General features: G+C 47.1%; 3 protein-coding genes and 1 pseudogene across 3 annotated transcripts in view; all 4 read left to right on the forward strand.

The window, feature by feature from the left end:
- Positions 1-8667: 8667 nt before the first annotated feature.
- LOC132571966 (acetylcholinesterase-like) lies at positions 8668-18728 on the forward strand (annotated as a pseudogene).
- Positions 18729-21300: 2572 nt separating this feature from the next.
- On the forward strand, positions 21301-29740 carry LOC132572318 (cholinesterase-like). Its single transcript, XM_060239227.1, has 2 exons — positions 21301-22805; positions 27082-29740. The coding sequence occupies exons 1-2, from the start codon at positions 21319-21321 to the stop codon at positions 27257-27259; spliced, it is 1665 nt and encodes a 554-aa protein (XP_060095210.1). The 5' UTR covers positions 21301-21318; the 3' UTR covers positions 27260-29740.
- A 10489-nt stretch (positions 29741-40229) lies between these two features.
- LOC132572319 (cholinesterase-like) lies at positions 40230-48513 on the forward strand. The gene is made up of 3 exons (XM_060239228.1): positions 40230-41728; positions 47372-47532; positions 48406-48513. Exons 1-3 carry the CDS (start codon positions 40242-40244, stop codon positions 48411-48413), a joined length of 1656 nt encoding a protein of 551 aa, XP_060095211.1. The 5' UTR covers positions 40230-40241; the 3' UTR covers positions 48414-48513.
- Positions 48514-61962: 13449 nt separating this feature from the next.
- The window catches only part of LOC132572317 (cholinesterase-like), a 12059-nt gene continuing 2821 nt past the window's right edge, over positions 61963-71200 (forward strand). Inside the window, exons 1-3 of the mRNA XM_060239226.1 lie at positions 61963-61976; positions 63847-65317; positions 70274-70437. Coding sequence (XP_060095209.1) covers positions 63855-65317; positions 70274-70437 — 1627 coding nt within the window. The 5' untranslated portion in view covers positions 61963-61976; positions 63847-63854. The remainder of the gene's footprint in view (positions 61977-63846; positions 65318-70273; positions 70438-71200) is intronic.

Raw genomic sequence — 71200 nt, forward strand, 5'->3', positions numbered from 1 at the left:
AGGGCCTTTTTAATAGAAAAAGCCCAACGGCAACTTATTTGCATGTCAGGCCAAGCCCCCTCACACAAAGCCAGCCAGAACTGTGTTCCTGTGCATTCCTGCTTAAAAAAAAAAGCCCTGAAATGGTCTAAGAATAAATGCTAATATTTATAACCATCTCATACCCTCATCAGATATTCTTTGCACAATCCTCAGATTTAATTAATACATTCCTGGGCTGTCTTGAAGCACCAGTGTAGATACAATGAAATGACATTCAAGTGGGTGTAATATTAACTGGGTAGGGTTGCCAATCCCCAGGTGGGGGCAGGGGATCCCCCGGTTTGGAGGCCTTCCCCCCGCTTCAGGGTCGTCAGAAAGCGGGGGGAGGGGAGGGAAATGTCTGCTGGGAACTCTATTATTCCCTATAGAGACTTATTCCCATAGGAAATAATGAAGAATTGATCCGCAGGTATCTGGGACTCTGGGAGGGCTGTTTTTTGGGGTAGAGGCACCAAATTTTCAGTACAGCATCTAGTGTCTCTCCCTAAAATTCCCCCCAAGTTTCAAAAAGATTGGGCCAGGGGGTCCAATTCTATGAGCCCCGAAAGAAGGTGCCCCTATCCTTCATTATTTCCTATGGAAGGAAGGAATTGAAAAAGTGTGCCGTCCCTTTCAATGTGATGGCCAAAACTCCCTTTGGAGCTCAATTATGCTTGTCACAGCCTTGATCTTGGCTCTGCCCCTAATGTCTCCTGGCTCCACCCCCCAAGTCTCCTGGCTCCACCCCCAAAGTCCCCAGATATTTCTTGAATTGGATTTGGCAACCCTATAACTGGGTGTAATATTAATTATAGTCCATGAAAGTTACTCTCTTATCTGTTGTCCAAATGAACTGTGTTGACAAAGACTCCATTTGGAAACGTTCCAAAGCAAGTTAATTGGAGGGGCTGGGATTCTGGGAGACCCACCATAGCTAGGAACCCACACTGGACTCAGACTTTTATAAATGTCAAAATATTTTGTATATTAACTAAAATATAAATTATGTTTTTTTGTGTTGTATTTTACTGAGAAGTAAGATGAGTTTAGGCTCCATCAGAAAATAACCACATGTACTTCCAAGCTTTTTCTCCTGAAAGTTCCATTTCCCCCCTTAGCTTCTGCATTTGCAAATTTTTAACAGTGTTGATCTTCCTGCTCAGTAAAAGGCAGCCCAGTTAAACCTGCCTTGCTGTGTCAGAGAATTTCTTCCTGAGAATTTGGTTAAAAGAAATAGCAAGGGATTGTTTTATTTTTTTTAGTTACACCCCTCCTTTCTTTTGAGTCTTTCTCTTCTCCTGTTGCATCTTGCCAATACCCTTGTAAAGTAGTAGGGTTTAGAAGAATAGGTCTAGGGCTAGAATTAAAATTTGACCCCTGGATCGCTAAACAGAGCAGGTGTAAGTCTGGTCTAAGGCCAGAATTAAAATTTGAGTCCAGTAGCACTTTTAAAACCAATGCAATTTAATTCTGGATATAAGCTTTTGTGTGCGTGCACAGTTCTTCAGATACAAATGCATACTTCATGTCGTTGTGCAGCAACAGAACTAAGCATAATAAATAAGGCCTCTACAAAAAATGTGCCCCACAGAAAAAGTGCTCCACTAAATGAAAATCCTATCCTTGTGCCCTACCAAACGAAAAATCCTGGCTACAGGCTTGATTGTGGATGGGCTGCACGGGGGGTGGGGTGGGGGCCTTGTACAATGAACTGGCATGTCAGGAAGTAGCAGAGAAGGGGCAAAAGCAGAGCAACAGTGCAGGAATTGGGTGTGTGGATGCTAATTCTGCCTGTTCCTTGGCTGTTCACTGATGCTATCATGGGGACTCTTTTTGGAAGCAGAATATGAATGACCTTAGAAGCCATGGGATATGGATTTGTCTCTGGTAGGGTTGCCAGGTCCCTCCTAGCCACTGGTGGGGGATGGGGACTTGCCAGATCCAGGTTGGGAAACTCCTGGAGATTTAAGGATGGAGCCTGGGGAGGACAGGGACCTCAGTGAGGTACAATGCCATAGAGTCTACCCTTCAAAGCATACGTTTTCTCCAGGGGAACTGATCTCCGTAGTCTGGAGATTTGCTGTAATTCTTGGGGGTCCACAGGTTCCACCTGGAGGCTGCCATCCTTAGCCTCTGGGGAGAATGGCCACAACAGTATTAGAAGTAGACATGAGCACGAACCAATCCACAAATCACGATTCATGCATGAACCAGGTCTAAGGTTCATTACAAACCTGTTCAGCCCTTGGTGATTCATTTGCTTCATTTTTATGGTTCATTTTTGCAGACAGCCTGGTGCTGATTCAATCAATTCCTACGCAGCACTGTAGATGGACTTCTGGGAGCCCTAGAAATATTTATAGTTGTTGTCCATAGCTTGAGTGACAGCTCCAGGAGCCAATCATGGAGCTCCCATTCTGCAGCATGAAGAGAGATAGTTGTGAGAGCTGAAGTTGAGCTTTCCTGGGGGCACTGTTTTTTTTTGGGGGGGGGGGGGCTTTAACTCGGACACTCAAAATCCAATTTTCACCAAACTTGGGGGGCAGGTGGAGGCAATCCTGATGAAGTCTCCCAGTGAGTTTACACCTCCCAAACCAAGTGCACTAATGAACCATGAAGTGGTTTGTACAACTATACAAATCACAATACAAAATGAACTACCATTTCCCCAGTTTATGCCCATCCCTAATTAGAACATGTTTCCCATGTCACAATAGGATTTTCTGGGCCTTGTGCAGTGCTGGGCTAGGAAGAAAAAAATCTAGGACCTGCCATGGGAGTCACTGGTGGTCTGGGAAAATAAAAGAACCCTTTAAAGGGACAAAAGATGGGAGGGGAGAAAATACAGACCTTAGTCCATCTATTTTAGAAGACAGAGCTTAGTTCCATCTACTATGCCCATCCTGGAGGTTTTTTGCCACCTTCTGGGCATGGAACGGGGTCACTGGGGATGTGAGTGGGGGGAGGTATTTGTGGATTCCCTGCATTTCCCAGAGGGTTGGACTAGATGACTCTGGAGGTCCCTTCTGACTCCATGATTCTAATTCCCATCTTGGGGGAAACTCCAGAGTGGTAGCAGCTACTGTTTTTCATGGCTGCAGCATGCCATGTCAGTTACTGCAGGTCTCCTTTCCTGCAGCAGTATACACCAAGGCAAAGCCACTTTATCTCTGTTGACTCCTTGCATGGATTTCTCCTTTGCCAGCATGTACCCTCCTCCCACAGCATGAGCAGAGTCCAGGTGATCATTGCTCTTACTGTACACATTGAGTTGCTTGCTCCACAGTTATTATAACAGTGCCAAAGGAGCTTATCAGCCACCTCCACCTCTCCTTTACTGGTTTTGCATTGAATTGTAAAGGAGTAGGAAAAGTCCATCAGGGAGAAGGAAGGTAAGTCCATGCAGTCCAGGCAACTGACCTGTCTTTAAGAAGGAGATAGTGATGAGTAAGCAAAAATTAAAGCAGTGACGTTGATCTCTAGCACCATCTCTTCTTGCCGTGCAAGCACCAGTTCCCTCTGTGGGTTTCTAGAGTGCAGCTGAACTGGTCCAGCCCTTGCCAGTGGCACCAGGGCTGTGGATAAGTGCCACAGCCGAAGAAACATTGAGCCCTGTTGGTTTCTTCCATCCCTGGATCACAAAGCTTGATAACTATCATTGTACTGCCCTGGACCCACCTTGCCTTGTATGCCCCTATTGACTGTCATGCAGGGGTGTTGTGTCAGGACTGGAATCTACTTGGAATGACAGTAGCCTTATTTACCCTACAGAAAATATCTTTGTCATAGCCTGGTACACCTCAGTCCTCCAGATAGAGTATTGGACTCCTAGTCTTCACTGCTCCCTATAGAAGAAGAAGAGTTGGCTTTATATCCCGCTCTTGCTGTCTCACCAAAAAGTGGCAATCAGCATTTCCCTGGGCATGTAAAAAAGGGCCATGAAAACTAGGTACTGATGCAACCCTTCCTGCCCTCCCTCTCATGATACTTATATCATGGCCCACTCTTCACTTGGAGTGGCTTACAATCACCTTCCATTCCTTTCCCCATAACAGACATCCTGTGAAGTAGGTGAGGCTGAGAGAACTCTGAGAGAATTGTGACTGGCCCAAGGTAACCCAGCTGGCTGCATGTGGAGGACTGGGGAATCAAACCTGGTTCTCCATATTAGAATTCACTGCTTTTAACCATTACACCAAACTGGATCCCAGTGGTATGTGGACTCTACTGTGGGTGTGCAGCCTAGCATTCATATGTTCTTTTCCTGCTTACAGATGGCTGATAGTGGTAGTGATTGTCTGCAGCAGTGCATGGGCTATTTGGATTTAGTACAGTAACAATGTAGAGTGCAATCCTAAGCATGCGTACTCAGAAATAAATCCCATTAATTTCAATGCAAATTACTTCCTAGTAAGTGGACTTAGAAGTTGCCCTGTTAGGGACAGATTTTGAATCAGGAAGTTCTTGGTTTGATTCTTGTTTTTTTGCCTTGCTCAACCTCAGCCCTCCATCTGCAAAACAGGGATCATAACTCCTACCTCACAATGTTGTCAGGGCCACTTGCTATTTGTGATCTTACCGTCAGGTAAGTGATATAGAGTGTTGAAGGCTAAGACAAATAGATTCAAGGGCAGCTTCTATCCAAGTACTGTGGTTAGGCTAAATGCAGGGTCATGAATGGTTATTTGTTTTTAGATACATTTAAATGGTCTATGTACATGTCCTTTTTGGGGGTGTTGATGCGTTGGTATGTTTGTGGAAGAGCACCTCATTTCGTTGCTCTCATTTTCTTTTTTTTGAGAACAATGACAATAAATCTATCTATCATCTATCTATCTATCTATCTATCTATCTATCTATCTATCTATCTATCTATCTATCTATCTATCTATCTATCTATCTATCTATCTATCTATCTATCTATCTATCTATCTATCTATCATCTATCTATATCTATCTATCTATCTATCTATCTATCTATCTATCTATCTATCTATCTATCTATCTATCTATCTATCTATCTATCTATCTATCTATCTATCTATCTATCTATCTATCTATCTATCTATCTATCTTGTTCCTGCACAGACATGGAAGAATGGGAGTTAGGGTTGCCAGGTTTCTCCTGATCATTGGTGGGGGTGAGGTAGGGGCATTGTTGCCAGCTCCTGGTTGGGAAACTCATTGAGATTCAGGGCGAAAGACTCCTAAGTGGGGTACAATGCCACAGAGCCTGCCCTCCAAAGCATCCATTTTTTCCCCAGGGAAAAATTATGTCTTGAGATAATTCCAGGGGATCCCCAAGTCCCACTTGGAGGCCAGCATCCCTGTTAGCCAAATTGCCTCAAAAGAGTGTTGGGGAATTAGTAAGGTGGGCAAAGATGGCAAAATTGTGGGAGCAATAACCTTTGTATACCAGATTCAATTATCTGTAGGAGCACCCTTCAAATAACAAGGAGATATTTAACTAAAAATAGGATTCCTATTGGAGAAAGAAAACAAGCATTCAAGTCTAGGAAACATAGGTAGGAATAAGACAGGGACTTTTGCTATGAGCTCGGAAATTGTTGAGGGGGCTATGTTACCTGTCTGACAATCAGAAAAGGCAGGAGTCCTCAGCGAAGACGAGACAAAAAGGGAGGGGAAGCAAGAGACAACCAGCGTCACTCGCAATAATAATGGAGGAGTGATAACCTTTGTATACCAGAGTCAATTCTCTGTAGGAGCATCCTTCAAATAACAAGGAAATATTTAACTAAAAATAGAATTTTTATTGGAAAAAGAAAACAAGCACACAAGGAAACTCAGATTCTCATAAAGCTTACAGGTCTAGGAAAAATAAGTAGGAATAAGATAGGGACATTTGCATGAGCAGGGAAATCGTTGAGGGGCTATATTACCTGTCTGACGAGCAGAGGAGGCAGGAGTCCTCAGCAAAGACGAGACCAGGGCTTTTTTACAGCAGGAATTCCTTTGCATATTAGGCCACACACTCCTGATGTAGCCAATCATCCAAGAGCTTACAGTAGGCCCTGTACTAAGAGCCCTGTAAGCTCTTGGAGGATTGGCTACATCAGGGATGTGTGACCTAATATGCAAAGGAGTTCCTGCTACAAAAAAAGCCCTGGACAAGACAAAAAGGGAGGGGAAGCAAGAGATGACCAGCACCACTCGCAATAATAATGGACCCAAACTGATGAGGATTATGGGAGCCTCTGGTAGCAAGATGAGGGTACAGTCAGAGTCACACCTGAGTGACCAAAAACCTGACCTTATATAACCAGTTTTGTATCCCGGGGCTAAATCACATGATGCCACTTACTAGCTAGGAATGGTTTCCAGGAAATTTAACAAAATAATTTGATGGGCGGTGATGGCTCACCAAGTGTGAGACATCGATTACACCAAGAAACTATGACAGTCAATTTGGAGCCTAATATTTAACCTTTTGTAACACCTCAGGAAGAAGCTTCAAAGAAACTGAGAGATGGGAGGAGGGAAGATTGGGGAGCAGGAAATGTCTGGAGATGAGTGATTAATCCAGCAATGTTTTGTTGACAGGAGAGATTCTGTAGATGAGTGGCAGGAAGGCATTGCAACAGTTCTTTGTTTCCAGGCACACACATTTGCATTTGCAAGGCTTGCAACACTCACTGGAAGGTAGTGTGTGACGAGAATGTCTCCCCTGCATGGCAGCTGAAGGAAAGGCTTCTTGTTCTTTAAACACATCTCAAGAACATGGCTTCTCTAAAGGGCTGCTTCTGGTTGTGTCTTTTGGGAGAAAGTGGTGCAGTCACGGATCTGTAGGTCTGGGCAGCTTAGAGGTGAAGCACAGTCCAAGGAACTCCTTTGCATATTAAGCAACACACCCCTGATCCTCCAAGAGTTTACAGGGCCTGCTATAAGCTCCAGGAGTATTGGCTACATCAAGGGTGTGTGCAAAGGAGTTCCAGCTACAAAAAAACCCCTTGCCAGGCCAATTTGGCAAGGCGCATCATGGAGGTTTTTGCCATATTCTGGGCATGGAGCAGGGGTCACTGGGGATGTATGTGTGGAGAGGAGATATCCATGAAGCTTCTGCATTGAGCAGGGGTTTGGACTAGATGACCCTGGAGGTCCCTTCCAGCTCTATGATTCTATGAACCTGCTAGTCCTGCCCTGAGGTTTGCATGTTCAGAAGGGGTTATGTATGTGTATGCGCTCCCTACTTCTCCTTTTGTCCACCCACCTATCAGCACATCCTTTTAATGCCTATGCTTATACTCGCCCACATGCCCTTTCCTCAACAGCGGAGGATGTAACAAACAGCTGGGACTTCTACCGGGTTACCTCCAGAAGAACATAAGAGAAGCCATGTTGGATCAGACCAATGGCCCATCCAGTCCAACACTCTATGTCACAGGCCCTGTTCACACAACATGTTGAGTTTGTGTTAAACTGACCCGGTTCTGTTCTGAATATCTTTGTTCCGGATATTATCGATCAGACTGCCATACTGTAATTTGAATCACTCCACGGTGAAACCGTCTTCTGCCATCCACACATGCACATGCCCATAGGTTAAAACATTATGTGGTTATGCAGTTATGCGCATATAGCTAAGTAGTAAAAAAAAAAAAAATGGCAACCGTAAACCAGATGTCTGAGGCTCTTTTTGTTCTGGGACAGGCTTCAGACATCTGGAAGATAGTTAATATCATTGTAGAACTATCCAGACAGAAAAAACTACGAGGTGAAACCGGAGAACTCAAAAAACACCGCAAAGGAGCAGGTAACAAAATAATCTGGTTCTGAAAAGGATTGGGGGGGGGGCACTACCACGAGTTAATACCGGGAGGCAGATGTTGCTGTCTGATCAGCCACTTTAAATTTGGAAGGAAACAGTGACATCTGATTATACTGTGCATCTGAACAGGGCCACACAGTGGCAAAAAACAAACAAACAACCAGATGCCATCAGGAGGTCCCATCAGTGGGGCCAGGACACTAAAAGCTCTCCCACTGTTGCCCCCCCACACCCAGTACCAAGAATACAGAGCATCACTGTCCCAGACAGAGAGTTCCATCAATATGCTGTGGCTAATAGCCACTGATAGACCTCACAGGGTGTCTGTTGTGGAGAGGAGAAGATAAAGGAGATTGTAAGTGGCTCTGAGACTCTGATTCAGAGAGAAGGGCAGGATATAAATCTAAGGTCTTCTTCTCCCTTTGGTTGAGCTTCATAGTTCTCTTCCTTCTGGCTCCCAAGTCTTCTGCTGAAGATGAGACTAGAGTAGTCACAAGCAGGCCTGGCCTGACCCCTTCTTGCGCCCTAGGCAGGGCAGCACAGCTCCACTCCCACCCCTGAGACCCCAGGCCTGGCACCTACTTGTGAGTAGCCCCGCGCCTGGTGCCTATTCGTGAGTAAGCGGCAGGTGGGGGCTACTCGCAAGTAAGTGGCAGGTGCGGGCTACTCAAGAGTAGTCCACGCCTGCCAGCCCAAAGGCAGGCATACCCAGGCAGGTGACACCATTGTTTGTTGGGAGGATGCCCAGTCATACCACCTTCGAGGTCTGCCTGCATTTTGAAGACACCTGCGGAGGAAGTCTCTCCCCCCTCCTTTCCAGAAAGGAGGGGGAAGAAACTTCCTCCAGAGGTCTTTTCAAAATGCAGGCAGACCTTGAAGCTGGTACGGCTCAGGGTCCTTCCGATTGGAGCTTATTGGGGCCAGGTGGGAGCCGGCGGCGGTGGCAGCAGGTCAAGTGGGGGGGCAGCGGGAGCTGGCAGCGGCGACAGAGCAAGTTTCAGGGGCGGGACTGGCAGCGGCAGGGTGAGCTTCTGGGGGCGGGGAGCGTGGCAGGCAGGTGGGAGCTGACTGCAGCAAGGAGAGCTTGGAGACAGGAGGGAGCTGGCAATGGGGCAAGCTTCCGCGGCGGTGGCTGGGCAAGCTTCTGGGGGCAGGCAGGAGTGCGGCAGGCAGGAGGGAGCTGGCGGCAGCGACAGGGCGGAAAGGGAGGCAAATTAGGCGGTTGTCTTGGGCAGGGGGGGAAGCCCAATTAGGTGCCCCCTCCCTCCCGGCATCCTAGGCAACCGCCTAGTTTGCCTAGTGGGGGAGCCGGCCCTGGTCACCAGCAATAATCGTGTCCAGGGAAAACATGTCCCAGCTGGCTCTAGAAATGTCGCAGCCTATCTGGGCAACCCCTATGCAGAACCTCCTATGGGGAAATTGTGTTTCCAGAAACCTGTTCCTCATAAGCCATGGAGCCACATCCTGGAAGCCACCTACTTTGGCAATTCATGCCCACAAGTAGTCCTTTCGGGCACTCCTGATGCTGCAATATTCAATGACAACATGCCCCGTTCAGAGGACTGTCTCTTCCTCAATGACTGGGTGCCCCTTCCCTGGCCCTCCACACCTGTTGCAGTCCTTGTCTGGATCTATGGCGAGGGTTTTTTTGCTGGCTGCCTCCGGAAATGTTGGTTTGTTTGACCAGCAATTGGCTCTAAAATGAGTGAGAGAGAATGCAACTACTTTTGGAGGAGACCTGACTCAGATAACCATTTTTGACAAAAGTGCTGAAGGAGCTGCTGTCAACTATCACCTCCTCTCACCTGGCAGTCACTTTTTGACTGTGCTGTGGTGGAGAGTGGGACAGCCATTGCACCCTGGCCTTGGGTGAGTCCTGAGGAGGCAAAGAGGAGAGCCTTGGCCCTGGCCAAGCTGATGAGACAGAAGGTGAGGAGATTGCCATAGTGGGTTGCTTGCAGGCAGGGCTTTTTTTTTAAAGTCCAGCAGGAATTCATTTGCATATTAGGCCACACACCCCTGACACCAAGCCAGCTGGAATTGTGTTCCTGTTCGTTCCTGCTCAAAAAAAATCCCTGCTTGCAGAGAAAGAAAGTGGAAGAATTTTCAATATGCACATTGGTTGTGGTGGATCCCAAAATCATTCTGAACCTACCAACAACAGATGGAGATTTCCTTCCTGGTGACCCACAGAAACTTGTGGAATCCAGGTACTTTCAGTCTAATTGGTACACCTCTGATGAAGGGTCTGTCTTTATCTTCTTTGCTGCTCCCTACTTACATACATTCAATGAAAGCCTTTTGACCTGGGAGCAACTCTTGGAAGGGTTGAACATAAGCATACACAATGGAACAGAGAATGTCATCCGATCAATTGCTCAGAGGTACAGCAAAGCAGAACCAGAGGGCCCAGCACGGTATTGTTTTGCCTTGGCCCACACCTGGGGTGATTACTTCTTTGTATGTCCAGCAAACAGAATTGCCAAAGAGACTGCAAAGACTGAAAGCCCTGTGTTTGCTTACACTTTCACACATCACAGCCATGGCTCTGTCTGGCCTGAATGGATGGGGTCAAACAATGGGTCTGAGGTCCCATACCTTTTTGGAACTCTAACCTTATTACCAGGAACCAATGTAACTCACACAGAGGTGGAGTTAAAGCTAATCCCCTGCCTGGGCAGAGTTTGCCAGAAGTGGGTAAGAGAACTGTTTATATATGGACTCACCATCCCTGGCTCCAAATATACAAAAGGTAGCACTTCCCTGAGTCTTCTCTGTCACAGAACATGTTAGGAACCGGCATGCGCTTTCAATACATTCCAGTGTCTGTTGCCTGCGAGAGGAAACACCAGCTTGTTAACTAAACATAAACTCAACTATATATTTGGTTCAGAAAGCTTTTGATAAAGTTCCTCATCAAAGGCTCCTTAGAAAGCTTGAGAGTCATGGAGTAAAAGGACAGGTCCTCTTGTGGATCAAAAACTGGCTGAGTAATAGGAAGCAGAGAGTGAGTATAAATGGGCAGTCTTCGCAGTGGAGGACGGTAAGCAGTGGGGTGCCGCAGGGCTCGGTACTGGGTCCCATGCTCTTTAACTTGTTCATAAATGATTTAGAGTTGGGAGTGAGCAGTGAAGTGGCCAAATTTGCGGATGACACTAAATTGTTCAGGGTGGTGAGAACCAGAGAGGATTGTGAGGAACTCCAAAGGGATCTGTTGAGGCTGGGTGAGTGGGCGTCAATGTGGCAATGCGGTTCAATGTGGCCAAGTGCAAAGTAATGCACATTGGGGCCAAGAATCCCAGCTACAAGTACAAGTTGATGGGGTGTGAACTGGCAGAGACTGACCATGAGAGAGATCTTGGGGTCGTGGTAGATAATTCACTGAAAATGTCAAGACAGTGTGCGTTTGCAATAAAAAAGGCCAACGCCATGCTGGGAATTATTAGGAAGGGAATTGAAAACAAATCAGCCAGTATCATAATGCCCCTGTATAAATCGATGGTGCGGTCTCATTTGGAGTACTGTGTGCAGTTCTGGTCGCCGCACCTCAAAAAGGATATTATAGCATTGGAGAAAGTTCAGAAAAGGGCAACTAGAATGATTAAAGGGCTGGAACACCTTCCCTATGAAGAAAGGTTGAAACGCTTAGGGCTCTTTAGCTTGGAGAAACGTCGACTGAGGGGTGACATGATAGAAGTTTACAAGATAATGCATGGGATGGAGAAAGTAGAGAAAGAAGTACTTTTCTCCCTTTCTCACAATACAAGAACTCGTGGGCATTCGATGAAATTGCTGAGCAGACAGGTTAAAACGGATAAAAGGAAGTACTTCTTCACCCAAAGGGTGATTAACATGTGGAATTCACTGCCACAGGAGGTGGTGGCAGCCACAAGCATGGCCACCTTCAAGAGGGGGTTAGATAAAAATATGGAGCAGAGGTCCATCAGTGGCTATTAGCCACAGTGTGTGTGTGTGTGTGTGTGTGTATGTTGGACTGGATGGGCCATTGGCCTGATCTAACATGGCTTCTCTTATGTTCTTATGTTCTAATGTTTTTGTTTAATTGAGACACTTATTATTAATTAGTAGTACATTTGTATCCTGTCCTTCCTACAAGGGGCTAATACCAATGTACAGTGTTCTTCCCTTGCCAATCTTAATCTCCTAACAACAACCCTGCAAGGTAGGTAGGCAGAGAGAGAGAGAGAGAGGGATGGCCCAAAGGTCACCCAAGCAAATTTCATGCCAGAATGAGGATCTGAAAATGGATTTCCTGGATCCTGAAGCAGAGAAATAACGAGGACCGCAATCATCACTGTGTTGAAATGATTCACTTTGACATCAAAGCAGAACTTAGCCGGCCATAAGCCTCAAATCTGACTAAATTAAAATTATTTTTATTCAGACCGTTTTTATTCACACCCAAAACAAGCAGGCAAGCCCCCAGGCTTATCTACTCAACTTGCCCCACCTTCCTGTAATTTCTAGTATTTTTCCACACGTCCTGTTTTCATGCATTATCAGCTCTTGCAAGAAGCTTCTCTGAGGCCTCTTCGTTATCTACTTTTTCAGCCTTCAATCCACACCCATTTGGGCTGTGTGGCCTCTAACGAACAGTCACTTTAAACATTGCATCAGACACCCTCTTTTGAAGGCAAAAAACATATTTTCATTTATTATTATAGGGGTATTCATTAATTATTCAGGGGTCCCCCTTCAATCCAATACCCTTTTATGCCCTTCTTGTGGGCAATAACATTTCATTTTTGCCTTTCAATATTAAACTTCCAAGTTAACTAGCGAAAGCCTAAAAGCAATTACTTACTAAGAGGGATCAGAGAGGTTTTTAAAATCATATTACAGATGCAGCAAACAGCAAGTTTCTCATTAAAAACTTGGTGAAATAAAATTGGCTGGATTTGGCACCCGGAGGATATTGGAGCGAGTACGTGGGACATGTCTCCAGGGAAGATATTCCACAGCTTGGGCTTCACTAGAAACGGCTCTTGATCTGGCTATTGCCTGCCTAATTTTGGAAGTCAGGGTCACCCAAGTCACAACTTGTATGGAGGATCTTAAATGGCAGCCATATATAGCTTGTAGTGCCATTAACAAGGCCCAGGATCTTAGATACATGTTGACAAAGATGAAAGGTTTTCCAGATCTAATTAATGTTAGATCAGGATTCTAATTACCAGGGCTTTTCTTGTAGAAAAAGCCCAGCAGGAGCTCATTTGCATATTAAGCCACAACCCTGGCATCAAACCAGTTGGAACTGCGTTCCTGAGCAAAAAAAGCACTGCTAATTACAAATGTGTATGGAAGTGACATCATCACACCAGGCATGTTATGTGGAGGAAACTCTAGCATTCAAGGTAAAAACTCTCTGGTACCACAGAGTTAATGCTAGAGCATCCCTGCGCAACATCCCTGGTGCGATGACATCACCTGGAAGTGACATCTTCAAGCCAGGCAAGTTGCATGGTGATGGAGCTCTTTGGGGGTGGGGATCTCCCTGGTGGCCCACTCTGTGCTGAACACCTGCCCCAGAGGGAGCTTGGAATCCCTTTTATCAAGGTATATACTTTACTGGGTTTTTAAAACCCTGCAATCCTTCTTGAAGTTAATAAATGAATAAATACATAACCAGATAACATATGTTGTGTACTTTACACAGAACTAGTTGCTTCTCTGACTTTGTGGATCATGATGTTTTTGCCTCCTGTGCAGTCATGAAGCCCCCCTCACCTGCTCGGCTCTGCAGTTTTTTGAAGACCCTCTTATCAGGGGCATAGAGGCCAAGTGAGGCCCTAAAAGAGGGTGCAGGAACCCATATCCACTTCCTGAAGTAGACATTCCCCCTAACTTGTAGTTGGTTGGAAACTTGGTCACTCTAGATGGCAACACAATGCTAAGGCCATTCTGGAACTGGTTAGGATAGTAACGAAGCCTCTACATTTTAATTCCTGCACTAAAATCGAACAGCACCAGAGGCTTGTCAGGGGAAGGTGCGGACTAGTCTCTATTCCCTTTGCCTTGCAAATCTCCATACAGACCCCATTCCCCCAGTGAGGCAGGAGCTCTTATCTGGTAGAGCTCATGGATTTCCACTTGTGGCAGCCTCCTCCAAGGGTCCTAGATGATTTCTAAACATTTATTATTTCTATCTTGCCTTTCCCCCCAGTGGAGACCCAAAGAGGCTTAGGTTGTTTTCTCCTCTATTCCCCCCCTCACAACAAATCTTTGAGATAGGCATCATTGGTGCTAGGCTGTTGCCCCAGGCAAGATGCCTCCCATCCCCAACTTCCCACCTGCCATGCGCCCTTCCACCCTGCCACCCATGGCAGTGGCGGGCTCCAGTTGGCACACTGGAGTGTAGCAGGAAAACCCCGCTTTGTCAATTAAAGCCGGTGCAATGACAAAGGAGGCTTGAGGCGCAATCAGGAAAGGTTGAAACGCTTGGGACTCTTTAGCTTGGAGAAACGTCGACTGAGGGGTGACATAATAAAGGTTTACAAGATAATGCATGGGATGGAGAAAGTAGAGAAAGAAGTACTTTTCTTTCTTTCTCACAATACAAGAACTCGTGGGCATTCGATGAAATTGCTGAGCAGACAGGTTAAAACGGATAAAAGGAAATACTTCTTCACCCAAAGGGTGATTAACACGTGGAATTCACTGCCACAGGAGGTGGTGGCGGCCACAAGTATAGCCACCTTCAAGAGGGGTTTAGATAAAAATATGGAGCAGAGGTCCATCAGTGGCTATTAGCCACAGTGTGTGTGTATATATTAAATTTTTTGCCACTGTGTGACACAGAGTGTTGGACTGGATGGGCCGTTGGCCTGATCCAACATGGCTTCTCTTAAGTTCTTATGTTCTTACAGCAAAGTTTTATTTGGATACACACGTGCGGGCCTAGCACGTGCGGGCTCAGACCAAGGTGGGCGTCTGAGCCCTGAATACAGCGAACACAAGCCTTTTATATCATTTCCAGCCATTAGTACATCTATAGGTCGTGCATAAGTCGCGCACAAGTTCTGCACTTGTTTACACACATATTAATTCCTGTTAATTCCAGATCCCGTCCATTGCTTTGCATGGGGCCTTACAGTTAAGCATTCAATTACTGCAAGTATTGCACATATAATTTCCGATTGCTTACACTTGTTTGCTTATGGATAGCCCTTGTGGTTAGGTTACGGGTAACACATAAGTGTCACATCAGTGTTTTCCGGCTTGATCCGGTTTTCCCCATTGCAAACTGCGCGAGGCTTTTATTTCGCCATACATGGGCCCATACCTTGTGGGATACTATAAACTACACACATACTGCTAGTATTTTAGGCTGAAGCCTCTTCAGCTTCCTATTAGTAACTCTGGGTACTTTCCCAACCGCAAGCCATCTGCTGTCAAAACACATGTATATATATATTCAACTACTGAAGCCTACAGGGTGTTGCCCTCCTTCCTCGTGTTTATTATTTTAACAGTGCTCGGCTTCCTGTTCATTAGTTTTGCGTTCACCTTAGTTACTATGGTGTCGCAAGCTCTTGCATAGTTCCCCTTTTTCGCAGAAGCAAACATACAGAAGCAGAGAAAGCATTTTTGCCTGCCTTATTAATTCTACTTTTGTTAGCTCAATTCTTTATATGCACAGATATAATTCCCTAGTGCATCCTAATATCTACCCTTTTGGCCTGCTGCCACAGGAGCACACCACCTCCTCACTGCATCATCCTGCTGCACTCATCAGTAAGGGCTGGGCAGCTCCTCTCTTGCCGCCAGCCTGCCTTCCTCCCTCCAGAAGAAGTTTCTCCAGCCACTGACAGGTGCCAAGGCAGGAAGAGGTGGAGTTGCAGCAGGGAGGAGCCCAGAGCTCCTTCTCAATGCCCCACCTCTTGCCTTGCCACCTGCTACTTTTATTTGTGAGCTTCCCCAGCAAAGCCAAAGAAGTCGTGCTGGTGGCTCGGCCTCCTGGTAAGGCTGCTAGGCTGCTGGGCTGCTTGCAGGAGAGGGGGGGCAGGAGGGGGCATCCAACCTGAGGATCTCCTGGAATTACAGCTCATATCCAGAAGAGTACAGAGATCAGTTCCCCAGGAGAATAGGATGCTTTGGAGGGTGAACTCTATGGCCTTGTACCCCAAGTCAAGTCAAGTTTAATACAGTCAGAGACCCATCCAAAAAAGAAAGAAAAATAAGTAACAAACGGCATTAAAAAGGCCCCAAGGTATACAATTCAGCTTGGGCACAGTATAAAATATTATGCATTTCAGTTTCCATGTCTAATTATAAAACCAAGTAAATTAAAATATTTCATAGACTTTTAAATATTTTTATCAATTAGTGATGGGATGGGGTGGGAAAGGGAAGGCACTGATAAGGCAAGGGAAAGACAAAGTAAGGTAAAGAAGGAAAGGGTGTATTGGAGAGTTGCAGAAAAGCAAAGGCTGCCAGGAGGAGAAATGGAAAGTAGCCTTGAAATGGGGAATAGCCTTCTACCCCATTGAGATCTCCCCCCCCCCCAGGTTCCACCCCCAAATCTCCTTGAGTTTCCACACCTGGATTTGAAAACCCTACCCCCCATCCCTCACCAGTAACCAGACGGAACCTGGCAACCCTCGTTTGAGTGGTCACATAACATTTTTGTTTCTGGGTTATCTGGTCTAATTCAGTGGAAAGTTCATTTTCCAGGCTTTCTTTCCACAGATCACCCTCCAAAACATTCTGTTCCAGCCAGTCCAGAAGATGATTAAGTGAATTAAGAAAAGTACATATGGATGGAGAAAGACGATGTTAAATACTGAGTTTGATACATGAGGAGACTCTCTGCATGGTGATCAGTCTTGTTTATTAGTGATTACAGCATGATATGCATGAGATGTAGACTGACAAACTGGGCTAACTATATACCGTTCAAATTTGCACGCTAACACCCCATTGGACCGTTTGAACCAGCAGGGGGACTCATGATTGATCCAAGGAAGTGAGGATTTGGATCCTGCTTCCCATTGTCTCTCTGTTCCAAGCTCAGTCTTAAAGGCTCCAATGAGCTGGCAGGAACTAGCATTCTCTCACACACAACTCCACTTCCCAGACATAACACCAGACAATCATATGAAATGGAAGTAGGAAGTTTAAAGGGACCATGGACAACAGAGGAAATGTCCGTTTATATCTTCATTCTTTCATTTAAATTCCAAGTACATTATACTAGTTTCTGTTGACTAATTTAAAAACATAAAATCCAGTCGCCAGCTTCCTCTCACCTTCTTCTCAGGCACAATGAAATCTATATTCATTTGACTAAATTAACATAGTCTCTTGAGCTTTCCTTCTGCTTCTATGTCTCCCTTGGTTTCATGCACAACTTGCCTTTGATTTGATGTGATTGAAGACTGTGCATGTCTGTCAACACACCCTGGTTCTTGTTGAGAATAAGCTTGAGTAACTGAAAGTGACAACTTCATGATTGAGGAAATCCCAAGTTTTAACCACTTCTCTATTGTGACGTCTAAATCCCTGAGTGTTTCAACAAACTGGGGATTTGTTTCACAGAACCACCTTTTCAGGAAATGATGTTTCCAGAGACCCATCAGCATTGAAGGTGTATTTTGGAGCCCCTCCCCCAATACTTATTTAGAGATGATACCTTTTAACTTTACTGATTCCACTCAATTCACTGTTTCACTTGGAAGGGATGTCTTTTCTTCAGTGTTCAAATCCCTCAGCCTGTCACACCTGTTTTTGCCTGGATCTGTGGAAGGGTTTGTAAGTGATGGTCCCATATAACAGTATATTCTTAGGCTGCTAGAAAGAATATTAGTTGTGGCCTCCAAAACATATTGCTTGCGAGACTTGGGATGATTCAGACTATGCCAGGGGAAGATGGCACCAAAAACTGGAGCTGAAGGGGGGGTGGGAACAGAACACTTTCCCACAAGGGCCTAGATCTGGTAACGTTAATTACTAGGGGAACCTCCTGTAGACCACTATGGTCTCAAAAAGTTCCATCAGTTTTGGGAAGCTGATGGGGAGCCTTCTAGCTCAGAAACTAGAGTGTTTGGTCAACTTGACAGCCAATGGGAAAGGTGTGGGTTGTTCCCTTCCCCCTTGTAGTGTCAGGACTTTCTTATCATCAGTGGATAGACACATAAACATCTCCAAAAGCAAAATGTTGCTCTTACTGTAGGGGAGGGATCTCTGCAGAGTATAATGCCAGAGAGTCTGACCTCCAAAGCAGCTGTTTTATCTTTTGTCTGGAAATCAGCTGTAATTCTGGGAGACCCCCAGGCCCCACCTGGAAGGTAAGACTAAAAACATAAACCCAAAGGTTTCCTATGACGAAAATTACTATAATAATAAAAAATTATTTATGTATTTGTTTTTGTATTTATTTTTTTATTAGAAATACAGGCAAATACAATCCTCAATATATAGCCAACTGAAAATCAGTCCAGTAATAAAATAGTAATCATGTAGATTCCAGTAAAGTCAATGTATGCAGTGTATGCAGACATGTTCCAATGTCATCAGATCCCATGAAAAAATATGCGTGTGACAGGACAGCTGGTATTCCACTACCTGTTTCATAGATTTCCTCAGGTTTGGGATTATAATTTTATTTCATAACATCAACGGAGACATAATTTCAGTACATAAGCTTATGAAGGACAAAACATATCCGGAAAGCTTACATTCTGAATAAAACTTTGTTGGTCTTAAAGGTGCAACTTGACTCCTACTTTGTTCTAAACCATCTGGCTTCCTTTCTCACAGGCAAATGCTCGGATAGCTGAAAGATTTCTCTCATGTTTGGCAATACTGTTCCTGGACCTTCCAGGAAATCTCCACCCCCATCCTACCCCGTCTGACCTGTTATTGTGTTTCTGTTGCCTCTTCACAGGAATATCCCAGCTAGCATACCTTATGCAGGCTCCTCCTGCTGTGTATGGCAAAGGCTGTTGAGTAATTCCTTTGGACATAAATAATACTGGTGTCTTGCTCCTTCCACATGTTACAGATAATTGAATTGATATATACAGAGCTGAACAGAAACCACTGTTGAAGAAGGAGGCAAGAGGAGGGGTAAGTCTACTGTTTTAAAGAACCCTTTGCATCGGGTGATAGGAAAGAGAAGAGGGGAGGGATTAGGGTTGCCAAATCCAATTCAAGAAATATCTGGGGACTTGGCGGGGGGATCCAGGAGACTTTGGGGGTGGAGCCAGGAGCAAGGTTGTGACAAGCATAATTGAACTCCAAAGGGAGTTCTGGCCATCACATTTAAAGGGACCGCACACCTTTTGAATGCCTTCCCTCCATTGGAAATAAAGATGGATAGGGGCACCTTCTTTTGGGGCTCACAGAATTGGATCCCCTGGTCCAATCTTTTTTAAATTTGGAGGGTAGTCTGGGGAGAGGTGCTGGATGCTATACTGCAAATCGGGTGCCTTTACCTAAAAAAATAGCTCCCCTCAGTTCCCCAGATACCTGTGGCTCAATTCTCCATTATACCCTATGGGAATTGGTCTCCATAGGGAATAATGGAGTGTCCAGCAGACATTCCCCCTCACTTTTAGATGACCTGAAGCAGGAAGAGGACCTCCAAATCGGGAATCTCCTGCCCCCACCTGGGATTGGCAACCCGAGGGATTCTTGTCAGGGAGACTAAATCTCAGCAGGCTCTGCTCCAAGCAAGTAGACTTGTTCTCTCTGCTCTTTTACTCATAAAAATTGATCCCAGTGGGGAGCTGCATTGGTCTGAAGCAGCTGGACACATTTTGAGTCCAGTGGCACGTTTAAGACCAACAAAAGTTTATTCAAGATATTAGCTTTCATGTGCAGGCACACTTTCTGAGATACATAGCAATGTAAATTAATGTTTTATATATACATATATAAAACATATATACATCTATATATCTTCAGATGCTTCTACAGAAGATTAGCATACAGCTTATTGAAGATGTTTTGACACAGTCTTTGCATATGTCAAAACATCTTCAATAAGTTGCATGCTAATTTGGCCTTTTGCTTAAGTAGAGGTATATTATGAAAAATATAGAAAATGTATAAATGTACAAAATAATGCAGTAAAAGCATAGGATAGCTACAATCCTTTTGCATTATAGAAGTGCCCTTCTGGTCTGTTCATTCTATTATAGCTCTAATCTCTCTCTCTCTTTTGAAATGCCCTCTTGAGTATTATGGTTGAGGAATGGCAGAAGGGTGGGAGCTTTTCTGCCCTCCTTTGGCAGGCTGTTCCACAAGATAGAAGCCACCACTGAGAATGTGTGTGAACAGGTGGTGGTTGATCTTCTCTGTTTCCGGGGTGGCAGTACAAAGCAGTCACAGTAGAACATAATAGGAGAGATGGTCCAGCAGGCATGAGGGTCTAAGGCTTTGGGTGATAACGAGAACTCTGAATTGAACTGGGCAGATAGTATTAAATGGATTGTCTACAGGATGGGTGTGACGTGTGCCATTAACAAGACCCAGGTTCTTAGATACATGTTGGCTGTCCCAAGCCATCAGCACTGTGTCTGTCCGATAATCAGGGGTGGAATTCTAGCAGGAGCTCCTTTGCATATTAGGCCACATACCCCTGAGGAACGCCAGCCATTGATGCTTGACTCTCTATGAATTGTACAATTGCCGGATTGGGTTTATCAGTTCCTGAAGTACACATGCGCCTGATGAAGTGATTTGAAACAGATACTTACGGGTATACTGTTGCGCTGGTACATCCTAGGCTGGACTTTGGGCCTTCGCATGGACTCATTTTGAAACAATGTTTGTATCTTACTAGAACAAGGATTGATTTCATTAAACCTTTATTGAACCTTTGGAACATTTGAAGCGGCAGCACCATGTATAGTGCTTTAATTCAAGGTGTTCAAGGAGTCAGCACATGTAATAAATTTTAAGCTTTGTCAATAAGTGCTATATATATTATGCAGCCTTTTTTGGTGGTTGCTTGCCTTCGGGCTTGTTTTGGTACTTTCGTGAACAACCCTCCTTTTATTTTTGCTAGAATTTCACCCCTGCCAATAATCCAGACTGGAGAAAGACCAAAAGGGGTTTAGAGCACAGCAGTTATCATGCAAAACCTGGAGTCGTTCTGCCACAATCTTCCTGTGAATTACAGTGCAATCCTCAGCAGGGTTACACCCTTAGAAGTTAGAAGGTTTAGAGTTACACTGAAGAACATAATACTTGGGTGGCATCAGATCATTGGTGCATCTAGTCTGGAAGGCCTACACAAAAGGTAAACAGGTGGTCAAAACTTTCCCTTGTTGTGGTACTCAAAAGGCCTCTGAATATGGAGGTTCCATTTATCCATGATGCATTCATAAAGATGTTTTCTGAGCAACCCCCCCTCCCCCAACAGTTTTCCCCGTCACAACCAATCACAAGTTAGATGGGAGCAGTGTTGTGTTAAAAAGATAAAATTCCATTTTATATTTCACATAACTCCCTATGGGACTTTTTTCTTCCTTCCAGGTGCTGAAATGACCAATCTCTGTCTTTCATTCTTGTGGCTCTTCCTCCTTTCCCCACTGGCCTCCAACTCCGTCTCTGAAGAAGATGACACTGTTGTGGTCACCAGCAGTGGCCCTATCAAAGGCAGGCACGTCCAGGTTGGCTCTGGCACTGTGACTGCTTATCTGGGTATCCCCTATGCAGAAGCTCCTGTGGGGAAATTGCGTTTCCAGAAGCCACTTCCTCATCAGCCTTGGAGTCAAGTCTTGGAGGCTACTAGCTTTGGCAACTCCTGCTCCCAGTTCCTTATTCATCACTTGCCCTATGCTTCAATGTGGGTTGTCAATCCACCCCTGTCAGAGGACTGTCTCTTTCTGAATGTCTGGGTGCCCCATCCAAGGCCTCCTACCCCAGTCCCTGTCTTTGTCTGGATTCATGGTGGAGGATATACCACTGGCTCATCTTCTCTAGATATGTATAATGGGGCATCATTAGCTGCTGAGGAGAATCTTATAGTAGTCTCTTTGAATTACCGTGTGGGGGCTCTGGGTTTCCTTTCATTACCACCAGGTGCCCCAGGTAACGCTGGCCTCTGGGACCAACAGCTGGCACTGAAATGGGTGAAAGAGAATGCAGCCACCTTTGGAGGAGATCCCAGTCGGGTGACCATTTCAGGACACAGTGCTGGAGGAGCCTTTGTGGGTTTCCATCTTCTCTCTCCAGGAAGCCAGCCTCTTTTTGCCCAGGCTGTGATGCAAAGTGGAACTGTGAATGCTGTCTGGGCTTGGATAAGTCCTGAGGAGGCCAAACAGAATGCTCTTGCTTTGGCCCAGGCACTGGGCTGTACTCAAGATAAGGGTGCTGATGTGGTGACATGCCTACAGGGAAAGAATGTAGCGGATTTCACTGATAAAGAGATACCTGCCCTGAACAGCATGATGCTTCTGAAAATTCCTTTCTCGCCCACCACTGATGGAGAGTTCCTTCCTGAGGACCCGCAGAAGCTTCTGGAGTCTGGGCGCATTCCGAATAAACCAGTTCTTGCTGGCGTCACTTCCGACGAAGGATCTATGTTTGGGCCGTACCTTTTTCCAGATGCCAAAGATGGGCTATTAACTCAGGAGCAGCTGGTGGAGGGCGTGAATAGGACAGTACGAAGGGCCACAGAAGAGGTTGTTCAGGCTGTGGTGCAGAAATACAGCGAAGAGGATCATGGCCCTTCATCCTACCGCTGGGCCATGTCGCAGTCCAGTGGTGATTACTTCTTTGTATGCCCCTTAGCGGAAATTGCTGCGACGTTGACCGAAGCTGGGAATCCTGTGTTCACGTACATCTTCTCACAGCGCACCTTGGGCTCCATTTGGCCTGAGTGGACTGGGGCACCCCACGGTGCTGAAATAGCTTACTTGTTTGGCACTTTTAAGGCGATCCTGGCTGCCAACCAAACATACACAAAGGAGGAGGCTGCGTTAAGTCACTGGGTGAAGCAATACTGGGCAGAATTTGCTAGACATGGGTAAGGCATCCACTTTTCCTCTTGTGCCATTCTACTCTCCACCCTAAGCACATCCTTTTGTTTAAAGGTTTGAGTAAGGGTGAGGAAATGCCTACCAGTTCTTTCACTAAGATGACTCCTCGCATTAAGCCCCACACCCACAATCAAATTTCCCTCTGAAAGCAACACAGAAAGACACAATAAGTGGTCAGAAGGCCACCCACATGATCTGCCTCCACCAGGGACATATTTATTATGGGAAAAGCTCAACCATAGGAGATAAAGTAAGCAGGATCTGTACAAAGGGCAGCAACAATGCCCACAGTGTGTGCCAACCAGGCCTGTAGCCAGGATTTCAAAAGTTGGGGGGCATGTTAAAAAGTCAGGGGGCATTTAATGACTCCTCTCCCTAGGTCTCTGCCACCATGACTCAGGGTGCCCAACTTGGTGCCTGACCTTCCCTCCTGTCCCTCGTCACCACCACTCCTTGAGGGGCCTCGGGTGAAAGCTGCAACCTGGGGGCTACCCTTCCCCCTCATGATTTAAATTGCACAGGAAGAAGAGAAGAAGAAGAATTGCAGATTTATACCCTGCCTTTCTCCCTGAATCAGAGACTCAGAGCGGCTTACAATCTCCTATGTCTTCTCCCCCCACAACAGACACCCTGTGAGTTGGGTGGGGCTGAGAGGGCTCTCACAGCAGCTGCCCTTTCAAGGACAACCTCTGCCAGAGTTATGGCTGACCAAAGGCCATTCCAGCAGGTGCAAGTGGAGGACTGGGGAATCAAACCCGGTTCTCCCAGATAAGAGTCCGCACACTTAACCACTACACCAAACTGGCTCTCAGAGTATCTATGAGTAGCCGCTGCCCCTCCCACAGCATTTAAAGGGCTGGGAGGAGCAGCAGCTGCTCCTAGGTACCCATTCTGTGCAATTTAAAACATGGGGGAGGGAGGGGGTGCCCCCCAGCCTCTCAGCTTTCACCCACATAGCAGTGGCAAGGGGGAGGGCAGGAAGGTCAGGGGCACCTGAACTGGGGCACCCAACAGGAAGTCAGGGGGCAGGGCCCCCTGTAGCTACTGGTCTGGTGCCAAAAGTGCCACAGGCTGCATGGAGGTGTTAAATAGGGTCTGTCAGGAGATGGGACTGCCCCATGCACGGTTGTGCTTGACAGCACAGTTTGCCTAATTAAGCAGGGTGGGACCTAGTTGCAGCTTCTACTGCCTGGTCATTGTAAGTTCAGTTCAGTTCAGTACCTTTATTGTAAGTTGTTGCTGGAGCTGTTACAGGCTGCTGGAGCTGCTGCAGTTGGTGTTCTCATGGTGCAGGCTTTGATGCTGCTAACCTTTTAGAAATCTGGTAGTGCACTACCAGTTGCCAGCACCACATTGGGAAATTCCTGGATATTTGGAGAGCTGAGGGAGGGCAGGGTCTGGGGAGAACTCAGTGGGCTGTTATGCCACAGAGTCCACACTCCAAAGAAGCCATTTTCTTCATAAGAACTGATTTCTGTCATCAGGAAATGTCATAATTCTTGGAGAACTCCAGGCTCCACCTGGAGATTGGCAACCCTAACAGAGTAACACCCTTCTAAATCTACTAAAGTCAGTGCACTTAGCAGGATGTGACTCTGTTTGGGATGTCTGTTGTCTGTATATCTGATCTTCAGCCTCATGATGCATCTCTTTGAGCTACTAGCGTATTAAAGAAATCAGGAATGAAGGTCATTCAGTGGGAGGAAAAAAGGGGGAACTCCCTGAGTTAAAGTAGAACTAAAACAAAACAACCCACTGGGAAATACTACTTACTACTTAGCCTGAAAGTTTATCACAAAAGGTTATAAGGTGACTAATAAATCAAAGAATCAACTGTTCATTACAAACATCCACAGTAAGGACCCTCTAAGCTGAGTTAGTGTGAGCTTGCCCACAGTTTTTTACCCTCCAGTTCCCACATTTTTGCCTTACCTCAGGAAGGATGGTCCCAGAGCAAGCTAATTTATGCAGTAGCTCACAGCTTCAATGCCTGTAGCTCATGATGTAGAATTTTTGCTCACAAGACTCCACAGCTTAGAGGGAGTATTGGTAAGGACTCATAAATCAAAATGTACTTGCAGGCAATGTTCCCTCTAAGCTGCAGAGTCTTGTGAGCAAAAATTCTACTTTGTGAGCTACTGGCATTAAAGTTGTGAGCTACTGCATAAATGAGTGTGATTTGGGGTCATCGTTCCTGAGCTAAGACAAAAATGTGTGAGCTGGAGGCTAAAAATCTGTGAGCTAGCTCATGCTAACTCAACTTAGAGGGAACACTGCTCGCAGGCACAATAAACATACAAGGGAGTCCACAGAGTGACTCTTACAAAAGTTGCTCACAATGGCATTTCATAAAGGTGCCACAAAGAATTTTTCCAAAATCCAAAAAGCAAACAAATATTTCAAAAAGTCCTCCAGTGTGGCATTGTTGTGTGAGAAGAAAAGTCTATCCATACAAAGCCAGTCCACATAAAACTGGTATAAGTTTGTTGCCTTTCTCAAGCCTTGTGGCTTAAAGCGGAACCAATCCTTCCTGTCAATCCCATAAAAGGCACAAGCTGATTCTTTGTAAAGACAGGTGCCCTTTGCAGCGCTGGCACTGGGGGTTCTGCCCCCATCTTCCATTAGAGGGGGGAGGCATGGCAGAAGGCTGCTTTGAGCTTGGCTCTGAGGGTACTTGCTGCCATTGCTGCCCCCGACCTCCATCAGCCTTCCCGGGTACTGGGAGGGCTGAGCGTGGTTGTGGGTGTGCTTGGAGTGTGGCTACAGACCAGGGAATGCAAAAGCAGCCTGGTGGCATGCAGTGTTCCCTCTAAGCTGAGTTAGTGTGAGCTAGCTCACAGATTTTTAGCCTCCAGCTCACAGATTTTTGTCTTAACTCAGGAAGGATGACCCCAGAATGCAAAAATTTATGCAGTAGCTCTAGGGTTGCCAAGAACAATTCAAGAAATATCTGGGGACTTTGGGGGTGGAGCCAGGAGACATTAGGGGTGGAGCCAAGATCAAGGCTGTGACAAACATAATTGAACTCCAAAGGGAGTTCTGGCCATCACATTTAAAGGGACGGCACACCTTTTCAATTCCTTCCTTCCATACAAAATAATGAAGGATAGGGGCACCTTCTTTTGGGGCTCATAGAATTGGACTTCCTGGTCCAATCTTTTGAAACTTGGGGGGTATTTTGGGGAGAGGCACTAGATGCTATACTGAAACTTTGGTGCCTCTACCCCAAAAAACAGCCCCCCCAAAGCCCCAGATACCTGCAGATCAATTCTCCATGATTTTCTATGGGAATAAATCTCCATAGGGAATAACAGAGTTCCCAGCAGACATTTCCCTCCTCTCCCCCTGCTTTCTGACGACCCTGAAGTGGGGGGAGGGTCTCCAAACCGGGGGATCCCCTGCTCCCACTTTAATGCCAGTAGCTCACAACCTTAACAACATAGCTCACAAAGTAGAGTTTTTGCTCACAAGACTCTACAGCTTAGAGGGAACACTGTTGTACTCTCCATGGAGGCTGCTTTCCATTGGCGGTGTCCCATAGGCCAGGTGACACCCGAGGAGGCTGCCTACTTGGCCTACTCCCATGTGCCAGGCATGGCCTTTTGGCACCTTACTATGGATGTTTGTAATGAACTGTTGTTTCTTTGATTTATTAGACACCTTATAACCTTTTGTGATAAACTTTCAGGCTAAGTACTAAGTAGTATTTCCCAGAGTTTTCTTTTATGTCGGTCATTCAGACATACTTAATTCAAGTGAGATGTAATTCATTATCCAGGGCTTTTTTTGTAGCAGGAACTCCTTTGCGTATTAGGCCAAACCGCCTAATGTAGCCTATCCTCCAAGAGCTTACAATAGGCCCTGTACTAAGAGCCCTGTAAGCTCTTGGAGGATTGGCTGCATCAGGGGTGTATGGCCTAATATGCAAAGGAGTTCCTGCTACCAAAAAAACCCTGATTGTTGCCATTACTAAGATATAATTAATTAGCTGAAACATTTTTATGTTGCTTTTCCAACTGATTAGGGCCCCCAAGGTGGCAAACATGAAAACCCTTTGAACATTAAAATACTTCAATGAAGAACACATATACATAACAGCAGAACCAGATATTGAATAGTGTAAACTTTCCTCCGGGGTTGAGCATGCCGTGGTGCAGGAAATAAATGTTAGCATAAAATAAATGAATGGTTTCAATGTGCTGCACAGCTTGCAAAGGATCTTGCCCTCTACTGCATTAAGGTATTTTTCCATTCTCTTCACAGGAATCCTAATGGGGAAACTGCCAATGAGGTTCAGTGGCGACTCTACAATGCCACAGAGCAGAACTTCTTCCTCCTTAGCACACAACCACCCCAAACTCTACAGAAATCACCTGCCCGACATTGTGGCTTCTGGAAGCAGGTTTTGAATGTTGCACAGCCAAGGGAGTCCAGCTTTTAGATTCATGGTTCCTACTTTTGGTTGATTGGCGGTTGGCTGATAGATATCTCACAAGAGAAAGCTTTCTAGAAACTTTGGCTTGGATTGGAATTGCACCTCCTAAATCTGAAAAAAAAAAAGAATGTACTATTTCATAATCCTTCCCTCAGCGGTTGGGGCTGTTTACTTAGAACTCTTACCAACTGAATACGCAGCAGGCATGTCCACACATACAAGAACTGGTTCCAAAACAAATCAGCTCAGCAGTTCCAAGATTCTTAAATCTTCATTTTTCGAAGTCTTTTCCAGATCTCCTAAGTTGTTTTTTCTTTCTCTAGCCCAATCTAAGTTGTACAGATGGTTCTTGCCCTGACTTGAATACCCCAAGCTAACCCAGTTTCATCAGGGTCAGCCCTGGTTAGTACTTGGACACGACACCACCAAGGAGGTCTATAGAGGCAGGCAGTGGCAAATGGCTTCTGTTCGCCTCTTGTCTTGAAAACCCCACGACAGTTTGCATAGGTCATCTGTGATTTGACAGCGCTTTTCACCACCAGATGATCCTTTGTGGGGTCCCTGTGGGGATTCAGTTTAAGAGCAGAGAGATGAAACTGCGTCACAGAATGTTGTGCATTGAAGCTTTGTTATGATATGATAAGGAAACATGCTGTTTGAGAGATCTGCGCAGGCGTTATTTGTGGTTACGCTGACCAGACATGATAATTAATTGGCTGGTGCAGGTGGAATGTTGTGAGGTCATGTTGTTAATAAAAACAGTGCGGACAAAGGCAGGTGGGGCTTCCTGAGAAGTGATCTACTACAGGTTGCTTGCTTAACTTTCGTGTGCACTTTTTTCTAATTCAGATGTCTCCCTGTGTGTAAATCTTTTTCTATCCGCACCTATAGTGTTAGAGCTGGTTCTCTGACAGGTCCCATTCTTTACCTTTTTTTATTCTGGTATTATGGAGTTTGTGGAGAAACTTCTAGATCAAGCTCTACCATTTACTGCTTTGTAGTGTTTCTGAGTAAGAAACAACCATTTTTAAATGGAAGAAATTCCATAAACAGGACCATCTGTAAGTGGTAATTCAAGAGAACTTTCCCACTGAAAGCTCACCCTCATGATTTCTTATCATTCCTTCTGACTGTATGATTCTGCACAGGTGTCTTATTCAGTCCACATTGCAGCTTGGCCTTACCACATTCCTATATTGGTTACAGGTAACTAATGGACTTCCTGCTAATGGACAGGCCTAGCTGATTCCAAGAAGACTGGGAATGCACAGCAGAACATTCTATGCTGAGTAATAGAGATCCATTTCTTGTACAGCAATTGTTTGCTTTGAGCTCACTAACACAGGTCTAATAAAACATATAGTTGCAGGTCCATCTTCTTGATCTCTGCACCGGAGCTCTCAGCAAAGTTTCCACTCTACTGACCCGAGAAGTTCAGGGTTGGTAAATGTAAGGTGATGCACACTGGGACAAAAAAATCCCAACTTCGGCTATAGGCTAACAGGGGTCTCAGCTTGCTGAGACTAAGAGGAAAAAAGATGATAGTGGCTGAATGAAAGTGTTAACCCACTGTGATGGAGCAGTGAAAAAGGAAAACTGTGTGTTAGGAATTATTAGGAAAGGGACTGAGAATAAAATAGCTGATATTGTAATGCCCCTGCATAGATCTATGGCCTCAGTATAGATATATGGCGCAGCCTCATTTGGAATACTGTGCACAGTTCTGGTCCCTGTATCGCCAAAAGGATGTTGCAGAGCTGGAAAAAGTACAGAAGAGGGCAACCAAGATAATTAGAGGATTGGCACACCTTTCATATGAAGAAATGCTGAAGAGTCTGGGACTTTTCAGTTTAGAAAATTATACACAAGTTAGAGTTTTGGCCAGGGCCTCAGAATCACTAAGACCACCTCTGTGCGGGAGACCCATGATGCTAGAGGTTTTTGCTTTTACTTTAATGCAGCCAGACTCTGAATTTCATTGGACTGGTGGTGCTGAGAGAAGTGTGTGTTGGGGGGTGGGGTTGAACACATCCTCTTGCACTGTTATCCAGGTCTAAAGCGTTTCCCTCAGCAGCTGCTGCAGATACTTATAACCTTCCCCCTGCAAGATCCCTTGCCATGAACTCTTTTTTTCCCTGTATTTTGCTAGCTCTTGTTTGGGTTATTCGGTCTGGCATGATGGGGGATGGATGCTTTATCTTCAGCTTGCCTGGGACTGTTGAAACACACATGTAACCGCTCAGCATTGTGGGGGAGCCCTGAGAACTCAAGGCCACATGGGCACCTCTGTAGAAACTATCTCACATCTGGTGTAGACTTTGCAATTATGATGGGAGCAATTCAAACCTGTGTACGAAGGGCTTTGGCGGGAACTAGCAGCTGGGGTAAAGGGGTACAACAACCTGGCCAGCCTGCTGGTGGCCAGTTCTGACACACAATGTCATACTATTACTTTGTCTATCAATAAATCTACCTTATCTGATGAAACAGAGGCCTGGTCATTGAGGACTATTGCAAAGCTGACAGCAAAGCTACCTGGAGGGGTTAACTCAGAACAGCATAGGAGACAGGGCTGAATGAACACCACACTGGATACAACTTACCTGAAAGTGAAAAGTTGATTTTTTTTTTTTTTACTGTAGGATACAAACCCCTTGGTCTCACACAAGGTAGCACTTTCCACAGTTGCAGCTAGAAAAATTAGATCCAATGTGGCTCCTAGTAATGCACTTTACTGAGCTCTATAGTCCAGCATAGCTATTATGATTTTAAATATACCGCTGTACTTATGAAATTTTAGTTCTAACCTGAAGATTTGTTTTTTAAGTATGATTTTTTAAGGTAAATTTTTATACTGTAATTTTATATTGCAATGGCCACATATAATAAAACTATTATCTATCTATTTACTGGAGACACCCACACATACCGAACAACTAATTTGACTTCAGATCCAGGTCAATTTTTGTTAGTCATTCCAGAGGCGCAGACGCAGGAGGCGGAGTGATGGCAGGCAGGTGGTGCATGTATGCTGAGGCGCAGGAGCTACACTGCCACTGCCATGCTCACCTATTTCTCTCACCAAGGAGGTGAAGGTGGGGAGGGAGGGCGGAAACTGGTGGAAACTCCCCCCCAGAGCCACACCGCAGGCAGTCACCTACGGCTGCCTAATGGATGCACTGGCCCTGCTTAAGAACATAAGAGAAGCCATGTTGGATCAGGCCAATGGCCCATGCAGTCCAACACTTTGTGTCACACAGTGGCCAAAAACCCAGGTGTCATCAGGAGGTCCATCAGTGGGGCCAGGACACTAGAAGTCCTCCCACTGTTGCCCTCCCTCTCCAGGCTCCATCCCCAAATCTCCAGGAGTTTCTCAGCCTGGATCTGGCAACCCTACCCCACATTCACTGGTAGCTGGGGGGATCTGCTAACCCTAGCCACAATTCTACCATCAAATATTGGCTGAATGCTAGAACACCACTGATGAAATGACCATGTCAGTTCCAGCAGCACCAGAAGTGGCATTGTTGTGCCACAAGCAATGTCACTAAATTGCTGGGATGAGCCCCTAGAGCCCCTGACAGGTAAGTCTCCTGCTGGCAACCCTAACTGGAAGCAAGCTTCTGGCTATGTCCAGCCTTTATAGAATAACTGAAACAAGAGGGAAAGAAACAGTCCTCAGGAAAGATGTTACACATTTGGCAATAGATATTCTCCCCCACTATCCACTCCTTCCCTCTGTACTTTAGGTAATCAAGATATGGGTATCACTGATCATGTTTGTTTCAGTTAGAGCTGGTAAATCAAGAAAATCCAATAAAGTACCCCCTTAATCACAGAAGCTGAGATATCAGCAGCAAAAATGATACTGCATGTGTCCCCATACTTAAGCCTCCTCCTTTAAAGACAGTACAATTCCATCCAGAACAGGTAGTGCCCCAGCCTAGGGATGGCAGCTTCAGGGTGGGGCTGGGGATTTCCTAGAATTACAGCTTATTTCCAGACTACTGAGATCAGTTCCCCTGGATGCTTTGAAGGGTGGACTCTGTGGCATTGTACCCCACTGAGCTCCCTGTCCTCCCTAGGCTCCATTCCCCAATCTCCAAGTGCTTCCCAACCTGGTTTTGTCATCCCTCCCCACCCCTCCTCCACCTATGGTGAGGAGGGATCTGGCAACACTATCTCAGCCACTGTGTCAGCCACCACCATCCTTCTGGCAATCACTACAACTAGGGCTTCTTTTGAGCCGGAGCGGACTGGAGCGCTGTTTCATCTGGAGATCAGCAGCAAAAATGAGACTGCATGTGTCAAGCCTCCTCCTTTAAAGACATTACAATTTCTTCCAGAACAGGCAATGTCCCAGCCTAGGTATGGCAGCCTCCAGGTGGGACTGGGGATTCCCTAGAATTTAGGGTTGCCAAGTCCAATTCAAGAAATATCTGGGGACATTAGGGGTGGAGCTAGGAGACATTGGGGGTGGAGCAAGGAGCAAGGGTGTGACAAGCATAATTGAACTCCAAGGAAGTTCTGGTCATCACATTTAAAGGAACAGCACACCTTTTTAAATGCCTTCCTTCCATAGGAAATAATGAAGGATAGGGACACCTTCTTTTGGGGCTCATAGACTTGGACCCCCCAGTCCAATCTTTTGAAACATGGGGGATATCTTGGGAAGAGGCACTGGATGCTACACTGAAAATATGGTGCCACTAGCTCCAAAAACAGCCTCCCCAGAGCCCCAGATACCTGCAGATTCTCCATTATTCTCCAATTCTCCATTATTTCCTATGGGAATAATACTCCATACGCAATAATAGAGTTCCCAGCAGACATTTTCCTCCCCTCCCCCCACTTTCTGATGACCCTGAAGCAGGAGGAGGGACTCCAAACCGGGGAATCCCCTGCCCCCACCTGGGGATTGGCAGTCCTAGCTACGCTGCTCTCTCTCTCACACACACACACTCATACCCACCCACTTACTTGCTCTAAAACGAAAGCAAAACAAATGGAGGGCTGTTCTCTGAAGAGCTTCTGCTACTGAGCATCCCCCATGAAGTACTTCCTGCTCAACTTTAAAGGTACACACACATAGGCATTTTGAAATGGGACCTGTTTGTAGGTTTCTAAACCTGACGGAGATCTAGAGGTACATGGTGGCTGAGGGCGGGGGGAAGCCTGTAAAACCGGGGGATCTCCCACTGGGACCTGGGGATTGGGAAGCCTACTAGAATTTCAGCTTATTTCCAGACTACTGAGATCAGTTCCCCTGAAGAAAATGGATGCTTTGGAGGGTGGATTCTGTGGCACTGTACTCCACTGAGGTCCCTGTCCTCCCTAGGCTCCATCCCCCAATCTCCAAGTGCTTCCCAACCTAGATTTGTAGGATTGGCTACATCAGGGGTGTGTGGCCTAATATGCAAAGGAGCTCCTGCTACCAAAAAAAAAGAGCCCTGCTGTTAGGAATTAAATGCTATGTGCTTAAGGGCCTTTAGCCTTGTAATGGGAATTGAGATCACTAGAACAGCAGTTCATTCTGGAATTTCTGTCAGCAACAGAAATTCTAGCAAGGTGGACTGTAGTGGTTTTGTGACCCTTTTATGGAGCTTTCCCTGGGTTCTCAGTCTTGGGATGGTTTCACACTGTGAAATTGACATGATTTTATCCCATTGGGAAAAAATCCACTTCAGTTTGAATTGTTTCTGGCCTATCAGACAGCCGCTGCTGAAGTGGCAGGATCCCAGCAGGGGTCAGTGGTTGCCATTCACACTGCTAGCCCGGCTCAACCAAGGGCCTGCTGCAGAAAGGTTTGTATTTTTAAGACAGGCCCCCCTGTGTGCACTCAACCAGAGAAGCACACAAGTGCTCCTCGGAGATGCGTTGAGGGGAAAAACCCCAACCTTGCTGGAAACGGCTTGGCGCGATCACACAGGCCTTCCATTTATGAGTTGCCCTGGCATTCAGACAACAGCCTATTATGCGACCTACATCTGATTCAGAAGGATGGTATTGGGAAAATCCAGGTAGTTTTTCTATGCGGATAGGAGGTGTCTGGAGATGGGGTGAGTATGGGTGCAGCTCGGAGGGCAGATGTGCTTGTGTGATCTTGCATTCCTAATCCAAATGGGAGGCAGGGCTAGGTTGGGGCAAATCTCCTGTGTGAAACCACCCTTGCAGTCTGAACTGGTTCTCAGTTCTCTGTTTTCAGCTCCTGGTTCATTCTGCAATCCATCTACAAATAATATTGATGATTAAATAGTTCTGCATTCCACAATAAGTTTTGGACTGATGAAACTTGTTCATCCTTGAGATTAGGAGATAGTTCTTCTGTTCCCCATATCATGTTGCCTGATTCAGGAATCCCTGTGAAGAAGAATAAGCATTGAGGATTCTGCACCCTAGAGTAGATTTGGACCTCCCTTATTCGTACATTCCGGGAATCAGACTATGGTATAAGTGCTATAAAATGGTGCCTAGCCCAAAATTTGGCTTCCAAAGTGGAGTATTCCTAAGAATCCCAGGTTCTCATTCTTTGAGTATTTAGCAATGCAGTTCAATAGGATTTCTGAGAGTATACCATCTCCTGATTCTAAAGCTCAGGTATGTGTGGTGTTTGTCTACTGAAGTGACTATAGTGTCTTTACTCTCTCTAGAACTTCCAGCATCAAATACCAGAAAGAAACTCTATGAGGTGGGTGTGGCAGGATGACTGCACTTCTGGTGACGTCATGGATTTGTGGCCTAATATGCAAATGAGCTCCTGCTGGGCTTTTTTTTTTTTTTTACAAAAAAAGGCTTTGACTACAACTAATCAGTGGCTTTAGGAGGGAGTGCTGATTCTAGCTAAGCACTAGTTCAATTTGTATAAAGCCCTGTGGCACAGAGTGGTAAAGCTACAGTACTACAGTCCAAACTCTCTGTTCACGGTCTTAGTTCAATTCTGGCGGAAGCTGGGTTCAGGCAGCCGGCTCAAGGTTGACTCAGCCTTCCATCCTTCCAAGGTCGGTCAAATGAGTACCCAGCTTGCTGGGGGGAAAGTGTAGATGACTGGGGAAGGCAATGGCAAACCACCCCGTTAAAAGTCTGCCACGAAAACATCGTGATGTGACGTCACCCCATAGTCGGAAATGACTGGTTCTTGCACAGAGGGTTACATTTACCTTTTATTTTGACATCTGGGCTTGTGGTAGCTGCTAGGCAGGGCAAAACTGGGTTATACTCAATTTAAGTCAGGAACCAGTGAGAGACGTGTGTCTCAATTAGTCAAGTCAGGGACCATCCAATAGCAATGCTGATTCTGTGAACTCAGGCGAATCATGAGAGGGAGGGCAGGAAGGGTTGCATCAGTGCTTAGTTCTCATGGCTCCTTCTTACATGCACAGGGAAATGCTGATCACTATTTTTTGGTCAGACAACAATTTTTCTCCAGACCAGTTTGTCCACGGATCTTGGAGGGTTCTTTGCCATCTTCTGGGCATGGAGCAGGGGATACTGGGGATGCATGTGTGTGTGGGAAGGTATTTGTGAATTTCCTGCATTGTGCAGGGGGTTGGACTAGATGCCCCTGGAGGTCCCTTCCAACTCTACCAGTGTGGAACCAGCCATTGTTTTCCATAGCTGCAGCATGCCATATCAGTTACTGCAGGTCTTTTTTCCTGCAGCAGTCTACACCAAGACAAAGCCACTGTTCCCCCCCATCCCTTTTGACCCCTTGCATGGATTTCCCCTTTGCCAGTGTGTGCCCTCCTCCCATTGCATGAGCAGAGTCCAGGTGGTCATTGCTCTTACTGTACACATTGAGTTGCTTGCTCCACAGTTATTATAACAGTGCCAAAGAAGCCCATCAGCCACCTCCACGTCCCCTTTACTGGTTTTGCATTGAGCTGCGAAGGAGCGGGGAAAGTCCATCAGGGAGAAGGAAGGTAAGTCCATGCAGTCCATACAAGTGACCTGTCTTTTAGAAAGAGATAATAAATGGAAAGCAAAAATTAAAGTGGCAAGGCTGATCTCTAGCAACGTCCCTTCCTGCCATGCAAGCTCTAGTTCCCTCTGTGGGTTTCTAGAGTGCAGCTGGACTGGTCCAGTCCCTGCCAGTGGAATCAGGGCTTTGGACAAGTGCCATAGCCAAAGAAGCATTCAGCCCTGTTGGTTTCTTCCCTCCCTGGATCACAAAGCTTGATACCTGTCATTGTACTGCCCTGGACCCACCTTGCCTTGTATGCCCCTAGTCCCCCAGCAGGGTCAACCATTGGCTATCATGCAGGGGTGTTGTGTCAGGACTGGAATCTACTTAAAATGATAGCAGCTTTATTTGCCCTGCGAAAAATACCTTTGTCATAGCCTGGTCCTCTTCAGCCCTTCAGATATTTAGAGTATTTGACTCCTAGTCTTCACAACTCCCCATAGAAGAAGAAGAGTTGGTTTTGTGTACTAGTCTTCACTACCCGAAGGAGTCTCTAAGTGACTTACAATAACTTTCCTTTCCTCTCCCCATAACAGACCCCCTCTGAAGCAGGTGGGGCTGGGAGAGGTCTGAGAGAACTGTGACTGGCCCAAGGTCATCCAGCTGGCTGCATGTGGAGAATCAAACCTGGTTCTCCAGTTTAGAGTTCACCACTTTTAACCACTACACCAAACTGGCTCCCAGTGGTATGTGGACTCTACTGTGGGTGTGCAGCCTTGGATTCATATGTTCTTTTCTTGATAGCACCTAGTGATTGTCTGCCGCAGTGCATGGGCTGTTTGAATTTAGTGGAATAACAATGTAGAGTGCAATCCTAAGCATGCATACTGAGAAATAAATCCCATTAATTTCAATGCAAATTGCTTCCTAGGAAGTGGGCTTAGAAGTTGCCTCTGTTAGGGACAAAGTTTGAATCAGGAAGTTCTTGGTTTGATTCTTGCTTTTTGCCTTGCTCAACCTCAACCCTCCATCTGCAAATGGGGATCATAACTCCTACCTCACAATGTTGCTATCATGCCCATTCAGATGTTCCTGCACAGACAGAGAAGAGTGGGAATTAGGGTTGGAAGGTTTCTCTTGACCACCAGCGGGGATGGACTAGGGGCAGTGTTGCCAGCTGAAGGTTGGGAAACTCATTGAGATTTGGGATAGAGACTCCTAAATGGGGTACAATGCCAGGCACCACAAGGAATTTGGTAACCATATAACAGATTCTCCCCCCCACCCCCGACACGACTGGCCAGAGTTGCCAGGTCTGGGTTGGAAAATACCTGGAAACTTTGGGGGTGGATCCAGAAGAGAGTGGGGTTTGGGGAGGGGTGGGGTGGGGTCTCAGCATGGTCCAGTGCCATAGAGTCCACCCTCCAAACCATTCATTTTCTCCAGGGAAAAATTATGTCTGTAGTCTGGAGGTGAGCTATAATTCAGGGAATCCCCAGGTCCCACCTGGAGGCTGGCATCCCTAACCTGCACTGAGCTGTGCATGTTCAGTAGGGATTGAGTGTATGTATGTGTATGTGCCTTCAGTTTCTCCTTCTGTTCACCCACCTGCATGCCCCCATCAGCGTATCCTTCTAATTACCTATGCTCGTAATCACCCCCATGTAAGGTTGCCGATCCCCAGGTGAGGGCAGGGGATCCCCCGGTTTGGAGGCCCTCCCCCCTTCAGGGTCATCAGAAAGTGGGGGGGGGGAGTGAAATGTCTGCTGGCACTCCGTTATTCCCTATGGAGACCGGTTCCCATAGAGTATAATGGAGAATTGATCTGTGGGTATCTGGGGTTCGGGGGGGGGGCTATTTTTTGAAATAGAGGCACCAAATGTGTTGCGTAGCATCTGATGCCTCTCCTCAAAACACCTTCCAAGTTTCAAAAGGATTGGACCACGGGGTCCAATTCTATGAACCCCCAAAGAAGGTGCCCCTACCCTTCATTCTTTCCCATGGAGGGAAGGCATTTCGAAAGTGTGCGGTCCCTTTAAATGTAATGGTCAGAACTCCCTTTGGAGTTCAATCATGCTTGTCACAACCTTGCTCCTGGTCCCACCCCCAAAGTCCCAGATATTTCATGAATTGGACTTGGCAACCCTACCCACATGCCCTTTCCTCAACAGCACAGAACGTCACATGCAGCTGGGGCTTCTGCCAGGTGACCTCCAGAAGTCCTGCCATGCCCCACCCATGCAATGATAGGCAGCATGGATAGCTTGCAACATGCAGGGCAGTGTGCTTGCAAGCCAATGAGTGGGGGAAGGCTGCATGGGTGAGTGATGATGGGGAGGCACAAGAGCCAGAGGCAAGCCTGGGGCCCAGCATCTGCCCCATCTCTGAGTATGTTGATGCCAGCCCTACTTCTATACTAAGTTTTTTGGCCACTGTGTGACACAGAGTGTTGGACTGGATGGGCCATTGGCCTGATCCAACATGGCTTCTCTTATGTTCTTATGCAGGAAGAAAAAGGTTTGAGCAGAGCAAAGGTGAGAATAGGTGAAATATTTATTCATTTTTTACAAAAATTTACATTGCCTTCTCCAGACCTGCACAAGGCAGCTCACAACAATTAAGTGAAACCAAGCAGATAATAAAAAATAATACCAAAAAACCCCCACTCAGTAGCATTACAAACATGTCAATCAATGCCAATAAAACCTACCAATAACAGCAAGCGAGGGCATAAACACACACATAAGAACATAAGAGAAGCCATGTTGGATCAGGCCAACGGCCCATCAAGTCCAACACTCTGTGTCACACAGTGGCAAAAAATGTTATATACACACATACACTGTGGCTAATAGCCACTGATGGACCTGTGCTCCATATTTTTATCTAAACCCCTCTTGAAGGTGGCTATACTTGTGGCCGCCACCACCTCCTGCGGCAGTGAATTCCACATGTTAATCACCCTTTGGGTGAAGAAGTACTTCCTTTTATCCGTTTTAACCTGTCTGCTCAGCAATTTCATCGAATGCCCACGAGTTCTTGTATTGTGAGAAAGGGAGAAAAGTACTTCTTTCTCTACTTTCTCCATTCCATGCATTATCTTGTAAACCTCTATCATGTCACCCCGCAGTCGACGTTTCTCCAAGCTAAAGAGTCCCAAGCGTTTCAACCTTTCTTCATAGGGAAAGTGCTCCAGCCCTTTAATCATTCTAGTTGCCCTTCTCTGCACCTTCTCTAAAGCTATAATATCCTTTTTGAGGTGCGGCGACCAGAACTGCACACAGTACTCCAAATGAGACCGCACCATCGATTTATACAGGGGCATTATGATACTGGCTGATTTGTTTTCAATTCCCTTCCTAATAATTCCCAGCATGGCATTGGCCTTTTTTATTGCAAACGCACACTGTCTTGACACTTTCAGTGAGTTATCCATCATGACCCCAAGATCTCTCTCTTGATCAGTCTCTGCCAGTTCACACCCCATCAACTTGTATTTGTAGCTGGGATTCTTAGCCCCAATGTGCATTACTTTGCACTTGGCCACATTGAACCGCATCTGCCACGTTGACGCCCACTCACCCAGCCTCAACAGATCCCTTTGGAGTTCCTCACAATCCTCTCTGGTTCTCACCACCCTGAACAATTTAGTGTCATCCGCAAACTTGGCCACTTCACTGCTCACTCCCAACTCTAAATCATTTATGAACAAGTTAAAGAGCATGGGACCCAGTACCGAGCCCTGTGGCACCCCACTGCTTACCGTCCTCCACTGCGAAGACTGCCCATTTATACTCACTCTCTGCTTCCTATTACTCAGCCAGTTTTTGATCCACAGAACAGAGCAGTCCAAAAGGACAGTTAAATAGATGGAAAATGACTGATAAGGTAAGTCAAATAGAGGAGGAGCGGTACTGAAAACACTTGGGGTAGCTGTCTACTGATGACTGGGGCTGTAGCCACTGGAGGTGGCATTCAGGAGGCTTGGCCCAGGCCTCCTAGGGAAAATGCTGGAAAGCACAGGGTGGCTTGCTTGTGGTGGTGCACCTGGTTCCAGGGGAGGCACAAAAAGCAGATATCCATAGCCATGGAAAGGAAGGGGTTGAAAACCTGCCTCTGCCTCACTGCAGGGAGGGGAGCTGGAGGGCAAAGACCCTGGAAGTGAAGGACCTCTGCCTCATGAAGGCCTTGCCTGGCCCAAGTGCTGTCATTCAGAGCTATATTGCAGGGATAAGGAAGGTGATCCCAACCCCTTTTAGAGACTTCCACACTGAGCTTTCCTTCAGGAAGTGAAACCCAATAGCCACTTGGACAATCTCAAAGCCAGCACCATGACCAGATGTGGGTCTGCTGAGCCTGAAACCTTTTACCCTGCCAGCATCTACTAGGTCACCTGCAGAAGGAACCTCTCCTGTAGAAGTAGCCCATGCCTCCCTGTGAAAGATGTGCCCCCATAACACTTGCAAGCGGCATATGTAGGGTCCCGGTTGGGTAGGATTCCCAGCCTCCCACCATGGGCGGGGATTCCCCTGGTTTTGGAGGCCCCAATGTGCTGCCACAGAACTGCCTGGATGGGGAACCCCACCCCTGAAGACAACTCATCATCATAAATGATGACAGCTAGGTTTGTCAGGTCCAAATCAGGAAGTATCTGGGGGCTTTGGGAGTGGAGCCAGGTTGCAAAAAGCATGAATGAACTCTGAAGGGAGTGCTGGCCATCATGTTTAAAGGGGCAGCATTCGTTTTAAATGCCTTCCTTCCACTGAAAATAATGGAGGATGGGTGCACCTTATTTTGGGGCTCATAGAATCAGACCCCCTGGTTTAATCTTTTTGAAACTTGGGGTTTTTTTTGGAGGAGAGGCACCAGAGACAATGCTGAAAATTTGGTGCCTCTACCTCAGAAAACAGCTTTCCCCCACCCCGGTATCCAAAGATCACTTGTTTCCTGAGCAAGAAAAAAACTTTTTTTCCTGTCACAACCAATCATGAGTTAGATGGGAGCAGTGGTGTGGTAAAAAGATAAGCACCCCATCTTCTATTTCATATAACTTTCCCTGGGACTTTCTCTTTCCTTCCAGCTGCTGAAATGCCCAATCTCTGTCTTTCATTCTTGTGGCTCCTCCTCCTTTCCCCACTGGCCTCCAACTATGCCTCTGAAGAAGATGACACTGTTGTGGTCACCAGCAGTGGCCCTATCAAAGGCAGACATATCCAGGTTGGCTCTGGCACCCTGACTGCTTATCTGGGGATCCCCTATGCAGAACCTCCTGTGGGGAAATTGCGTTTTCAGAAGCCCCTTCCTCATCAGCCTTGGAGTCAAGTTTTGGAGGCTACCAGCTTTGGCAATTCCTGCTCCCAGTTCCTTGTTCATGACATCCCCCATGCTTCAATGTGGGCTGTCAATCCACCCCTGTCAGAGGACTGTCTCTTTCTGAATATCTGGGTGCCCCATCCAAGGCCTCCTACCCCAGTCCCTGTCCTTGTCTGGATACATGGTGGAGGGTATATCACTGGCTCATCTTCTCTGGATCTGTATAATGGGGCATCGTTAGCTGCTGAGGAGAATCTCATAGTGGTCTCCTTGAATTACCGCTTGGGGGCGCTGGGTTTCCTTTCATTACCACCAGGTGCCCCAGGTAATGCTGGCCTCTGGGACCAACAGCTGGCACTGAAATGGGTGAAAGAGAATGCAGCCACCTTTGGAGGAGATCCCAGTCGGGTGACCATTTCAGGACACAGTGCTGGAGGAGCCTTGGTGGGTTTCCATCTTCTCTCTCCAGGAAGCCAGCCTCTTTTTGCCCGGGCTGTGATGCAAAGTGGAACTGTGAATGCTGTCTGGGCTTGGATGAGTCCTGAGGAGGCCAAACAGAATGCTTTTGCTTTGGCCCAGGCACTGGGCTGTACTCAAGATAAAGGCACAGATGTGGTAGCATGCCTACAGAGAAAGGATGTAGCGGGTTTCACGCAGTATGAGTTATCTGTACTGAACAGCACAATGCTTCTGGACATTCCTTTCACACCCATCACTGATGGAGAGTTCCTCCCTGAGGACCCGCAGAAGCTGCTGGAGACTGGGCGCATTCCAAATATACCAGTTCTAATTGGCACCACTTCCGACGAAGGGGCTATGCTTGTGATTGACCGTTTTCCAGATGCCAAAGATGGGCTATTAACTTGGGAGCAGCTGCTGGAGGGTGTGAAGAGGACGGTACGAAGGGCCTCAGAAGAAGTTGTCCAGACTGTGGCACAGAAATACAGTGAAGAGGATCATGGCCCCTCATCCCACCGCAGGGCCATGGTGCAGTCCAGTGGTGATTACTTCTTTGTATGCCCCTTAGCAGAAATTGCTGCAAAGCTGACCGAAGCTGGGAGTCCTGTGCATGTGTACTTCTTTTCACAGCACACTTCAGGTTCCGTTTGGCCTGAGTGGACTGGAGGAATCCACGGTGCTGAAGTACCTTACTTATTTGGCACTTTTAAGATGATCCTGGCTGCCAACCAAACATACACAGAGGAGGAGGCTGCGTTAAGTCGCCGGGTGAAGCTATACTGGGCGGAGTTTGCTAGACATGGGTAAGGCATCCACTTTTCCTCTTGTGCCCTTCTGCTCTCTACCATAGGCATGCCCTTTTGTTTAAAACATTTGAATAAGGATGAGAAAGTGCCTATTAGTTCTTTCACTAAGATGACTCCTTACATTAAGCACCACACAATCCAATAATCAAATTTCCCTCTGAAAGCAACACAGAAAGACACAATAATTGGTCAGAAGGCCACCCGCATGATCTGATAAATCTAAGTATCCTTTGCCAGGCATATATTCATTATGGGAAAAGCTCACCCATAGGAGATAAAGTAAGCAATGGCTTACTCAGCAGAACTTGCACAAAGGACAGCAACAAGGGCCACGCCCTTTGTGCGATGCCCACAGTGTGTGCCAATGGTGCCATAGGCTGCTTGGAAGGCTTTAAGGGAGTCTTTCAGGGGATGGGGCTGCCCCATGCATACTTGTGCTAGACTTCACAGTTTGCCTAATGAAGCAGGGTAGGTTCCAGTTGCAGCTTCTACTGCCTGGTGAGGGTAAGTTCTCCAACCTGGTCACTGTAAGTTCAGTTCAGCACTTTTATTGTAAGTTGCTGCTGGAGCTGTTACAGGCTTCTGGAGCTGCTGCAGTTGGTGTTCTCATGGTGCAGGCTTTGATGTTGCTAACCTTTTAGAAATCTGGTAGTGCACTACCAGTTGCCAGCCACATTACTGGGAAATTCCTGGAGATCTGGGGGTGGAGTTGAGGAAGGGCAGGGTTTGGGGAGAAGAGAGACCTGTAGGGTATTATGCCATAGAGTCCACACTCCAAAGAAGTCATTTTCTCCATAAGAACTGATCTCTGTAGTCTGGAGATAAGTCATAATTTTAGGAGAACTCCAGGCTCTACCTGGAGGTTGGCAACTTATTTGTGTTCCTAAATGGAGTAACACCCTTTAAAGCCTATTGAAATCAATGGGCTTGGAAGGATGCAACTCTGCTTTGGATGTTTGCTGTCTTGTATGTAGGGTTGCCAATCCCCAGGTGGAGGCAGGGGATCCCCCTGTTTGGAGGCCCTCCCCCCACTTCAGGGTCATCAGAAAGTGTGTGTGGGGGGGGAGGAAATGTCTGCTGGGCACTCCATTATTTCCTGTGGAGACCGATTCCCATAGGGTATAATGCAGAATTGATCCACAGGTATCTGGGGATCTGAGGAGGCTGTTGTTTGAGGTAGAGGCACTGAATTTTCAGCATAGCATCCAATGCCTCTCCTCAAAATACCCTCAAAGTTTCAAAAAGATTGAACCAGGGGGGCCAATTCTATGAGCCCCCAAAGGAAGTGCTGCTATCCTTCATTATTCCAAATGGAGGGAAGGCATTTAAAAGGTGTGTGGTCCCTTTAAATGTGATGGCCAGAACTCCCTTTGGAGTTCAGTTGTTTTTGCCACACCCTTGCTCCTGGCTCCTCTCCCAAAGTCTCCTGGCTCCATCCCCAAAGTCCCCAGATATTTCTTGAGTCAGACTTGGCAACTCTACCTGTATGTCTGATTTTCAGCCTCATGATGCATCTCTTTGAGCTACTAGTGTATTAAACAAATCAGGCATGTAGCTTCATTCAGGTGTACTTAGTTCAAGTGTAATGTAAATCTTTATTGTTGCCATGACTAAGATTTAATTAATTAACTGAAACAATTTTATGCTGTTTTTCCAGCCAATTAGGGCCCCCATGGTGGCAAACATGAAAGCCTTTTGAATGTTAAAAACATTTAAAATTATACAATTCTTCAATAAAAACACATATACATACAATAGCAAAACCAGATATTGAATAGTGTAAACTTTCCTCTGGGATTGTCGGAGCGGGAGTAGCAGAGTGAGGGAGATGACTTGCCCGACACAGGGCTTCAGGAAAGAAAATCAGGCCGACACGTGCAACTAGTGCCAAAAGGTGTATTAACATATATACACGACAAGTGCTCTCTTGTGCAGTCTATACAATATCACCTCCACGGACAAAGTGCTTCGCCTAACCACCATCTCACAGGGAGAGACCTGTGTGATGCACACACAGATCATATATAGTCCAAGCAGCCAATCCTGGCCGTGCTGACTCAGCAGATTGCATCACTTGGCTTCTGCCGGCTCAAGCCGGTCTGCTGATCAGGTCACTGTGACCTAGCCTGGCAGCTAGATCACCAGCTGTCATACTGTAGCTGTCAGACTGGGTTTATGTAGATTCTTGCTCCAACACACCTCCTAATCTATTTAAACCCAGTGCACCAAAACACTTTACACAGTTTACATACATGTCCACCAGCAACATTACAGTTCATATTTACGTAGCTCGGAACCCTTTCCGGAATTCGTTCAGGAACTCATCATGATTGTAAAACACATCATCGTGTTCCTGTTCAGCCAGCTCTTTCAGACGCTTGGCTTCAGCCTCCTTCTCCCTTGCCTCGCACTCTGCCACCCAGGCTTTCCATTTCTTAGCCTTTTCTTTTAACATTTCCTCAAATCCGGGTGGGTCTGGATTGACAGTCAGAGTGACATAGGGACACTTGTACCTAGCGGGACGTTGGCCTTTGGTGGACCTGGCAGACACCCGTGGCCCTGTGCTTGGACCGGCTTTGTCTTCTTCGGGTTGCTCTGTTCCCACCTCCTGGGCTGGTTGCTCTGCCCCTGTAATTGGGTGTTGAACCTCCTGACTCTCACACTTTACCTCCAGTTCCTGCATTTGAGGCTCTGCCTCCTGACTCTGCTCGTCAGGCTCTGTGCCAGCATTCGGCTCACCTTCTCCAGCCCCACTGGGTGCCACCTCCTGGGCTGGAGTTCTGGGCTGCGCTCCAACATCGTTATCGCTACTTGGCAGCAGGACAAATTGTTTCTGCAAGGAGTGCAACCTTGGCCAGCTGCTTTTTTCATTGAACTGGGCACTCTTACTAAGTGTTATCTTGCATTTGCTATTGCAGAAACGATAACACCTGGCCCTTGGCTTGTAGCCCAGAAAAATTAGGCTCTCTGCCCGGACATCCCCCTCCCCGCTACTCGTGGAGTGGATGCCAACCCGAGCCCGTGACCCAAAGACTTTTAAAGAACTCAAATCTGGGGTCTTGTTCAACAGTAACCTGTAAGGCACATTTTTCACAGTATTACACCAAACCCTATTTTGCAAAAAAACAGCTGCATGTATGGTTTCTGCCCAATAGGTCATTGGCAGTTGTGCATCCTCTAACATGCAATACATCACATTCTGCAATACAGCCCCATGCCCATTTTCTCGGGGCGTTGCCGGGTTCGTCAGACGGTGGGCGATGCCCTTGTTCTCCAGCCAACGTTTCATCTGGTTAGATAAGAATTCCCCCCCTCTGTCGGTTTGTACAGCCAGGAGATTAACCCCTAATTGTCTCTCCACTGCTTTGACCCACTTGGTGAATGTCTTATACACCTCAGACTTATGCACCATGGTGAAAACCCACGCGTACCTCGTGTGGTCGTCGGTGGCCACCAAGCAGTATCTCCTCCCCGACAGACTCTTTGGCAATGGGCCAATAACGTCTAAATGGACTAGTTCCAGGGCTCGTGTGCTTTCCCTTGAGCTTTCTTTAGCAACAGCACACGCCTTGCTTTTGGTCTTCTTGCAGACCTGGCAATCCAAGTAACATTTGCAAGGATTTACTTTCAAACTAGGCACAAGCTCCAGGGTTTTCTTTAACGCCCTAAATCCGCAGTGCCCAAGTCTCCTATGGAGCAAATGTATACAATTATTGTGCACAGGCTCATTCGACACCTGAGCCACCTGGGCACAATCACTCTGGACCACATACAGTTTACCTTCCCTCTTTCCTGTCACAAGCAACTTTCCCCCACCTCCCAGGATTTTGCAGCAGGTTTTCTCAAATCTCACCTGGTATCCCTGGTCAAACAGTGTGCTAACACTCAACAGGTTAGACTGCAGTGAGGGTACATACAACACATTTTGCAACATACATTTCAGTGCAGGAAATTCCACATTGCCTGAGCAAACAGAATTGGCAGTGGTCCCATCAGCCAATCTCACATACTTATGCTCAGGACTGTCAATGTTTTTCAACAACTCCTTCTCGCAGCAGAGATGGCTCGTTGCCCCGGAGTCTAAAATCCAAGCAGACCCTGTGCTCTCTACTGCAGACGTGACCAGCCGGGTTGCTTCCTCACACGGGCTGGCGGTCCTCCGCTCTCGCCGCACACGCCCCCGCCTCTTCTCCCTCTCAGGGCAAGCTCGGAGCAGGTGCTGCGACGACCCGCATCCATAGCAGCGACGGACTGCAAACGCAGTCGGCTCCACTTCCTCCACCTTCGGACGCCTGCCAGCAGCAAAAGCTGGCTCATTCTTGGCTGTCTTCCCGGACACACCGATAACAGCACGCTGCCCGGCCGACACCCCCGGACAGCTCACGGCCGCAATTCTCTCTTGGAAGTCAAGCAGGTGGGCACAGACGTATTCCATGGTCAGGGTCGCTACGTCCACCGTCTCCAGAGAAGTTATCAGGGGAGTGTACTCAGGTGGCAACGACGACAGCAAAATGTACACTCTGTCGTCTGGAGCTACAGTCTTGCCTCTTGCCTCCAGCTCAACAAAACAGTCCGTTAGCCGTTTGATGTGATCTTTCACACACCCTCCAGCCGGCATAACGGTGCGGAACATCCTCCTTGTCAAGGCCATGAGGGAACCAGCAGTGGTGCTAACATGCACCGCACTCAACGCGTCCCAGGCAGCCTTGGGAGTGTCCTTCCCTCGCACATAAACCAGCTGGTCATCTCCTATAGATAGCACTATGTTGGCCAGTGCCTTATCCGATAACACAGTCTCGGCAGGAGATAAGTCAGCAGGGGGGTTACTCACGAACAGCCATTGCCCTTCACGCTTGAGGTAGTGTTGCATTCTCAGGCTCCACACCGCGTAGTTGGCTGAGGTGAGCTTCTCAACGGCTACTCCAAGCTGTTGCTGAGCCATCGTGCCGACTCCTCCTCACAGCTGGCTGCCGACGTCCCTCTGGCTCTCAAACAGAGAACGGTGGTGCTTCTGTGTCCTTCACCGGCGTTCCTCGCCTCCGGCTCTTTCCAAACTCACAGTCAGCTCAACTCTCAACTCTCTCCTCCGCGCAGCGGAACCGCCCTGGGCCCATAACCCTGTCGGAGCGGGAGTAGCAGAGTGAGGGAGATGACTTGCCCGACACAGGGCTTCAGGAAAGAAAATCAGGCCGACACGTGCAACTAGTGCCAAAAGGTGTATTAACATATATACACGACAAGTGCTCTCTTGTGCAGTCTATACAATATCACCTCCACGGACAAAGTGCTTCGCCTAACCACCATCTCACAGGGAGAGACCTGTGTGATGCACACACAGATCATATATAGTCCAAGCAGCCAATCCTGGCCGTGCTGACTCAGCAGATTGCATCACTTGGCTTCTGCCGGCTCAAGCCGGTCTGCTGATCAGGTCACTGTGACCTAGCCTGGCAGCTAGATCACCAGCTGTCATACTGTAGCTGTCAGACTGGGTTTATGTAGATTCTTGCTCCAACAGCCATGGTGTGGGAAATAAATTTTTAGCATAAAACAAACGAATGAGTAGTTTCAATATGCTACACAGCTTACGCAGGATCTTGCCCTCTACTGCATTAAGGTATTTTTCCATTCTCTTCACAGGAATCCTAATGGGATAACCGCCGATGAGGTTCAGTGGCAACTCTACAATGCCACAGAGCAGAACTTCTTCCTCCTTAGCACACAACCATCCCAAACTCTACAGAAATCACCTGCCCAACATTGTGGCTTCTGGAAGCAGGTTTTGAATGTTGTGCAGTCAAGTGAGTCCAGCTTTTAGATTCATGGTTCCTACTTTGGGTTGGTTGTGGGTTGGATGATAGATATCTCATGAGAGAAAGTTTTCTAGAAAACTTAGCTTGGATTGGAATCGCACCTCCTAAATCGGGGGGGGGGGGGGATTGTTTTGTGATCCTTCCCTCAGCAGTTGGGGCTGTTTACTTACAAATCTTGCCTGCAGAATAGGCAGCAAACATATCCACACATACAAGATCTGGTTCCAAAACAAATTAGTTCAGCAGTCCCAAGATTCTTAAATCTTAACTTCAAAAAAATATTTTCCAGACTTCCTAAATTGGTTTTGCTTTCTCCAGCCAAATTTAAACTGTACAGATGGTTCTTGCCCCAACCTGAATAGCCCAAGTTGACCTGGTCTCATCAGATCTCAGAAGCTAAGCAGGGTCAGCCCTGGTTAGTACTTGGACAACCAAGGCAATCCAGATTCGGGCCACCAAGGAAACCTGTAGAGGCTGGCAGTGGCAAATGGCCTCTGTTTGTCTCTTGCCTTGAAAGCCCTATGACAGTTTGCTACGTCAGCTTTGATTTAATGGCACTTTTCACCTCCACATGGTCCTTTGTGGGGTCCCATCCCTGTCTTATGACATTTGTGGAGACATTACTGGATCACACCCCACTGATCATTGCTCTGTAGTGTTCCTGAGTAAGAAACAACCATTTTTAAACAGCAGAAATTCCATAAACACAGGGCCACGTGTAAATGGTTATTCAAGAGTCCATTTTCACTGAAAGATCAACCTTGTGGTTTCTTGTCATTTCTGACTATAAGGTGTGATTTCAGGTTTCTCATTCAGTCTACACTGCAGCTTGACCACACCATACTCCTATGTTGGTTACAGGTAACTGATGGACTTCCTGCTCCTTAAGGACACGCCTAGCTGGTTCCAAGAAGCCTGGAAAAGCACAGGAGAATATTCCATGCTGAGTAATAAAGATCCATTTATTGTGCAGATGTTATTTGCTTTGAACTCACTAACACAGGTCTAATAAAACATAGAGTTGGAGGTTCATCTTCTTGATATTAGCCCTGCAGCCCTTAGCCAAATTGCCATTCTACTGTTCTGAAAAGTTCAGTGTTGTACATTGGGACACACAAAAAAATCCCAACTTCAATTATAGGCTAATGGGGACTGAACTTGCTGAGATTGAGGGGGAAAGATGGTAGTGGATAGCTCAATGAAATTGTCAACCCATTGTGCTGGAGCAGTGAAAAAGGCAAACTCTATGTTAAGGAAAGGGACTAAGAACAAAATTGCTGATATTGTACTGCCCCTGTATAGATCTATGGTATAGACAGATATATGGCCCTGGTATAGATCTATGGTGTGGCTTCATTTGGAATACAGTGTATTGTTCTGGTCCTTGTATCTCCAAAAGGACATTGCAGAGCTGGAAAAAGTACAGAAGAGGGAAACCAAGATAATTAGAGGATTGTTGTAACTTCCCTATGAGAAAATGTTGAAGAGTCTGGGACTTTTCAGCTTAGAAAAGAGACCATGGGGCATATGATAGATATTTATAACATTATATAAAGGGTGAAAAGAGTCGACAAAGAGAATTTTTTTTCCCCCTTTCCCAAAATACTAGAATTTAAGGGCATCCAATGAAACTGATGGGCAGTAGGTTCAGGACTGACAAAACGAAATACTACTTTACATAGATAGTGATTAAAATGTGGAATTCACTGCCAGAGGATGTAGTGATGGCCACAGGAATAAACAGCTTTAAAAGGGGATTAAGAGAGATTAATGGAGAATAGGTCTATCAGTGGCTACTAGCCATGGTGGCTGAGGGGAACTTCCACATTCAGGGGCACTAAGCTTTCGAATCCCAGAGCCAGGAGGCAACATCAGGGAAAGGCCTTGGCCTCTGTGCTCTGTTGTTGGCCATCCAGAGGACCTGGTTGACTACTGTGTGAGATAGGATGCTGGACTAGATGGACCAGAAGTTTTATCCAGCAGGACTCTTCTTATGTTCTTATCTTCTTAGAAGACTGTATCTGGAAATTACTTCAAAATCCAGTGAATGTGTCTTGAAGTTCCGGTACAACTAATTTGGGCCTGACCTAAACCCAACTTCCTGTATAGTGCGACCACTCTTACAGGATGAAATAACAGTGATATAACAAAAAGAAAGAAGGATCAGAACACATACTAGGTAATGCATGGGTACTGGATTTTGTAGTGATGTACAGATCCATTTGCTAGGGAGCTCAAAATCTTCCCAGAGCAGTAGAAAGCTACTTCTCCCACATTGGACTGAGGCAGGGAAAATCCTGCTGATGTGGACAGGATTGGGAAAGATCTGGACTTTCCTGTCCACATTGGTACCTTGGCTTTGCTGTGCTCTTTCTGAAAGCATCATAGTAAAACACATTTTGGAATGTATACAGAAAGTCTGTAGGAAAAATCAGAAGATGCACAGATGGAGGACAAAGCTGTGTGGAAGTGGGAAAAACCCCTACTTCCCAATAGCTTCCAATCCCGACCAAGCAACCTATGTGGAAATGACCCATATCTGGAACTCATTTGCAAATTAGGCCCCTGTTGCCTGTTGGCTACCCCTGCTCCTGCACAATGTGTAGTTTGGTCCAGAGGTACATGAGAGATATGAGTAGCTGTCCTTAAGTGTTGCCTTTCTGCAAGGCTAGACTGCATTTGTACCCAGTGGAGGGAAAGGAGGAGGAGGAAGAAGAAGAATCCTAGGCTCCGGCTGCTGCCGTTTGGGTTGGCCCCATCTAGGACTTCGGCTGCTGGTTCAGTGTCAGCCGCTTGTGCCTGCTCCATCAAGGATTCGTGCAATACTGGGAAGGTTGTCATAACAGAACTTGTGAAATACAAACAGACACTGATATTTCTCTCGGCTTGACTTCACGAACGAAGATTTAAGCAAGGTGCAGTAGTCCACGTCTGCTGCAGGCTCGCTGGTGGCTGACAAGACCAATGCGGGACAGGCAGGTTCGGCCACAGTGGCTGCAGGGAAAAGTCTGATTTGGGATTGGTGCTTTAGCAGTATGATTTTTCCTCAATCTCCTTTTATCCTCAAGACCAGCTATACGTGCGTTCTCAAAGGAAGAGACAGCCTGGTGGATGGTGTGCCTCCATGCTTTGCGATCTGAGGCTAGGACAGACCACTGGTGATGGTTAATGCAACAGGTACCAAGGGATTTCTTCAAGGAGTCCTTGTACCTCTTCTTTGGTGCCCCTCTATTTTGATGGCCGGTGGAAAGTTCGCCGTACAGGGCAATTTTGGGAAGGCGGTGGTTTTCCATCCTGGAGATATGCCCTGCCCAGCACAGCTGCGTCTTCAACAACAATGCCTCGATGCTTGTAACCTCCGCCCACTTGAGGACTTCAGTGTTGGTCACAAAGTCATTCCAGTGGATGTTGAGGATGGTGCGAAGGCAGCGCTGATGAAAGCGCTCAAGGAGTTGCAGGTGATGACAGTATAAAACCCACGATTCAGAGCCGTAGATGAGGGTTGTCATCACAACCGTTTTGTAAACATTGATCTTTGTGCCTTGTTTCAGATGCTTGTTGCTCCACACTCTTTTATGCAGTTGGCCAAATGCACGGTTTGCCTTTGCCAGTCTATTGTCAATCTCCTTGTCGATCTTGGCGTCTGAGGAGATGATGCACCCCAGGAGCTGAACTGCTGGACTGTCTTCAAAACTGATTCACCCACAGTGATGCAAGGAGGGTGATAATCTTCCTGGGGTGCAGGCTGGTGGAGAATTTCTGTGTTCTTCAGACTAACTTCTAGGCCGAATAGCTTGGCAGCCTCTGCAAAGCAGGACGTCATATGCTGCAGAGCTGATACCGAGTGGGAGACAAGTGCAGCATCATCAGCAAACAGTAGCTCTCGGATAAGTTTTTCCATTGTCTTGGAGTGGGCCTTTAGTCGCCTCAGGTTGAACAGGCTGCCATCGGTGCGATAGCGGATGTATTTATTTATTTATTCTATGACTTATATCCCGCCCTTCCCATAAAATGGCTCAGGGCGGCTCACAACAAACGATAAAACAATAAACAGAGTGCAAAGTTATTACATTTAAAAAAGTCAAAGCGTTTAAAACCTAAAAACCTTAAAATCTTAACGTTAAAACTATACAGTATATTTCACTAAAGTCTGATAAGCTACATTTATCTAGTCAGGCATAGGCTAGCCGGAAGAGGCTTGTCTTACAGGCCCTGCGGAACTGAGTAAGATCCCGCAGGGCCCTCACCTCTTCCGGCAGCTGGTTCCACCATGTGGGGGCCATTGTAGAAAAGGCCCTGTCTCTGGTTGTCTTGAGACGGACTTCTTTGGGCCCGGGGATGGTGAGAAGGTTTTGCATCCCAGACCTCAGTATTCTCTGGGGAACGTGTGGGGAGAGACGGTCCTTCAGGTAGGCAGGTCCCAGGCCATATAGGGCTTTAAAGGTAATGACCAGCACCTTGTACCGGACTCGGTATATTATTGGAAGCCAGTGCAGAGCCCGAAGACCCGGCCGAATGTGCCCCCACCTTGGGAGGCCCAATAACAGCCGGGCCGCGGCATTCTGCACCAGCTGCAATTTCCGGGTCCAGCACAGGGGCAGCCCCATGTAGAGGGCATTGCAGTAATCCAACCTCGAGGTGACCGTAGCATGGATCACTGTTGCTAGGTCGTCGCGGTCCAGGAAGGGGGCCAACTGCCTTGCCCGCCTAAGATGAAAAAACGCGGACTTGGCAGTGGTTGCTATCTGAGCCTCCATCTTTAGGGACGGCTCCAGTAGCACCCCCAGGCTTTTGACCCTGTCCGCCGCCATCAGCGGCGCACCGTCAAAAACCGGCAGGTGGATTCCCCCCCCCGGTCCACGACGGCCCAAACAAAGGACCTCTGTCTTCGCAGGATTCAGTCTCAGTCCACTCAGTCTGAGCCACTCAGCCACGGCCTGTAATGCCCGATCTAGGTTTTCTGGGGCGCGGACCGGTTGACCGTCCATAAGTAGATAGAGCTGGGTGTCATCAGCATACTGGTGACACCCCAGCCCATACCTTCGGGCAATCTGGGCAAGAGGTCGCATATAGATGTTAAATAACATCGGGGAGAGAACCGCTCCCTGGGGCACCCCACAATTAAGTGTGTGCCTCCGGGATAGTTCCCCCCCAATTGTGACCCTTTGTCCCCGACCTTCGAGGAAAGAGGAAAGCCACTGCAAGGCCAGCCCCTGAATCCCCGCGTCGGCGAGGCGGCAAGTCAGTAACCGATGGTCGACCGTATCGAACGCCGCCGATAGGTCCAACAGCATCAGCACTGCCGAGCCACCCCGATCCAGATGCCGTTGAAGGTCATCTACCAGGGCAACCAACACCGTCTCCGTCCCGTGACCTGGGCGAAAGCCGGACTGGAGTGGGTCAAGGACGGAAGCGTCCTCCAGGAAAGTCTGTAGCTGCCTCGCCACTGCCCTCTCAATAAGTTTGCCCAGAAAGGGCAAATTTGAGACCGGCCTATAGTGTGCCAATTGGGCCGGGTCTAAAGATGGTTTTTTTAAGAGGGGACGGACCACAGCCTCTTTAAGCGGCGTTGGAAAGAGCCCTTCCGTTAGGGATCTGTTTATGATATCCCGTATAGGATATCTGAGATCCCCTTGGCAAGATTTAATAAGCCAGGAAGGGCATGGGTCCAATTTACAAGTTGTTGGGCGGGCAGCCAAGAGGATCCTGTCAACTTCCTCCAGGCTGAGGGGGCCGAAACCGTCCAGAATATAATCCGAAGACATGCTCGGGGCCTTGGTTGCGTTAACTGTCTCTAAGTTGACGGGGAGGTCGAGGCGGAGTGATGCGATCTTGTCCGCAAAATAATTCGCAAAAGCCTCACAGCCTATCTCCAATTCAAAGGAATGTGGTCTGCCCTGGGGCAGCGTAGTGAGATCCCGAATTATATCAAACAATTGTGCCGGGCGCGAAGTTGCGGACGCAATCTTATCCGCAAAGTATGTCTTCTTTGCGGATTTGATTGCCATCTCATAGGTCTTCAGACTCTCTCTATAAGATGTTCGGGTCACCTCGTCTCGAGTGCGCCGCCATTGCCTCTCTAGTTGTCTGAGGTCCCGCTTCAATTGCCGCAATTCCTGGTTAAACCAGGGGGACGGCTTGAGGCGGGGGCGCAGAGGACGCCTAGGCGCTATCTCATCGATGGCCCTGGAGAGTCCATCGTTCCAGGACTCTACCAGATCATCCAGAGAATCGCCAGTGGGCCAGGTATCCCGCAGAGCCGTCAGGAACCGTTCCGGGGCCATCAGGCTCCGCGGGCGAGCTAAAATACGCTCTCCGCCTAAACAGGTTTGGGGTGCCATATCCATACGAGCCTTAAGGGCAAAGTGATCCGACCATGGCACTGCTTCCATTGCAATATCGTTCACTTGTACTCCCGCCGCGAAGACCAGGTCTAACATGTGTCCCGCCTGATGAGTGGGTGTTGTAACAACCTGGGAGAGTCCTAGTGTCGCCATGGATGACACTAGGTCCATCGCCTGCCTGGAGGCCGCGTCGTCGGCGTGGACAATGAAGTCGCCCAAGACCAATGTAGACACCATTGTCATCATCTAAATCTACTGCGGCTCTTTGAAGCATCATGCTAAAGAAGATCGTAAAGAGAGTTGGCATGAGAACACAGCCTTTACACCTGTGCCTATTGGGAAGGGCTCCAAGAGATTGTTGCAGTGTCTGACTTGGCCTCGCTGGTCTTCATGTAGCTGGATGACCATACTGAGGAACCTTGGGGGACATCCTAAACGTTCCAAGATTTGCCACAGGCCGTTCCTGCTAACGGTATCAAAAGCTTTGGTAAGGTCGACAAAAGTCACATATAGACCCTTGTTCTGTTCCCTGCATTTTTCTTGGAGCTGCCTGAGAACAAATACCATGTCGGTGGTGCTCCTGTTAGCCCTGAAGCCACACTGGCTCTCTGGGAGGAGTTCTTCTGCAATGGTGGGCACCAGTCTGTTCAGGAGTATTCTAGCAAGGATTTTGCCTGCGATGGAGAACAGGGTTATCCCCCGGTAGTTGGAGCAGTCTGACTTTTCCCCTTTGTTCTTATGTAGAGTAATGATGATTGCATCGCGAAAGTCCTGTGGTAGTTTGCCTTGTTCCCAGCAGGTGACATGTAGTTTGTGAAGTGTGCTATGTAGTACTATGCCCCCATGCTTCCAGATCTCTGGTGGGATTCCATCAGCTCCCGCTGCCTTGCCACTTTTCAGTTGCTTGATGGCTTTAACAGTCTCTTCTAGGGTGGGGATCTCATCCAACTCTGTTTTCACTGGTTGAAGTGGGGTGAGGTGAATCTTGAACTACGCGATTGGCACTGAAGAGAACCTGAAAATACTCCGACCACCGGTTCAGTATGGATGCCTTGTCTGTGAGGAGCACTTGGCCGTCTGCACTACGCAGGGGACTCTGAGCCTGATATGATGGACCATATACTGCCTTCAGGGCTTCCTAGAACCCTCTTAAATCACCAGTGTCTGCACATAGCTGGGTTCTCTCTGCAAGCTTGGTCCACCACTCGTTCTGAATGTCTCGAAGCTTGCGCTGAAGGTTGCTACATACAGCGCGAAAGGTTGCTTTTTTCCTGGAACAGGAGGGCTGAGCAAGATGTGCTTGGTAGGCAGATCTCTTTTTCGCCAGTAATTCTTGGATCTCTTGATTGTTCTCATCAAACTAGTCCTTGTTCTTCCTTGTGGAGAACCCGAGGACTTCTTCAGAGGTCAACAGGATGGTAGTTTTTAGGTGTTCCCAGATTGCTTCTGGAGAAGGATCTGTGAGGCGACTGGGGTCCTCTATTCTTGTCTGGAGTTTTGCCTGGAAGGCAGCTTTAACTTCGGCTGACTGAAGGCTGCCAACCTGAAACTTCCTCCGGGGGATACCACCTCTCCTGGGTGTAGATTTAAAGTGAAGACAGAGATTGCAGTGTACAAGACGATGATCCGTATGACATTCTGCACTGGGCATTACTCGAGTGTGTAAGACATCTTGAAGGTCTCTCTGGAGCACCAGAATGTAGTCAATAAGGTGCCAATGCTTGGACCGTGGGTGCATCCAGGTTGTCTTCAGACTGTTCTTCTGCTGGAAGATAGTGTTGGTGATGGTGAGCTGGTGCTCCGTGCAGAATTCTAGCAGGAGGCGCCCGTTATCATTGCAGTTGCCAATGCCGTGTTTGCCAAGTACTCCTTTCCAGGCTTCCGAGTCTTTACCTACTCTGGCATTGAAGTCGCCAAGGATGATCACCTTGTCCTCTGTAGGGGTCTTCCGTACGAGGTTACGTAGATCAGCATAGAACTTGTTCTTTTCTGCAGGATCTGCTTGAAGGGTTGGGGAATACACACTGAAGAGTGTTGCATGCTGCTTGTTTTGAAGTGGGAGGCGCATAGACATGATGCGATCTGAGTGACCTGTTGGCAGGTTTTCGAGTTTAGAGGCAATGGAGTTCCTGACCATGAAGCCAACGCCAGAAAGGTGGCTCTCAGCCTTTGACTTACCCGACCAGTAGAGGGTATAGCCAGCACCGTGTTCTTGAAGACTACCTTCCTCAGGGAAACAGACCTCACTGAGAGCTGCTATGTCAATATTCAATCTGAGAAGTTCGTGGGCAACTAGAGCAGAGCGTTGTTCAGGGCGACCACTGTCTACTGTGTCAAGCATGGTTCTGATGTTCCAACACGCAAGCTTTAGTCTTTGCACACTTTGTGAGGCAGGTGCATGCCTTTTCTTTGTTGTTATTTTTTGACCGCAAGTAAGAGTGCCCGTTGACTGCGGCTAGCCAACTGGGGGGGGGGGGGGAGACGAGCTTTGTTTAGGCCAACTTCTCTAGGCCCCTCTCCATACGGAGCAAGCAGTGCTGTCCCTAAATAAGGCTGCTTGTTCGTTCAGGGTGCTGCCGAAAAATGCTTTCGTCTCCGGGTCAGCATCAAGCGACCAATACCCTGAACCACCTACATGCAGGATCGGGACTGCGGCTTCCAGTGGCATCTTCCACCTGCCGTTTTGCCCCTTGCCCATCGCTGCAGGACTTGGTATGTTGTGGGTTGTGGATGTGGATACCCTTCAGGCCTGCGCAGAGGAATTTTTAGGTGAAGCGCAGTGTGCGCAGTACTGGCTCCACCCTTTCACCTTGGGGTCATCTGCCATGGCCCAGTAAGCCAGGACGCCAGCAGTGAGTCCTCCAGGTGGTAGATGTTACATTAACGAGCTCTGTCTGCCCGGGCTTGATGTTAGAGTTTTCCTTCTCTTGGCTGGCGAGGTTGGTGAGCCCAACCTGCCCATTCGGTTATACCGCCAGATATTCGGTCGCACTATGACGTGGCAAACTCTGTGAAAATGGGGGGGACCAGCGAGAAGGTGTTGCCACGGATGCAGTGATGTAGGAGAGGCCATTGCAGTGACCATCTGCCGGGCATAGCCAGACAGTGACCATGCAGTGTTCACTACACCGGGAAAGGATAGGTGATGTATTGCACACGCACTTTCCCTGGGGGGGCAGGACACCCGGAGGGAGCCCACCCCCCCCATCCCCCCTGTGATATTTACTACTAATTATAAAGCTCCTTTAAATAATTCAATTCATAGCATAAGAACATAAGAGAAGCGATGTTGGATCAGGCCAATGGCCCATCCAGTCCAAGACTCTGTGTCACACAGTGGCCAAAACCCCCCAAGCAAAGTACATGTAATATACAATCAAACATCAAACACAACTAAGAATTTAATCCAAAGAGAATACAAAATCCTTGATACATCTGACTTGTTTCAAATGTTCAATATTGACAACAATTTTCAAACGCTGTAATTAATATTGTTTCGATGAAAAATTCTTATAATCCCCCAGATAGTTGCTGCTACAAGACCCTTAACATTGGTGGATGGCATTTCCATCCACCAATTTTGGTATCCAGCTCTACAAAACACCCTACAGACTATAAATCGCAGAAATTCAGAGAACAATCAGCACATTCCACAGAACAATCAGCACAATCAACAACCATCTTCCTTTTCTTCACACCCCTTCCAACCCTCCCAGCAATTAACACAAAACAATGGTCACATTCAACAGCCAGTTTCCTTATCACTACCCTTCCAGGAAGCCCCACCAAACAATGGGCACATCCACAAACCTATTGCCCTTTCACCACACCCCCTCCAGCCTAGAAATAGCAGCTCTCCAGTAGCCCTGGCCTCACTCAATGCACAGCAGCGAAGAAGGTCAGAGCGCCTGCTCCGGCTGCAACACCACTGAGGACGTTCTCCGCAGCTGAGAACGAAACGTCTGGAAGAAAAGCTTTCTCCAATAGAACACGGCACTTGAGCCTGAAAGATTCTACAAACCCTAAGGAAAGATGTTTGCTTGAGGGCTCAAAGAACTGTAGACATTGCACACTCAATTTGAGCATTCAGAACTCTGTATATTGTGAATGTGTGGAAGGGTGGCAAGTAGCACTCACTGGCCTCTCCCACAGACATTTGTGCACCCAACTGAACATCTGCAGTGAACCCTATCCATGACCAAATGCACAAACCCAAGCTTGGGACACAAGCTTTCTTGCAACACTCCCAATTAAGTGTATAAACCTGCTTGTTGTAAGCCAAAATGCCCTCAAAAGAGGTTGGGGAATTGACAGGTGGGCACCTATGGCTTAAAAAGGATCTAGAATCTATGTATACAGGATTCCACCTCCAGAAATTATTGCTGAATTTACCAAGGACACTAATTAAGTAAAACAATTACAATTTTATTACAGAAAAATATAGAACACACATACAAGGTAATGAATACATACAACACACATACAGTCCTAATAAAAATAGAGAGAAATGCATAGAGGTAACATAAGGATGGACAAATAGGGTGATAATTACCGATCGTAGTCTTCAAGGAAGGCTCCAATGGCGACAAACGAGGACTAGGGGGAAGGGACCTGCAACTGATCAGGAATCGGGGATGTATCTAAACAGCAGGAATGGGGTACTGCTAGATGCACACCTGTGGGGAGCTGGGTCACAGGTTATAAGGACTACCTTGAACCCTTAGGGGATGGGAGGTACAGGGGCGGATGACAGGTGGTCAGCTGGTACATGACCTCAGAAAAAGGGGAGGCTCCGCAATGAGCATAAGGGCTGGACTTATGCAGTAGCCAATAGCCAATTTATTGGGGGCACCTAATTGGATGCCCATACCTGGCCAATGAGCAGACTTGCCCCTGGTTACCTGATTGGACTTCCAGGTAACAATGGGCCAAAGTGGGAGGCTCCAGGATGACCATTAAGGGAAAGAATGGGGGAAATTATTGAGGTGGAGGTGATTAAGGCTATCAACTGTATCTAGAAAGGTGACAATAGATGGCCAAATTGCTATCTAAGGTAACACCCGATCTATACAAAGAAACTTGGCTCTGGGTGAAGATGTTGTTTCTCTTCTTCATTCTTTTACTGGCACCATCTTTTGTCTTGGGTTCCATTGGACAAAGGCTCAGGCAGTCTGACAGGATCCACGCCTAAGATAAGCTTGATGGCCTCATGCATATGTGACATCTGTTGAGTAAGTGAGCCTCCTGCTTCGCTGTAATGGAGTCTGGCACTGCAGAAAGATAGTTGCTGATGGTGTTAGCCTACCAATATGGATTCTATGGTCAAGGCTGGAAACCGCTTGCCCGGACAGTTCCTGGCGGTGCAACTTCTTCTGCTGCAACGGCCGAGATGGTGATCACACGGAGCGACTGGAAACCCATCTGTTCTCCTGGTTAGCACTCTTCCAGAGACATGGAGTGCTGCTGCAACGTTGTGGCTGTTAGTACTCACATAAGTCCCTTACAGTCTGGTAGACAAAACCCACATTCTCCTGGCAGATGTGTGTGAGTTGAGTCTCCAGGCAACCTGGCAACCAAATGGGTGACTACAATGTTCTGAAATTAGGGGTCTTTTTCTCACATTGTGCACACTTAAACAAGTTTGCAGGAGATATCCAGAACAGACTCCCAACCTTGATAGACCGAAGGGTTGACTCAGTAGAAGGCGGATGTGACTATGGGGTGGGACTCTGGGTGCAATCATCATTTATGTGCAGTGTACATGATTTTGAAAATCTGAACAATAATGGTGTTACCCAATATAGACAGTCTCCACTTAATTTGGGGAAAATAGCTTGAAGTTGGAGCAAGAGGTGAATAACTGGGATCTCCAAATATGTATACGGGGATTTGTCCCTATGAGAACTTTTGGAAATGACCAGGCTGTTATTTACAGTAAAGGTTTTTAGTGGAACAAACACAAAACAGAAAAACAGGATAAAACTAGGGTAATCACAGCAAACACGTACAATACCTAACTAGAAATATCAGGGAGGAAAGGAGAAAACGTTGTAGGGATGGATGATAATTACTGGTCTTGAAGAGGTTCATGAAAACAGCAAGTCAAAGACAAAATGGCCAGCATTTTGGGAAGCAAGAGAGAGAACCCACATGCAAGCAGGGGTGTGAGGGTGAGCCAAGACCACACACACATTTCAGGGCAGCAGGGTGGCATATTTATAGGGCAAAACATATCTTGACACAGGTTGACCCATTGCCAGAGAACAATTAACTGATCATTCTATCGGAAGTAGACAAAGAAATGGGGGAGGTTTGGTGGCCCTACAACTTTGTTCTCTCTAAGCTGAGTTAGTGTGAGCTAGCTCAGATTTTTAGCCTCCAGCTCACACATTTTTGTCTTAGCTCAGGAAGGATGACCCCAGAGCACAATAATTTATGCAGTAGCTCACAACTTTAATGCCAGTAGCTCACAAGTTTAATACCAGTAGCTCACAAAGTAAGAATTTTTGCTCACAAGATTCTGCAGCTTAGAGGGAACTTCAGCTACAAGCACCAGACAGGAAGCGTGATAGGGAAGGTGAATAGACTTCGGAAAGGAAAGGTCCCCTGTGCAAGCACCAGTCGTTTCCAACTCTGGGGTGATGTTGCTTTCACAACGTTTTCACGGCAGACTTTTTACGGGGTGGTTTGCCATTGCCTTCCCCAGTCATCTACACTTCCCCCCGGCAAGCTGGGTACTCATTTTACTGACCTTGGAAGGCTGAGTCAACCTCAAGCTGGCTACCTGAAAACCCAGCTTCCACTGGGGATCGAACTCAGGTTGTGAGCAGAGCTTAGGATTGCAGTACTGCAGCTTTAACACTCTGCGCCACGGGGCTCCCCATACACTCAGGAACAATCCCTTCAGCACCTAAGCCTGACTTCCCCTTCACTCATTACCCTTGATTAAGCAGTGATTTAATCACGGAATAGACTTAAGCAGTGATTAAATCACTGCTTAATCAAGGGTAACGAGTGAAGGGGGCTTAGGTGCTGAAGGGATTATTCCTGAGTGTATGGGCAGACCTGGCAATCCTTGTAGGGTACAATGCCATAGATTCCACCAAATCATCCGTTTTCTTCAGGGGAAGTGATTTCTGTAGTCTGGAGATGAGCTGCGATTCCAGGGAATCCCCAGGTCCCACCTGGAGGCTGGTATTCTCATCAAGATAGCAGATAAATAGTTGTAACTACTCAATAATAATAGTCAATAGTACTCAATTAAGCCCTGGCCAAGTTGCAATTGCCAGCAGTCGGAAATACATAAATTTCCATATGGTCAAAACCCAGGAAGATCTGAATATATGTAGCCTGGTTTTGCCTGCAGCACTTTTCATTCCATGGAGAGAACAAGGCCTCTTTGAACCCTGGCAAAATAGTAAAAAGTTCTGCACCTTTAAGACTAACACATCTTATTAAAGCATAAGTTTATTACAGCATACAGCTCACGTCATAAGATGCAGCAACAGACTAACACGGCCAGGGGGTTTTTTTGTAGCAGGAACTTCTTTGCATATTAGGCCACACCCCCTGATGTAGCCAATCCTCCAAGAGCTTAGAGGGCTCGTAGTACAGGGCCTACTGTAAGCTCCAGGAGGATTGGCTGCATCAGGGGACGTGGCCTAATATGCAGAGGAGCTCCTGCTAGAAAAAGAGCCCTGCACACACCCCTGATATAGCCAATCCTCCTGGAGCTTACAGGGCTCTTAGTACAGGGCCTACTGTAAGCTCCAGGAGGATTGGCTACATCAAGGGTGTGTGGCCTAATATGCAAAGAAGTTCCTGCTACAAAAAAAAGTCCTGAACACAGCTAACTTCTCTGGATCTATGAATCCTGGCAGGAACTCTTACCCTGCCAAGAGAAGCAGCCGCCTCCCTTTCAGCAGGCAAAGCAAAGCCCAGATGGTCATTGCCTTTGACAATATGTTACATAAACAACCTTCCTGGTATGTGTAAGAGCTGCAAGTGACACGTAGATTCACCTCTTTCCCTTGGTCTGAGCTGTGAGAGACATTACAAATAGCAAAGCCCCATCTGGACATAAAAGAGGTGAGTCTGTCATGAACAGAAAGTATATGTTTCTCTAAGCAGAGACTGAAATTGGGTGTTTGGTCTTTGGGGGAAGGGTAGGAAAGCCAGTCAACATCAGAATGAGGATAAGGAACGTTTGAGTACTAGGGCTTCTTATTGACTGTTCAATCTTATGCAGAGTTACTCTGAACAAGATTACGGTTTCTTAATTGTTTGGGGGCAGGGAAAGTGTATTACTGATGAGATATGTAATCTTGTAGGGTTTTTTTTTTTTTAAATGAGTGCTAGATAGCAGTGAATAGAATTGCCAGCTCTGAGTAGAGAAATATTGCAGATTTGGGGGGTGGAGCCTGAAGAGGGTGGGGTTTGGGAAGAGGAGGGACCTCAGCAGGGTGCAATGCCATAAAGTCCATCCCCCAAATTAGCCATTTTGCTCCAGGGGATCTGATCTCTGTTGTCTAGAGATCAACTATAATAGCAGGAGACACTGCAGGTTCCACCTGGAGTCTGGCAACCCTAGCAGTGAAGCAGCTTGGCCACAGAAAAGCTCAATATCTGGCCAAAACCAGATGGATTGTATGAGAAATGAGCCGAGTACTATGCCTGTAACTCTTGCCTTCTCCACAAACTTAGCAAGTCTGCTTCCTTCTCCCTCTTGCTTGCTCCCTTCAGTCATCAGAGACTGTTAACTAAATATTGCAAAACTGCTATTCTTTTAAGTATCTTTTTATTCAAAGCTTTTAAAAATATTTATTTGTGTTTGTCTGTGTCCTTTATAAAGTTTATGTCTCTACTACCCAGCATTACATTTTACGACATACATGGCCCAGCCCTACAAAGTCTCCTTTTATGTCAGATCCAGCCCTCATAACAAATGAGTTCAAAACTCCTGCTTTACATGTAATGGTTTGTAGTTCTGAGTTTTTGGATGTTAGCAAAATTTGCTGACATGAATGTCTTCCTTCATAAAATATTGGGTGTTTTCAGTAACATGTGTGGCAGGGATGAGGGGAGACCAATGTGCACAATGTGAATAAGGATGGAGGGCCCATGGCTCCCCAGAGTTTGAGCATGTGGTTGGCATGCAGAAAGTTTCAGGTTCAATCCCCAGCATCTCCGGTTAAAAGAATCATATAGTTGGTGTTGTGAAAGACCTCAGCCTGAGACCCTGGAGAGCGGTTGCCCATTTGAGTAGACAATACTGGATTTGGTGGGCCAAGGGTTTGATTCAGTGTAAGGCATGTGATAAAGGAAGCCCATCATGAAAGCGGAGATGCCATATGGATCGAATGACTGATGTCAAGAACAAGGCAGCTTCCTTAAACACAGTCTCTAGGTTGGTGGGGTAGTGGTACTAAATGAAAGGCTAACTTCAAAGTAAATGTGATTAGGCTTGAGTTGCAAATCACAAGGCACCAACTGACCATGTGGATAGACAGGCTCAGGTCCACCAATCATTCCACATTGCCACCTTTCCATGCAATAATCCAAATTTTTGTATTTAGAACTCATCAATCTCGAATCTGTTTTTGCTGAAGCCACCATGGCCCGTCACCTGAGCTAGTGTGCATTTAGTTTAATGCAGGCATATCTGAAGGAGGAATACCATTATGGAACTTTCAAACATGCATCTACTACTGAATTAACCATTCAGATGGGCATTGCACAATCTATTATCTGGTGCTACTCATGTACTGACATTTGAGAAAATAAAAGCCCAGTGAATGGCTCTTTGGAGGAAGTTGTGAGGGATTTTAAGCCTCCTTCCGTTTCCCTACAAACAAAGAGTTAATTTCTGGGATTTTAGAAAGAAGCTTTGTGTGCATAGTTTTGGACCAGAGCCTAGGTGTATTTTATGTAACTGCTTTGGGGGTTTCGTTTATTTCAGCAGCTGCAATGTTCAGCCTCATCTCTTCATTCTCATGCCCTGTTGTCCTCCTCTTCCTGCTGGGTTCCAGTTTTTCCGCTGAAGAAGATGCTGTGGTAGTCACCAGCACCGGTCCTCTTAAGGGCAAGCAGCTTGAGGTTGGTTCTGGTTCAGTGACTGCTTACCTGGGCATCCCCTACGCAGAACCACCAGTGGGGAAATTGCGGTTCCAGAAGCCCCAGCCACATCAGCCATGGAGCCATGTTTTGGAAGCCACCAACTTTGGCAACTCATGTCACCAAGAAACTTCTTATTCCTTGCCTTATTCCGCCATGTGGGTTGCCAATGCACCATTCTCAGAGGACTGTTTGTTTCTCAACATCTGGGTGCCATATCCTCAGCCCACAACACCAGCTCCTGTCCTCACTTGGATCCATGGTGGGGGATATCTTGCTGGTGCCGGTTCTCTTGACTTAAGTAATGGAGCACTCTTAGCAGCTACAGAGAATGTCATTGTGGCCTCCATAAACTACCGCTTGGGGTTTCTGGGTTTTCTCTATTTGCCACCAGCTGCCCCAGGAAATATGGGCTTATGGGACCAACAGCTGGCCATGAAATGGCTTAAGGAGAATGCAGCTGTCTTTGGTGGTGATCCAGCTTGGTTGACTCTCTTTGGCCACAGTGCTGGAGCAGCCTCAGTGGGTTTCCACCTCCTGTCACCGACAAGCCAGCCCCTTTTTGCTCGAGCTGTGTTACAGAGTGGAGCTCCCAATGCCCCCTGGGCATGGAGGAAACCTGAGATGCTCAAAAAGCATGCCATGAGGATCAGTCGCCTACTGGGCTGTCCTAATGGAAACCACAGTGATGTCGTGTGCTGCCTACAGCGAATGGAAATAAAAGTATTTAATGAGTTCGATTTTATCTTCTCACCCACTATGGATGGTGACTTCCTTCCAGGAGAGCCACAAAAGCTTCTGGAGAATGGGTCGATTCAGGCCAAATCGCTTCTCGCTGGTATCACAAGTGACGATGGGTCTGTCTATGTGCTATATACTGTTCCTAAATCTGTGCAAAAGGATGGCTTACTGACTTGGGATCAGCTCCTACTCGGGATTAGGGCAACAGGGCTAATGCACATTTTCAACGATGTCAAAGCTGTTGCACTGAAGTACCTTGACAATGGCCATGAACCAGAACACTACCGCTGGGCTCTGGCCCAATTATCCAAAGATTACTTTTTTGCATGCCCATTGGTTGAAGCTGCTGCCAAGATAGCAGAAGCTGGAAGCAATGTGTACGTCTACTCCTTCAACCACCATGTCTCTGGCTTTGTTTGGCAGGAGTGGATGGGGGCAGCCCACGGAGCTGAGCTGCCTTTCCTATTTGGGACCTTGTCAACAGTGCGGGGAGGAACTAACCAATCCTTAACTGAGGCTGAGGCTGCACTGAGCCGCAAAGTGATGCGATACTGGGCGGAATTTGCCAGAAGTGGGTAAGATATTGGAAACACCCCCTTCCCCTCCCTTTTATAGACTGGATGTGGAACAGAATGTGGGACATGCAGGGGTAGGCTTGCCAATCCCCAGGTCCCAGCGGGGGTTCTCCCACTTTCCCAGGTTCCTTCCTGCTCCCAGTCAGCTGGCCTGCGGGGGGGGGGGGGGGGGGAGAAGCCCCACCCCCACAGCCAGCCACCATGTGCCTTTCTACTTCCGAAGGCTTCCTCTTGGGATGATGTGTCTGTGTCTTTAAGGCTGAATGGGGGTGGGTGGGGGAGGAGGTAGAAGAACATGGCTGCTCTCAGTGGCTGTGAAAGCAGCCCAGACCCTCTGTTGGTTGCACAATCTTTTCAGAGGTCGTTTGCATAGGAAAGGTAAACTTGAACCTTTGGTTTCTCTGTGTTACTTTGATGAAGTTGGAAGTTCAGCAACTCGTGAGTAGAGATGTCAATTCCCAGGTGGGAGCAGGCCCTCCCCTGCTTCAGCTTCATCAGAAACAGAGAGGGGGGGGGAACGGAAATGTCTGCCGGGCACCATTATTCCCTATGGAGATCAATTCCCATAGGGTATAATAGATCTGGGGGTATCTGGGGCTCTGGAGGCGCTGTTTTTAGATGTAGAAGCACCATATTTTTAGCATAGCATCTGATGACATTTCTCAAAATGCTCTCCAAGTTTCAAAAAGATTGGACCGGGGGTCCAATTCTATGAGCCTCAAAAGAAGGTGCCCCTATCCTTCATTATTTTTAATGTAGGGAAGGCATTTAAAAGGTGCATGGTTCCTTTAAATGTGATGGCCAGAACTCCCTTTGGTGTTCAATTGTGCTTGTCACAACTTTACTTATGGCCCCACCCCAATTTCTCCTGGCCCCACCCCCAAAAGTCTCCAGATATTTCTTGAATTGGACTTGGCAACTCTATGCAGGGGTCATTTTGTAGAAAAGTAGGTGGCAGAGCTTATTAGCATAATTCATCAGCATATGCTGCCCCCCCCCCAGCCAAAAGCAACCCGATGCAGGAAGGGAGAGCCCCGGGTGCAAGGCCTGTTTGGATCCAGCCAGCCCAAGCAGGCCTCGCTCGCCTGGGGCTCCTATGGGCTGCTCTCCCCCACCCCCAGTCAAAAGGCCAGCAAGCCACCTGCTGCCCAAAATCACATAAGAAGTGGGAAAAGGGTGGCCTGCCTCCCTTCCAAGTATTAATCCTGTTTAGTTTCCGAGATCCAATGAGTTCAGGCTATACCATGCCACCTTTGGGACGTGAATGCTTTGCTCCAAAACCCTCTGCATTAGCTTTTTTTAACATTTTACTATCAGCAATCCTTCCAGGTCATTACAAGAACATTCCTTTAAACGACTGATTGTGGTGCAGAGGTCCTAGAGACTGTATCCCATGTGCTGTTGTTTTGTAGTTATTAAGAATTACAGTCTGCAATTGATCCACTAGGGTTGCCAAGTCCAATTCAAGAAATATCTGGGACCTTTGGGGGTGGAGCCAGGAGACTTTGGGGGTGGAGCCAGGAACAAGGGTGTGACAAGCATAATTGAACTCCAAAGGGAGTTCTGGCCATCACATTTAAAGGGACAGCACACCTTTTAAAATGCCTTTCTTCCATAGGAAATAATGAAGTATAGGGGCACCATCTTTTGGGGCTCACAGAATTGGACCCCCTGGTCCAATCGTTTTGAAACTTGGGGGGTATTTTGGGGAGAGGCACTAGATGCTATACTAAAAAATTGGTGCCTCTACCTCAAAACATAGCCCCCCCAAAGCCCCCAATACCCACAGATCAATTCCCCATTATTCCCTATGGGAATCGTTCTCCATAGGGAATAATAGCATGCCCAGTAGACATTTCCCTCCCCACCCCACGCTTTCTAAAGTGGGGGGAAGGCCTCCAAACCAGGGAATCCCCTGCCCCCTCCCTCTCTCTCACACACAAATACTTACTGGGTCTTGTTCCTGCAGAACTTTACTTGATCTGAAAACGAAAGCAGAACAAAGGAAGGGGCCCTTCTTCGAAGCCCTTCCTGTTTCCTGCTCAGCCTTAAAGGCACATATTTTAAAAACAGACCTGCAGGAGCTCTAAAACTATATGGTGATTGTGGGGGGCAGGGCTTCCACCGCCAGCCAGCTGGCTGGGGGCGGGGAGAAGCCTGGGGATTGGGAAGCCTATGATCCACTCTTTGCTATGGCACCAGGCCATTCAGCTGAATTATTTGATACCCTTTTTTCATCCTGGGGTAGAATTTTCATATTACTGAAATGTGACTATCCTTTTGAAGCCAGCTGCTGCAGTAGGATCCAGGAGGGTGAAAGAACTCTGTTAACCAACATGTACAGTTGCTTTGTTTTGTTTGCATAATTGTGTAACCGAAAGGCTTGTCAATCATATGATGAACTTTGTTCGAAAAGCCTCATTCTCATTGTTCTCTAGACCTGAAACAGCTCTGGGGAGCTGCTATTTGCCCTGCTGGGGGAACGTGTGTAATGATTAGCAACACTTAAGTTTTTCCAGCAGGGCAACAGTGACTCCCCAAGAATTTTTCAGGCTGGGAAAAAATGACATAAGAAAATGCTTAATCCATCTCTCCCCAGTAGGGTTGCCAAATCCAATCCCAGAAATATCTGGGGACTTTGGGGTGGAGCCAGGAGACTTTGGGGGTGGATCCAGGAGACACTGGGGTGGAGCTAGGGGGGATGGGGGGAAACGGCGCCGGGGAGCGTGGCGAGCCGCCCCATTTCGGAGCGGGCGACGGCGCTGCGCGGCTGCCGCCTCTTCTCTGCTCGCCGTGGCTGCTCCTCCGAGATGGGCTCAGGCTGAGCCCATCTTGGAGGAGCAGCTGCGGTGGGGCGGGGGGGGGGGGCGGCAGCGGCATGGCGGCCTTGCTCGCTCCGCCTCTGGGGTGGAATCAGAGGGGGGGTGGAGGCGGGCCGGGGGGGGTGGCGAGCCACGAGCCCGGGTCCTAGAAGGGCCCGGATTCGCGGCTCGCCATGCTCCTGGCCTGCCTCGCCCTCCCCTTCTCTGGTTTTGCCTGCGCTGCTGCTGCCTCTTGGCTGCTCCTCCGAGATGGGCTCAGCCTGGGTGGGCGGGGAGGGGGCGGCAGCGGCGCAGTGGCCTCACCCGCTCCAGGATCGGGCGGCTCGCCATGCTCCTCGGCGCCATTTCCCCCCTCCTCCCGCTTCCATTTTTTTGGGGAGCGGGGGAAGAGGGTGGAAATCCTGGGGTCCCCCGCCAGGGCGGGAGGGTTGGGAAGCCTACTCCCCAGAGACCACGGTCTCAATCTGAATTGGCCCCTACACATCTGAGAATTAAGTGTCAGCATGGAACTTCCAGGGCATCCAGTCAAGAGGACCTAGAGAAGACAGTTCTGGTTGGCTTGGCATTGGGAGTGTGGCCTAATATCAAATAAATTCCTGCTGGGCTTTTCCTGCACAAAAGCCTCGTGTGAAACAATGGTGATATCAGGTGGTGTGGCCTAAATGCAAATATGTTCCTGCTGGGCTTTTTCTACAAAAAGCCATAATAATAATATTATAATATAACAACAACAACAACAACTTTGTTACTAAAAATAAAATACAAGTGCATACAAAATATTTAAACAATTCAATGAACCCTTATGAACACACATATAGCACCACAGCAAGGGAAGAGGGACAGTAACAATTTATCAGGTATGCCAGACCAAACAGTTAAGTCTTCACCAGCTGTTGGAAGGGAAGGGACACAGATGGATCTCCCTGGGGAGGGAGGTCCAAAGTTTCAGTGCCATGACCAAGAAACAAAGTTTCAGTGCCATTTGCAAATTGACTGAAGACTTGATTCCACATAGAGAGAGATGTTATAGAAAATAGATTGTACATGAAATAAAGAAATTGAAACGGAATAAAGAGAATGGAATATTAATTCAAAAATCACAACATCGCGTCCAGATATTATTTGATTGAAGTTTATACCACTGAAGAAATTGTGAAACGGCGTAATAAACCCAGGGTCTCCGTCTGGGACTGAGTGGGCAGAACTACACTACACGTGCAACTGATTATTTCTTGAGGAGCCTAGTGTCGGGTCATTTATATTATATTTACCTAGTGCAAGCCATCTTTAAAACAAAGAAATCTTAGTGGTCAATCTGGCATCAAATTATTCCCTATTGTGACAACTTGACTAACACAATGGAGAAGGTCTATGTGACAGGATGTTTTTACCATCTTTACTGATGTTCTATTGTGCAAAATGCTTGCTTTGATGGTTGCCGGGAAAAATCTTTTGTTAGGTGCGAAGATGTTGCAGCAGAGCTATTGTTGACCGTTGGTCTCTCCGTTACCATTTCCAAAGCATGCCTGATCTCTGGAATGTGCTACATGGTGTCGACATCTCCTCTGCATGGTGGTTTGCAGGAATGAGTGTTGTCTTTTTGAGACTTCTCAGGAACATGACTTCTTTCAGGGCTGTCTTCTGGATGACAGGAGTGCAGTTGCTGTCTGCAGGGCTAGAGCAGCTTGTCTGGGAACACAATCTAGAGTCCTCTTTTGTGGGGGAGGCACAAACAGTCACGGAATAGCAGGCACAGGCAGGAAGCTGGCTGAAGTCTGGCTGGAAACACTGCTGCATAATCCATACAGGATAAACATCCATTTTAGGGCTGGCAAGGAGGTCAAATGCTTATAGTTCAGTGAGACTGAATGTCCATAGTGCAGTAGGCATGAATTTTAAGTTACTAGTGTCCATTGTAACTGAAAGTTCATGGGGCCTGGCATCAGAGCTACAGTCCATAATGGTGGGAAAGGGGGTCCAGGGCTAACAGTGTCCAGAAGAACAATTCAAGCTTAAAAGAAAGGCAAGTTGGTTAATTTATTTTGAAGTATCAGTTTTTCAAATTTCTGTGCTACAAACATCACCCAAAACTACAGGCTGTGACTGGATTACAATTTCTTTGCTTCTTCTGCAGGAATCCCACTGAATCTACAGCCAGTGAAGTACAGTGGCCCCTCTACAATGCCACAGAGCAGAATTTCTTTCCTATCAGCACAGAGGTCCCCCAAGTTTTGCAGTCATCACCTGCTCAGCACTGTGATTTTCTGGCCATGCAATTCCTGAGTGAGACACAACTGAGTGAGTTCAAGCCCTTGATGTATTTAAGTGTAGGCACAAACTTTAGTGGTGACCACCACACTCCGTGGGTCTTAAGTCAGCATACTGAGAACTTTAATGTGAGCATGATTGCCAGGCAAACTTACCATGCTCAGATTCTCTCAGCGACATGTGATATGAACTCCTGATCAGCTCAGCTCATTGGTCCCTGGCAAATTTTATCGTGAGCAGGGTTTTTTTTGAGCAGGAATGCACAGGAATGCAGCTCTGGCTGACTTTGAGCCAGGGGTGTGTAGCCTAATGTGCAAATGAGTTCCTGCTGGCCTTTTTCTACCCCCGCCCCCCCGGAATTGTGAACATAGCATGGTATCATAGCATGAGTTTCTGTGCAAGACAATGATGATGCCAGGTGTGTGGCCTATTGTGCAAATGAATCCTGCTTGGCTTTTTCTACAAAAACCCCCCAAATCGTGAGCATAGCACAGTGCTCAGCAGATTTGCTGTTTTGGTTGCTTGTGGTACAGGTGAAGGTCATTGTGGGTACTTTTGTCCAGTCAGAGAACTAAAATGAAAGGAACAGCACCCATTAAAGAGACCAAGGTGGTTTTCATGTCAGGGTTTCCCCATGTTTCAGCCATTTAACTAGTGCATTTTTCCATGTTTTTACATGACATCATCCCGTATATGTGCACAGACCATTAACAGTCCATTCATTCCACAGAAAAATCTGTTTTATTTTAAAGGTAAAGGTAGTCCCCTGTGCAAGCACCAATCGTTTTTGATT

Source organism: Heteronotia binoei, chromosome 5, assembly GCF_032191835.1.
Source record: "Heteronotia binoei isolate CCM8104 ecotype False Entrance Well chromosome 5, APGP_CSIRO_Hbin_v1, whole genome shotgun sequence".
NCBI lineage: Eukaryota > Metazoa > Chordata > Lepidosauria > Squamata > Gekkonidae > Heteronotia > Heteronotia binoei.

Excerpts from the sequence above, each read along its gene's own strand:
- LOC132572318 (XM_060239227.1), top strand. The coding sequence starts at position 21,319 with ATGACCAATCTCTGTCTTTCATTCTTGTGGCTCTTCCTCCTTTCCCCA. Across the intron at positions 22,806-27,081 it reads GCAGAATTTGCTAGACATGG|GAATCCTAATGGGGAAACTG; the intron begins GTAAGGCATCCA and ends TTCTCTTCACAG.
- LOC132572319 (XM_060239228.1), top strand. The coding sequence starts at position 40,242 with ATGCCCAATCTCTGTCTTTCATTCTTGTGGCTCCTCCTCCTTTCCCCA. Across the intron at positions 41,729-47,371 it reads GCGGAGTTTGCTAGACATGG|GAATCCTAATGGGATAACCG; the intron begins GTAAGGCATCCA and ends TTCTCTTCACAG.